We start from the raw sequence: 70,350 nt of genomic DNA, 5'->3' as shown, positions 1-70,350 counted from the left end.
GTCAAGAATATCCTGCAGCTTTAGACCTGTAGGTTTGTCCCCTTCACATACTCTAGAAGTTCATAGATGGTGTGGATGTTGGGGTGGGTGAACTCATAGTCCTGGCTCTGGGCCTGGGTGTTATCTGGGTTGGTTAGCCTGCCAGCTTTTCCTCATCTTTACCACTTGGGTGAGCTCTACAGCACTGTCCTGGCTAGCTCACCCAATGCAGAAGGCAGGAAGGAGCTGGGTCAGTTCTCCTGCCCTCATGCTCTTAGTTTGGGCTCACTTGCACCCACATCACCAGGGCCAGCTCTACTGTTTTGCCTAGGTGAAGTGCAGGGCCTGCTCTGCCGAATAGTCCTGCAGCTGCTGAGTGGGAGGGCCAGTTCTCTTTAGTGCTGCAGCCAGTGAGGGGTGGGACCAACTCTGTACAGTCCTATCCTCACTGCTTTTGGTGGTAACAGGAGCCATGGACATCAACACAGACAGCACTTTGGCAGGGCCACAGACCCAGACATGGCCTTTGACAGCATCCCAGGCCCATATGACACCATAGCCCTGTGTGGCAGCGCAGGCCACTCAGATCTGTGTGACCCTGGCAGTGGCACAGCTCTTGGACACTAACATGGCTCTAAGTGATAGACTAGACTCCTGATGTCAGTGTGGCCCTTGGTGGCAACATGAGCCACGGATATCAACACAAACCCTAGCTGCAGTTGGACCATGGACCAAGATATGGTCCTTGGCAGCAGCCTGGGTCTGGATATCAGCATGGCCCCGGTTAGCAGTGCAAATTTGTCTTATTCTTTATCGTAATGTTTATCAGCACCATCATCATAGCACTTAGCACATTTATTTTTTAGTTTTTGTTCTTGTTGTTGCCTTTCTCCATAAGACAAAAGCTTCATTAAAGCAGACAATTCAGGTCTATACTCCTATAACTTAGGACACAGAGACTAGCACTTGGTACATAATCACTGAACAATATATAAAAATATTTGGATGAATAGATATCAGTAATCCATTTAAAATCCTATTTTTGTGTCTATGCAGAAAAACTAGCAAATTAAATAAATACACCCCTCCCCCTGAAGTTTTAAAGCTTCTTTTGTTTGCAATATCTCTTTGGCTGTCCACTCACTAGTATAACTTAATAAAATGATGACTCTAACATCTACAGTTGATTGAACCTCTGAACATCTAATCTACAAACTGGAATAGGTTTGTGGTATGTGCTGATGCTATGAAAAGAGTTGGACCAACGAAATTTCCTTTGGAAACTTAAGATGCAAAATCTGAAGGATGTGCTAGTTGTAGCCAGAGCTAAAACTGGGAAAACGTTAAAGTGAAGGCAAGACTATAAAAATTGATATGAATTAGCCACCTTGAGGAATTATAAAAGGCCCTTGTTAGTAAACAGAAAAGCATACATGAATGAATGAATGGCCAATGAGACAGTTCAGCGGGCAAGGGAGCTTGCTGCCCTACTAGACAACCTGAGTTGAATCTCCAAGATCCACATTAGGGATGAGAAGAACAAACTCCCTCAAGCTGCCTTCTGGCCTCAACACATGCATTGTGACATAATTTTGCCCACACATGCACACAGATAAATAAATGTAATTTTAAGAAACAACAGGAACCATGATTATCTTGAAGTAAAGAGATAAACAAAATTAAAGCTAGAGGCAAAAAGAATCGGTCCAATCTTTTAGTAATAATGAGAGAATGAAACACATAAATAGCAAAAGTGCTGAAAACACACAAACAAGAGGGATTGATTGTTGCCCATGAAGGCTGACATAGATGTGTAGCCTCCAGATTGAATACAGTTTCTGATTAGTTCAAGACTCAAATTCTGCTTCTCCTAGATTCTCAATTCATTAAAAATGTAATAAAAGACAAGTATGTAAATGTCAATTTTCACATATCTTATGAAGTACCATAAAAAGTTTAACATCCTAAAGAAAACAACAACTAATAACTCATGCATCACTCTATAGAATTTTTTTTAAATTAGTCTAGCAAAGCTCCTTAAAACACCCTATGCTAGAATAAAGAGAAAAAAGAACAGTGTAGGGGGGGATCCTGCCAGGGTACTTTTCCACTATCAATTCATCTTTAGCATGAAGTCTTTTCTTCTCCTTTTGCTTCTATACCCTCTTCCCAATAAATCCTGAGGAAAATATTGGGTTTTTGTTATTGTTTAAGCATAATTCAAAAGGGAATTTAGGGGGAAAACTAAGTAAACTAAACTCGATTTCTTTGTATATCAGGTTTCAACAAAAATGGTCCCCATAGGCCCATAGGGAGTGGCACTATTAGGAGGTGTGGCCTCACTGGAGTGGGTGTGGCCTTCTTGGAGAAAATGTGTCTTGGGGACAGGCTTTGAAATTTTAGAAGCTCAAGGTAGGTCTAGCGGCTCACTGTCTTTTCCTTCTACTTGCAGATCCAGATGTAGACATCTTGGCTCCCTCTCCAGCATCATGTCTGCCTGTGGGCTGCCATGCTTCCTTCCCTGATGATAATGGACTAAACCTCTGAACTGTAAGCCGACCCCAATGAAATACTTTCCATTTTAAGAGTAGCCATGGCCATAGTGTCTCTTCACAGCAACATAATCCCTAAGAGGTTTTTTTGTGGGAATGCCTCTTCTGAGAATTATGCTGTAAGATTCAGAAATAGGTGGTCTTTTATTCAACAGATACTGCATGTGGAAGTGGACACCAGCAAAAAAGTCAGTGAAATTGAATCAAAATTTAGGATGCAGGAGCTGGAGAAGTGGCTCAGTGGTTAAGAGCACTGAATGCTCTTTCAGAGGACCCAGGTTTGAATTCTAGCATCCACATGATGGCTAAAGCTTTTTCTAACTCCAGTTTAGGGGAACCTGATGCCCTCTCAGGCATCTATGGATACTGCAGCCATGTGGTACACTTAAGCAAAGCACACATAAAATAAAAATAAATTATCTTTTAAAATTATTTTGATATAGACTACTGTGGAGACCTTCACAGGTTTCCTAGTGAGATCTGAGCTTGCTTTACCCAGCAGGGCTGCATAAGGGAATGATTGGGCCATGGGTATGGTTACCAGGTGTTTGGAAGGGTCTGTACTTGGCTGTGGGGTTTGCTTTGATCTAGCAAGGGGGAGGTTTTTTGCCTCACCCCTTGGCATTGTTATAAAAAACCCTTTTGAAGGGACAGAAGGGGCCAGTGGATTTTGATCCAGGTCCTCCCAAAGCTATCCTGTGTTTCTGTCTTTCTCCTCTCCACTATCTTTCTATCTAAAAGTCTCTTCTCCCTCTGTCCTCCTCATAGGAACCTTTTAAAAGGTGGGAGCTGGCCTCCCACAGACTACAGTCTCAAAGACTGTTCTAAAATGTGCTCATTTATGGATTTCATTAGCTATAGAATCTGATGTTCAAGTATAGTATTCCCTTAGTCTAATTATTAGGAAAAATAGATTTTCCTGAGACTCTTTAGAAAATGATAAATTGTTTCGAATCTTTAAAATGATTCTCTTCCATCTCAAAAATATAATTTTGTCTGATAAATTGTATAATTACTTGTTCATAGAAACGTCAAGCTAAAACTCTTTAGCATATATAAGATGGTGTTAGGAGGCTAGTGGGATGAGTCAGTGTATAAAGGTCTTTGCTGCCAAGCCTGAGAACCTATTGAAATTCCCAGAACCTACGTGGTGGAAGGAGAGAACTGATTCATGCCAATTGTTCTCTGACCTCTAGACATGTTCAGTGGCATGCATTCACACACACACACACACACACACACACACACACACACACACACACACACACACTTAATTAATTAAAAAAAATTATAGAATGACTTTGCCCAAGCAAAGTGACTGTGGACTTTGATTTCAAATCTACTGAGCCAAGACAAAAAAATGAAAAACATGCCAACTATTGAGAGACTGGACAAAAGTAGATGTGATAACTTGTGGTTTTTACTTTTGTGAGGTGGTAACATCTTGATTCCTGATGTTACTTTGTTTGTACCCACTCATCCTTCCCTGCTGATCACTGATCCTCAGTGGAGAGATACTGTATGTTCTTTTTCTTAAGCACATCTCCGCTTTGTATGTATGTGTAGTCATTTGGACGCGAGCATAGGCGTAGTTAAGGAGACCAGACAGATACATAAGAGAGGGGGAACAGGCTTTACGGAAGCAGGGGAGGGTAATGAAGCACATATTACATGAACTTGGAAAGGAAAATTGTGGAGGCAGAATCAGACAAGTGGGAAGGGGCAGTCAGAATTAACAAAACTAAGCCTTATGAGAATGCCGTGTGGAAACCTGGTGTTCTGTGCTGATTTTAACAAATTTACCTGGAAAATCTATGAGATCCCCTGGTAGGGAGCTATGGAAACTGGAAGGAAGATGAAACAGACTAATATATGAAAGCTAAAACCACTCACATATGGGGCTTTTTTTAAATAAAAAGTTCTCATATTCAAATATTAAACCTACAAATTAAGCAATTCATTTCTGAAAAAAAAAACTCTTTCCAATAAAAGTAGAAATTTTATGTTTTTCAACTGAAACTAGATATTCAAAATTAAATGTTGGCTTACATTTCTGAATAGAATAGTTAGAAGGAAAACCTACGGCATCTTATTAAAATGCTGTTTTAATAAGAACTACAAATTGGAGTCGATTGCTTGATAAATAACCGTGAAGAGTTCACCACCGAAAACTGCCTCCTTCGGGGTTTAATTAAAGGAAAACTCAACTTTACTGAGGCCAGTCTTAATTCATGGATTGGGGTATAGATTATGTTAACCAGTCTGAACCTTTGGTCTTGTGTATCTGCTCTGACCCCAAATGCCAACACTTCTTTCAGTCCTTAGTTCCCACAGGCTGATCCAGGCATGTAGAAATGAACTGGAGTAAACTCACTGATGTCAGAAGTGAGCCTGGCTGATATCACTGGGTGTAACGAAAGACTTCTCAATGTGTAAAGCTTTAAATGTCACTCTCTTATGAAAAATGTGTGGACACAAAAACATTTTCACGGTCCTGTTTTATATTCTAGGAGAAATGTTTGGAAAAAAGGTCAAAGATAATGCTAAGAGACTTTGGCAAAGTCAGAAGAGCCGAAGAAGGGAAATGATGGAGGTGAAGGCACTTTGTGTTCATTTGGTTTTCCCAGTGCCAGCACAACTCATCTGTAAAAGAAGGGTTTTAAGAAAAGTGATTATGCACCAGATGCCTGATAGATAAAGGGCTAGACATCAAAGGCATCTTGTGTGTGTGGTGTTATGGGAGACATAGCACCTTACTGACAATCATGAGACAGAGGGTCCATATAGGACTGTAGTTGCTCAGAGTGGTACCTCCAGTGAGTGAATGCTGTGGATATCACTATATGTAAATAAACCTGATTGGCTGATAGCCAGACAGGAAGTATAGGCAGGACTAACAGAGAGGAGAATTGAGGAAGGAAGGAAGGAGAGGAGAGACTGCCTGGAGCCGCCGCCAGGACAAGCAAGATGTAAGGTACCAGTAAGCCAGGAGCCACGTGGCAAAGTATAGATTAATAGAAATGGGCTGAATATAAGAGTGAGAGTTAGACAATGATAGGCCTGAGTTAATGGCCAAGCAGTTTAAATAATGTAAGAGTCCGTGTGTTTATTTTATAAGTGGGCTCTGGGACTGGCAGGACTTGGGAGCTGGAGAGAAATTCTACAGCTACAAGTGAATCTTAAAAACTGAGCTGTGAGAAAAATAGAGGGACTAGCATTTTCAAGCAACAACAATAAGAAATAAAAACTAGTTAAGAAAGTAGATAATCTAGACATGATTTAAAAAGCACAGGGAAGATATGGGAAGACACAGGAAGTCGGCAGTTACCAGTCCAAAGAACTTTTGGTTATTAAGGTAAGGAATTTCTATCTTATCTTGAAGTTGATGAGCTTTGCAATAACTATTTTTGAAGACTGAGGTCACACATAATATCTCTACTCAGAAAATAAATTTCAAATTCCTCTTTACAAATACTTTTATCCAAATTTTTAACAGGATGAGAAAAGTGCCTTCAATTGGACTTGGCTGTTTTATTTCTATATCTTATTTTATAAACAAAATCATATAATCGGGCTTATGGTTACAGAGGGTTAGAGTCCATGATGGCAGAGCAAAGGTATGGTGGCAGGAAGAGCTGAGAATTCACATCTACATCTGCAAGTAGGAGGTAGAGAGGACAATGGAAAGAGCACAAGACTTTTAAAACCTCAAAACTTTTTATTTTTTACTTTTTTCTTTTACTGAAATTAGATTCTTTTCTCGTGCAATTGTAGTTGGGATTTTCTTTGGGCTGCCAACCAGCTCCCAAATAAAGACATAGAGACTTATTATTAATTATGAAAGCTTGGGCTTAGCTTAGGCTTGTCTCACTAGCTCTTTTAACTTAATTTAACCTGTTTCTCTTCATCTACGTTTTGCCTTGGGGCTTTTTATCTTTCTTTTATTCTGTGTGTCCTACTTTTCTGCTTCCTCTGTGTCTGGCTCGCTGGCCCCTGGGGTCTCCCTGGTGTCTCTTTTTCTTTTTTTTCCTGAACCTAAATTCCTCCTCCTCCTTACTCTCTTTGCCTGGGAGAACTGCCTATACCTCCTCCATTGCTACTAGCCATTCAGTTTTTTTATTACACCAATCAGATGCCCTAGACAGGCAAGGTGAAACAGCAACACATCTTTACATAGTTATACCAATGCAACACATCTTTGCATAGTTAAAAAAATATTCTGCGACATACAATATATCCTGATTATAGTTTCCCCTCCCTCTGGTCCTCCCAGTTCCTCCCCACCTCCCTTCTCCTCTAGATCCACTCACTTTTTGTCTGTCATTAGGAAGGAACTTGTTTCTAAGAGACAACAACTAAACATAACAAAATAAAATATAATAAAATGAAGCAAAAACTATCATATTGAAGTTGAACACAGCAACCCAACAGGAGGAAAAGAGTCCCAAGGGCAGGCACAAGAGTCAGAGACCTACTTGTTTTTACAGTCAGGAGTTCCATACAAATATAAGCTAATAGCTATAAAATATACACAGAGGACCTAATGCAGACCTGTGCCCTATGCTTGTTGCTTCAGTCTCTATAAGCTCATATGTACCTTGCTTAGTTGATTCAGAAGGCCTTGTTCTCCTGATATCCTCCATCCACTCTGGCTCTTACAATCTTTCTGTCTCATCTTCTGTGGGATTTCCTGAGCTCTGGAGGTGGGGGTGGGGGTGGAGATTTGGTGGAGACCTTTTATTTAGACTCTCTCTCTACTTAATATCTGGCTATAGATCTCTATATCTGTTCTAATCTGTTGCCTGAGGAAGTTTCTTTGATGAGGACTGGATAAGGAACTAATCTATGAGTACAGCAGAATGTCATTAATAATAATTTTTACTGATTTTTTTTAAAAAAAAAAAAACTAGCAATGTTTGGTTTTACCCTAGGTGTCTGGGCTATCTAATGTCTGGTTCAAAGAGGCCCTGGATATTCCAACATAGCTGAAACACAAGAAAAAAGACCTTAAAACAGCCTTGAATTTGATAGAGATCCTTAAAGAGGAAAAGAATAAATAACTTAAAGAAATTCAGAAAAACACAAACAAACAGTCTAAGGAAATAAATAAAAAGTTCAAGACATGAAATTGGGAATAGAATCAATGAAGAAAATCAAAACTGAGGGAATTCTAGAAATGAAAAATTTAGGAATTCAAACAGGAATTACAGAGGCAAGCTTCACCAACAGAATCCAAAAGATGGAATAGAGAATCTCAGGTGTTGAAGATACAATAGAAGAAATGGATAGATTGGTCAAGAAAATGTTAAATCTAAAAAGCTCCTGACATGGAACATCCAGGCAGTCTGGGGCACTGTGAAATGACCAAACCTAACAATAATAAGAATAGAGGGAAAGAGAAGAAACACAGATCAAAAGCATAGAAAATATTTTCAACAAAGGAAGCTTCCCTAACCTAAAGAAGTATAAGTCTATCAAAGTACAAGAAGTACAGAGAACATCAAATAGAATGGATTAAAAAAGGAATTCCCCTCAGCACATTATAATCAAAATACTAAACATACAGAACAAAGGAAGCGTGTTAAAAGCTACAAGAGAAAAAGACCAAGGGACATACAAAAGCAGACCTATTAGAATTACACCTGACTTCTTAATGGAGATTCTAAAAGCCATAAGAGTCTGGTCAGATGTGCTGCAGACTCTGAGACCACAGATGCCTTCTCAGACTACTATACCCAGAAAAACTTTCAATTACTACAGATGGAGAAAATAAGACATTCCACAATAAACCCAAATTTAAATCGAGCCCTACAGAAGGTGCTAGAAGGAAAACTCTAACCTAAGGAGGTAAACTATGCACCTAAAAACACAGGAAATGAATAATCTCATATCAGCAAAAGCAAAAGAAGAGAAACACACACACACACACACCACTACCACCACTACCACCACCACCACCACCAACAACAACAACAAAATAACAAGAATTAGCAGTCATTGTTCATTGATATCTCTCAATATCAATGGATTCAATTCCCCAATTCAAAGAAACAGACTAACAGAATGGATGCTAAAACGGGATCCATTCTTCTGTTGCATACAAGAAACACACCTCAATATCAGAGATAGAATTTACCTCGAGTTAAAGGTTGGAAAAAGATTTTCCAAGAAAATGGACCTAAGAAACCAGCTGCTGTAGCCATTCTAGTATCTAACAAAATACACTTCAAACTAAAATTAATCAAAAGAGATGGGGGGCGGGGGGGGGGGGTGCCCGTCATACTTATCAAAGGAAAAATCCACCAAGATGATCTTTCAATTTTTTTTTCGAGACAGGGTTTCTCTGTGTAGTATTGGTGCCTGTCCTGGATCTTGCTCTGTAGATCAAGCTGGCCTCAAACTGACAGAGATCCACCTGTAACTGCCTTCCGAGTGCTGGGATTAAAGGTGTGTGCCACCGCCACCTGGCTGATCTTTCAATTCTTAACATCTGTGCCCCAAATACAAGGGCACCGATGTCTGTAAAAGAAACACTACTACAGCTTAAATCACATATTGGTCCTCACACACTGAAAATGGGAGATTTCAATACTTCATCCTCATTAGTGGACAGATCACCTAGATAAAAATTAAACAGAGAAATACTGGAGCTAACAGACATTATAAGCTAACTGGACCTAACAGATATCTATAGAACATTTCACTCAAACACAAAAGAATATACCTTCTTCTCTACACCTCATAGAACATTCTCCAAAATTTACTTCATACTTGGTGATAAAGCAAGTCTCAACAGATACAAGAAAAATGAAATAACTCCCTGCATCCTATCCATGGATTAAAGCTGGATATTAATAACGGAAACAAGAGAAAAACTACAAAGTCATGGAAAGTTATCAACTTTCTACTGAATGAAAAATGGATTGTGACAGAAATAAAAGAAATCAAAGACTTTCTAGAATTCAATGAAAATAAATACAGCATACCCAAACTTATGGGTCACAATGAAAGCAGTGCTAAGAGGAAAGTGGATAGCATTAAGAGCCTACATAAAGAAATGGGAGCGATATCATACTAACAACTTAACAGCACACCTGAAAACTCTAGAACAAAAAGAAGAGGAGTAGATGGCAAGAAATAATCAAAATCAGAGCTGAAATAAATGACACAGAAACAAAGAGAACAGTACAAAGAATCAATGAAACAAAAGGTTGGTTCTTTGAGAAAATTAACAAGATAGACAAACCGTCATCCAAATTAACTAAAAGGCAGAGAGAGAATATCCAAAATAAACCAAATCCGAAATGAAATGGGGACAAACAACAGATACCAAGGAAATCTAGAGAATTATAGGATACACTTTAAAAACTTGTATTCCACCAAATTGGAAAATCTAAAAGAATAGAAACCACCGACAAAAGTTAAATCAAGATCAGATGAACAATTTAAATATATTTATAACCCCTAGTGAAATAGAAGCAGACATTAAAGTCTCCTAACCAAGAACAAAAAGCCCAGGGTCAGATTGTTTTAGCTAAGAATCCTACCAGGCTTTCTAAGAAGAGTTAAAGCCAATACTCCTCAAATTATTCCACAAAATAGAAACAGAAGGAATATTGCCAAATTCATTCTACGAAGCCACGGTCACCCTGATGCCAAGTGCTTACAAAGATTCAGGAAAGAAAGAATTACAGACCAATTTCCCTTATGAACATAGATGCAAACATACTCAATAAAATACTCACAAATTTAATCCAAGAACACATCAAAAAGAACATGCACCATGATCAAGTAGGCTTCATCCTAGAGATGCATAGATGGTTCAACATACAAAAATCAGTCAATGTAATCCATCATATAAACAAATTGAAAGACAAAAACCACATGATCATCTCATTAGATGCTGGAAAAGCCTTTGACAAAATCCAACACCCCTTCTTGATGAAAGTCTTAGAGAGATTGGAAATATAAGGGTCATACCTAAACATAGTAAAGGCAATTTACAGAAAGCTGATAGCCAATATCAAATTAAATGGACAGAAACTCAAAGCAATTCTACCAAAATCAGGAACAAGACAAAGTTGTCCACTTTTTCCATATTTATTCAATATTGTACTTGAGGTTTTAACTATAGCAATAAGACAACAAAAGGAGATCAAGGGGATACAAATTGGAAAGGAAGAAGTCAAAGTACCATTATTTGCAGATAATATGATAGAGCATCCAAAAATTCTACCAGGGAACTCCTATAGCTAATAAACATCTTCAGTGATGTAGCTGGATATAAGATTAACTCAAAAAAATTAGTAGCTCTCCTATATACAAATGACAAATAAACTGAGAAATCAAGGAAACAACACCCTTCACAACAGTCACAAACAATATAAAATATCTTGGAGGTAACCCTAACCAAGCAAGTGAAAGACTTGTATGACAAAAACTTCAAGTTGAAAGAAATTGAAGATAGCAGAAGATGGAAATATCTCTCAAGCTCATGGATTGGTAGGATGAACATAGTAAAAATGGCCATCTTACCAAAAGCTGTCTACAGATTCAACACAATCTCCATCAAAATTCCAATAAAATTCTTTACAGAACTTGAAAGAGACATACTCAATTTCATATGGAAAAACAAAAGCACAGGACAGCTAAAATAAGCCTGTACAATAAAAGAACTTCTGGAGGTATCACCATCCTTGATTTCAAGCTGTATTATAGAGCTATAGTAATAAAAACCTCATAGTATTGGCATAAAAACAGACATGTTGATCAATGGAATTGAATCAAAGACCCAGACAAATCCACACACCTTATGGACACCTGATTTTTGATAAAGAACCAGAAATATACAATAGAAAAAAAAGACACATCTTCAACAAATGATGCTAGTCAAACTGGATATCTGTATGGAGAAGAATTCAAATAGGTGCATATTTATCACCCTGCACAAAACTCAAGTCCAAGTGGACCAAAGACCTCAACATTAAACCAGACACACTGAACTTGATAGAAGAGAAAGTAGGGAGTAGCCTTGAACTTGCTGGCACAGGAGACAACCCTCTGAACAGAACACTACCAGCATAGGCACTAAGATCAATAATCAATAAATGAAACCACATGAAACTGAAAAGCTTCTGTAAGGCAAAGGACACTGTTAATAGGACAAAAAGGCAGCCTAAAGAATTGGAAAAGATTTTCACCAATCCAACATCCCATAGAGGGCTAATATTTAAAATATATAAACTAGACATCAACAAACCAAACCATTCAATTGATAATGAGGTATAGATCTAAAAAGAGATTTTCCAATTGAGGAGTCTCAAATGGCTGAGAAACACTTACAGAATGTTCAATATCCTTAGCCACCAGGGAAATGAAAGCCAAAACAGCTTTTAAAGTTCATCTTACACCAATCAAAATTGCTAAGATCAAAAAACACAAGTGACAGCTCATGCTATCAAGGATGTGGAGCAAGGAGAACCCTCCTCCATTGCTGGTGGGAATGCAAACTTGTACAGCCACTGTGGAAATCAATATGTCTGTTTCTCAGAAAATTTGGAATCAACCTACCTCAAGACCCACTCTTGAGTATATACCCAAAAGATGCTCCATCCTACCACAAGGATACTTGTTTAGCTATGTTCATAGTGGCTTCATTCATAATAGCCAGAAATTGGAAACAACCTGGATATATATGTATGTATGTATTCTGCTATACTCATAGATTGGTGCCTACCCTCAGTAATTGTCAGCGAGGCTTCCTCTGGCAGCTGATGGGAGCAGATACAGAGACCCTCATCCAAACACTAGGCAGAGCTCAGAGAATCTCACAGAAGAGGGGGAGAGAGAATTGTAGGAGCCAGAGAAGTCAAAGGCTGGATCAGCAAGAGGGAAACTATAGCCGGCATTGGAAACCTAGCCAACTACTCAGGTCTTGTGAAGTCATGGATCTTGGAGGAGACCTACAACTGTCACTTTACACAACCAGCATAATCCCTGACTACATTCTAAACATTTGTCCTTATGCCCACAGATAAATGTAGCCCTCATCCCTCATCAAGGAAAATTCTCTTTGCAGCAAATAGATTTAGACCGTTGCAGAAGACCACTGTCAATCAAAATGCAGAGTTGTGGATCCCAGTTTCGATGGATACATCTACAGAATATCTCCTGCAGGCAAGGCTCAGGGAACATTGCAGAAGAGGAGGCAGAAAGATTGCATGGGTAAAAGGGTCAGGAAATTTGCTGTGAGATTGTGTCTCCTAGTAATGTCAGAAGCTGTATCTATAAAATCTCACCAATATGGTTTCCTAAACATAAGGTGAACAAGGAAAACAACAGATATGCCAAAGGGGCTGAGGGAAAGCCCATGAGGCCTCAACCCTACCCCCCCCCAAAAAAAACTATTAAAAAATGAGGAGCCGGGCGGTGGTGGCGCACGCCTTTAATCCCAGCACTCGAGAGGCAGAGCCAGGTGGATCTCTGTGAGTTCGAGGCCAGCCTGGACTACCAAGTGAGCTCCAGGAAAGGCGCAAAGCTACGCAGAGAAACCCTGTCTCGAAAAACCAAAAAAAAAAAAAAAAAAAAAAAATGAGGAAAGCTGGAAACAGGAGAAGTGACCTTCCCCAGGAAAAAGCGCACCACCAATTTGTTGTCCAGAGCCAAACTTTCAGTCCTGGAAGCATACATACAAGTAACATTATACAGACTGAGTAGGTTATATTTAGAACTATATACATAGGTACATACATATATACATACATACATACACACATACATATATGTACACATACATGTAAGCATATAACAACAGTCAATGAAAAAGGGGGTCATGAATTTGAAAGACAGTAATAGAGGTAAATGGGAAGGTTTGAAAGGAAGAAATGAGATAATTACAGTATAATTTGAAAAATAAAAGAAATCATTTAAAAGAGATCAATCAGAGCATGGTTTCCAGTTCCTGGTTTTGCCTATGCTGCCCATGACTGACAAGAAGGAACTGAGAAGTCTTGGCCGCCATAGCCACATCATGAAAAAGTGTTCAGACATACCATTCAGAGATTAGGCAGGGAGTGTTACGTGCCCAGGGAAACCTGGGTTTGTTCCCCAGGCACATACAGAACATTTCTTAAAGAAATTCTGGAAAACTTAGAGATCTCAAACACTTTATTTAATTACAGAGAGCAGTCAATAAAAGAAATGTGTATTTGTGACAAGGGGGAAAAAAGAACATCATGTCAAAGCATGTGTTTTCTTTTTATTCAGCCTAACAATATTCATGAAAACCGAAAGAAATCCTAGTCACATATTTCTTTCTATACCTATTTATTATTAGGATAGAGCATAACTCTTGAATGTAGTTCAGAAACTAGAAGCTTGCCTGAGGTTTTCTTTTGTACTCAGAATATACCACTTTGGTGATATTTTTTACTAGAACAGGTTATATTTATGTCTCTCTTCATAGTATTTACTTTTATAAAGAGCATTGTGTGAACACATCATATTGTGTACTATGAGATGATTTTCTCATATAATCCTATTCAAGCATGATGAGGTTTACTTTTTGGTTTTGCTTATTTTGAAGCAAAGTCTGTGTGCAGCTCAGGATGGCCCAACAAATTTCTGTAGTCTGCATAGCCTGTGAGCTCTTAATCTACGATTATGGTGCTAGGTTTATAGATGTAAACCACCAAGATGGGCTTCAAAATATCGTTTTAAATTATATAACCTCTTTTCTTAGTTTCAGAAAAATATAATGTATTATGTACATTTAATATCCTCTCTGACTTGCAGGACACTATATTCTTGTTCTGCTCCTTAGATTGTGTGTTCCTTACATATTAGAATTACGTATCCAAACTGCATAATAAAAATAATCATCAAGCCAAATATTGGTAGTTGTTCTGGCCCCAGTGTGCATATGATTAAGAAATATGCATGTCACCCCAGTACTTGGAATGAACTCTGCAGTTGTAGGAAAATTTGAATTCTTTCTCATTTAGGTGCATTATAGTCTAGCATTATATTATGTAGCCTTATTTTTAAATACTATGTATGTTACTATATGTGGATCTGGTTGATCCAGAAGAAGTCAGTGGTGTGTCCTAAAATGCATTCCTTTTTTTTTTCCATTTCAACTTCTTCTAGCAGCCCCCGACTGAATGAGTATGACCCATATTCCTTTCCCACTGTGATAATGTGTAGTCTCATTCTAACAATCACAAAGTAATCATCTGAAATTTGAAAATATGAGCCAAACATGGGGAAAGAGTCTGTTTTGGGTATTTCTTCTTGGAGGTTTGAGTTTTAGAATGCCATACTTTAGAACTGTTAGTTTGTTCTTTATATAATTAGAAGAGAACATGTTAAACAGGGGCAAACAGAAGTCAGTAAGGCTGAGAATCCCTTGAAGAAAGTCACTAACACCATGGTGCATCAGTGAGCAAGAGGACATGTTTATAACAAGGAATAGGGCAGCCATCGTCGCTTGGTGCAAACTCTCTTTGTATCCATGGGTCAGATTATTATGTTGACTCCTACCCCTTTCAGAGTAGAAAGCTTAAAATTAACTTTAGAATTTAAGAGACTTAAAAATTCACTGCTATTTATGTACCTGCAATGGAAATATAGGTAATTAAAGACTGTTTCATGAGTATATTTTCTTATTGATTTTTTTCCCTAGGTCTACTCAGTCACTGAATATTATAATGATCAGTTTTTGTAAAAACTTGCCTTCAGTGCACTACGTACTACAGCTCCTCAGAGGTTTACATCACATGTATCGTTGGCATTTCTCCAGATTGGAAATGTAAGATTCTAGTCTCTGCCATGTTCTTATATTCTGAAGTGCAATTACTATAATGGATGTCTTGATAAATCACATGAAAGTAACAGTGGCATAAAGTATGTCCTGTTCAACATTGCCCCTTTCCTGTTTCATGATTTTTTTCTGCATAAGTGAGGAAATGTACATAAACATCTACCTCATCTAAAAACTGTAAGCTATCCTTGGTTATTTTCCTACTGTGTTCCTGGAAAAGAGAAAGAAAGTAAGGCATTCTATATTTAAAAGATGTCCGGTAGTATAGATGGCAGATGTTTAGAAACAGGGATGGAGGCTATAGAGAAAGGGTTGTGGTTTTGAACACTGGGTTGAATAATTGGATGAACTGAAAATGTACTAACCATAATATTCAGTGAAGAATGAGAAAACATTTTGGAAACTACTTACTTCAGTCTGTGATGTACTGAGATTGTTATAGTTGAGAAGATCAGATGAATACCTCTAGAACAAAGCTATGCAGGAGATTCTTGGATAGCAAAATAAAAGCTGTGCAATAATAAGTGGCAGTTGATCAGCAGTATGTGTATCAAGAAGATAATGTGTGTGGTTGACACCATGAACAGTATCAAAGTGTCACTGAAAATATATTGTCAGCATAGGAAAAAAATAAAGAAACGTAATATTTGGAGAGTCATGAATGACAGAAACATCTACAACTGAAAATAAGTTGATATTAGATTCTGTATTAGAACTAGGAGTTTAAATGTGGAAAGTAATCTGTAAGATCCAAGACTTAAAACACTTTTAGTGTCTTTAATAAGATTACTACAATGATGGCGGAAGTTAAAGTGTGCTTTGAATGTTCCATCAACTAAATGTAATACATTTCTAACACATTCAGGAAGCATATCATCATTTATCTTTCTTATTTTTCCCTTTCTTTTCTGTGCCAGAGAACAAGAACACATAGAGATACGGACAGTGGCTTAGTGCAGTTTGCTTTATCCTTTTACTTGCTTTAAAAGTAACAGCACAAACTGGAATATAGCACCAGACTTCTATGTTCCCAGCCTTGAGCTAAGACCATAACTTTCATTTCTCTCTCCAAGGGGTCAATAAATCTCAAATGGACATGGAAGCGGAGCATAATGCACAGTTGTTTATTTCTAACCAAATAAGTTTGGTTTTCAGTCCATGGTTTCGTGCTTGAATAGTAGAGTTTAATTATGTTTTAACTATTAGAAATGGTTGTTGCTGTTATATTTTATGGTACTTAGAGTCTAAATAATTCCAAATGAATTACTGTAACAAATGGGCTATTTGACATTGTGACAACTTTGGATGACAGATTTTAAATAGAGTACTGTCCACCAAATAAAGTCAACATTAACTATATAAATAAGCAGAAATTGATGAGTGAAAAATGTTTATAAGAATTAAGAAAAATCCATGATCTAATTGTGAGAGCTTGGAAATAAAACATTTACTTTGTCTAGTATAAAATCTGTTATATTTTAAATAAAGACACATGATAGTTCAATTTTCTGATTACTGTAGGTCTTTTATTCCTCCTCTTTGGTTATCTGCAATAGGAGGAAACCCCACAAAACCTCAATCCAACACAAAGAACTGTAGGCAACTGAGGACAGCTGGAAGCGGGAGAGATGGCCCTCCCCAGAGAAGAGCACACCAATCAGTTGTCTAGTGTCAAGTAGTCAGCACTGAAAACATACATACAAGTAACAGTATACAAACTGAAAGGGTTATGTTTAGGAATATGTAACATATATTCATATACATACCTGCTTGTACAGAAAAGAGGCCATGGATTTGAAAGAGAGTAGAGAGAGATATATGAAGAGTGGTAGGGGAGGAGAGGAAAGGGGAAAAGGTTGTAATTAAATTATAATCTCAAAAATAACATTAAAATATTTTGAGAAATATTTTAATGGAATAGTGAGCATTATTTTTCCTCCCTGAAATTTGGTTTCATGACCCTTCATGTCAACTTTCATTACAAATGTAAAACCCATTCATCATATTCCTCAGAATTTAATTTATGAACCCCAGTGAACTTTAAAGCTTAGGTATCTGGGAAATTGTTCTGAATATTATTCAACAATCAAGTTCTAAGTGTATTAGTAAATTCTGGTGTAATTTCAATATGATTACTGAGAGATGGTATTCTATTTCCTAGTACAGTTTACATTTGAAAGTGAATAAGTGAAAAATACTAAACGTTGTGGATGCAAAGTAAAATGATGTTTATCATTGATCAGTAAAAATGCATTTCTTGGATCATAATGGATGCACATTATTTATTGAAACTCTGAAGCAAATTAAATAAATAAAGGTTAAAAAGATATATACCAGCAACATTTAAGATCAAAATACATTCTCAAGTATTTATAGTTTAAATTGAATTGTTTTATATTCTTGAAACATATTTGCCTTTTTTTTTAAGGATTTAAGTATTAGTCAGGTCAAATCCTGTTTAACATCACAGATGGACCATTCAATTCCTAATGCAATTCTTAATTCTTAACATAGCTAGTTTATTTGAAGGCATTAAAGATAGTAATGCATAGAAGAAAACTTGAACCTGAAATAAAACCAAAGTAATTACAAATGATTTTTCATTTCATTTTACCTGATTTTGTTTTACTCTCTCCTATACAAGGTGTGCTGGGCTTAAATACGTCTTGACACGGCAGCTGTATAGGTGTTAGTGTACAGGTGTTTCTGCTTGCTTGCTATGTGTGCGCAGAACAAGTACCAAGTGAACTAAAAACAAACAAACAAAAAAAAAACCATGGAAAATAGCCATGATCCAAAGAAACAAAAGAAATATCAAAATAAGGACATCTATCAGAGTCACGATATTTGTCGATATTTGCGAGTGTTACAGCTCTGAAGGGAAGGGTATCCAATCCTGATTTGTTGGGAAGTCAGGCTATATCTGGAGCTGCAATAGGGCAGCTCTCTGGAAGGAAAGGTATCCTGACTTGTTGGGAAGTCAGGCTATATCTGGAGCTGGAGTACAGTGAGGGATGGTCTCCCCACAGGATGGAGGAATCCTGCTCCTCTCCAAGAGAAAGCCGTTACAGCTGAACTTTTCTCCACAGCCCTCCTTAAGGGGGCTTCCCAGCAGAGCTCTGCTGCTGCTGCTTCTCTCTGGCCCAAGATGTTGGCTTCAGCTTCACTCTGCTAAAAGGGAAACCCCTGCAGAAATGTAGCCACCATCTCCCGCTCCGATGAAAAGTTGTTACTTTTTTCTGTTCAGCCCCCTAAGGGAATGTGTCAGCAAAGTTATTCTGTTCTGTGCCAGTGAAAGATCTTCACCCGAAACTCTAGAGAAAGAGATTTATTTGGGAAGGAGGAATCCAGAAGAGCGGCTGCCTTGCCAGGGTAGGAAAGACAGCCCCCAACTGAACAGGCAGAGGGGTTTATATGGGGCTTCTTAGGGACAGAGTTTCTCCAGGGAGAAGATTTTTGGCTCAGTGATTGGTTGGTTTTGTTGGTCAGGAGCAGATTTGGCTCTGATTTTAGGGCCAAACTGTGTTTCTTTCTCTGGTCCTTTTTAGGTTTTGGGCTCTAATTTTAGGGCCAGCGTGTATTTCTTTCACTGACTCTGGTTCTAGGGCCAAAGTGTGTTTCTTTGGTTCTGGGTTCGGGGCTAAAGTGTTTCTTTCACAGGCTTGGGTCTCAGGGATAGGGTGGGTTTCTTGGCCTGGCCCCTTTACTCTATAATATTATGTTCATATTAAAAGGTTCACTCTTCTTCTTACTAAGAAATTTACATTTCAAATGGACATATTTTAGATGTAAAATGGCAGAAAGTGAATCACAGGATGTCATGGATCTTAGCTTCTGATGGCATTGGTTGATATTTCAGTTTAAATGAGAGGTTTGGAAGATTTCTAGAAAAAAAACTCCTTGTGTGTCTATTTCAGCACTCATTTGAGAAGGATATTAGACGAGAAAGCACCTCCCCCAACTAAAGAGTCATCTGTATACAGGGAACAAAACCCACAATGAAATCGACTATTCTGTCAATGCTGTCTAATCAGCCTCTGTCCACCTACACTCAGAATTAGCAGCTTTCTCCTGCTGGAGGAGTTTAGACACAGATAATGTTGCCACAGGCCTGCTGCCTAATGAGAGAGCTAAAGGAAGAAAAAGCCAAGGAACTTTCAACAGTGCTTACGGTTGTAAGCACAATTTTAACTTCTAAAAATGTGCTCTTTACAATGATCTTGCTTATAGGCTCTTTTGTGGGAGGTTTGCTGTAATAATAGGAGCTCGAGATGTGCAGCAAATTCAGAGAAGGAAGGCTCAGGCTTCTTAGCTCCTGTTTATTGGCTTGTTTTTTCCCTATAAACCGTCCAAAGCACTCTCCCACCAGTAATAATGTTATTGTGTTTTACACATCATGGGCTTATTATGAAATGCCTAGTGCTGTCCTCAGTTTGTTCATAAACCACGACTGTTGCTCAGAGTCAAGAGATCAAATTGCATGTTCATTGAAATGAATAAAAAGGAACATTTTAAGTCCTTAGAAGGTGTGTTCTTAATGAGACTAGAGGAGAAATAGAGGCTATCTAAATTTGATTAGAAGCAACAGAAAATAATTAGGTTATCTATCTTACCCAAAGTCTAGATATCAACCTTAAACTGAAATAGAGTTATTAAAAGGATTGAGCTATTTCTCAGGATGCAAAGGAAACTTGAACTGATCCTTAGGAATAGCTGGAAACCATCACAGAAGAACGACCTTTAGAGCTAGGGAGGCCCACGGAGATCCACAAAGATACCCCTGCAAAAGACTGCTGGCAATGGTCGCGAGACGGCAGGAACTGACCTACTCTGGTGATGGGATGGCCAGGCATCCTGATAGTTGTGCCATAAACCCCATCTAAGGACTGAGGAATCTGAATACAGACATCCATGGCTGGGCCCCTGGTGGAGCACTGGGAGTCTAATTAGTGAGAAAGAAGAGGGTTTATATGAGCGAGAATTGTTGAAGCCAAGGTTGGATAAAGCACCGGGACAAATAACCAAATGAATGGAAGCACAGGATCTATGAACCAAAGGCTGAGGGGCCCCCAACTGGATCAGGCCCCCTGAATGCATGAGACAGTCATTTGGCTTGATCTGTTTGGGAGGCAGCTGTGCATTGGTGCCTGGTCCTGGGCTAGTTGCATGAGTTGGCTGTTTGAATCCTGGGACTTATGCAGGGACACTTGGCTCGGTCTGGGAGGGGGGGAATGGACCTGCCTGGACTGAGTCTACCAGGTCGACCCCGGTCCTCAGGGGAGACCTTGATCTGGAGGAGGTGGGAATGGGGGGTGGGCTGGGGGGATGGGGGGGGCGAGAGGGGGAGAACAGGGGAATCTGTGGCTATTATGTTGAACTGAATGGTGTTGTAAAATAATAAAAAAAAATGATTCTTAAAAAAAAAAGTTCTAGCATGATCTGGAGTATCTAATGGAAGGGGCTCGGGCATGATTCTGGAGATAACATGACAGCTCCCAATGCTTGTTAACACTTCTTGTTCAGCAGCTCTCTTCCTAGAATACCAGCAACCTTTCTCAAGACAAGGCTCCTTTCAGAGCCTCATCATAAAACTGACAAATTAAATTTGTTACTAAAATGTAAGGAATGTCAGAAAACAAAAGCAAAGAACAATCCCAGTGCTGACAGCAGACCGTCTAAACTACATGAGTAGCAGCTTCTTGTAGATGGGGTACATAGCCTCTCCAAGAGAGCCTAGGGATACGATCTGTTGAGCCTATTTAAGAGAGCATAACTGTTGTTTCCAAGGCTCCCAAAGAATCCTTGGAATTAACCAATTTTAATATGTGAGATGACATAGGATTTTAGTTTAGAAGAGCCAGTCTGTCTTAGAGATCAACTTAATAATTTTAAAACAACTTTATATTTGGGATGAGTGATAAATTCTCCACTGATTTTTCTTTTATCTTTTTATTTATTCTTCTCTCATACAATATATCTGACCACAGCCTTCACTCCCTCCTCTCCTTCCAATTCCACATTCAGCTTCCTCTCTCCCCCAGATCTACTGCTCCTCCATTTCCCTTCAGAAAAGATCAGGCCTCCCCGTTATCAGCTGAACACGACATAACAAGATACAGTAAGACTATGAACAAACCCTCTTATCAAGGCTGGATGAGGCAACCCAGTAGGAGGAAAAGGGTCCCAAGAGCAGTCAAAAGAGTCAAAGACACCCTTAGTCCCCCTGTTAGGAGTCCCACAAAAACCCCTAGCTAAACAGCCACAGCATGCGTGCAGAGGACTTAGTACAGAGCCATGCAGGCCCTGTGACTGCCATTTCAGTCTCTGAGCGCCTATGAGCTGTTGGTTACAACCAAGGTATGCATGCCACGACTAAACTCTTAGAGATATTGTGCCATGCTGGTCATTTTTGTGGTTTATAGACCTCATAGCTTATTGGGAGTGTCATTTGCTTCCTCCTTTTGAGATCTTGAATGGCACCACCTGGTCTTTAGGGCAAGAGACATTCAGGTCAGATCCAGTTGAGGGTCCTCTGGGGCCTGTGTCTGAAGTGCATGGTGTCTTCAACAATATGTACCTATTTTCCTCAACCAAGGGCATCACCAATAGTCTGTAATGTTTGGGGAGTCTCTTAGAGATAACTGACCAACAACTCAAAGAGAGCTTCTCATGGCATGTTGTTCTTTATGCAAACATTGTGATAGGGTCTGCATTTTAGTGTTGTCAGCTTTAACTGCCTGTGGGTTCTTTTGGGTACCTTCGATATTTACCATGTGGGGAAATTTTCCAGGTGAAAATTCCACTATACAATGGACAAAGAACAATTTCTAATCAGATAATAGAGATAACTTTGCACCTTTGCATTTTCCACGAACATTTCTTGACAGTCATTAAAAGTCACAGCTAAGAGATAGCAATAAGGGCAATGTAGTTCTTCAGAGAAAAGTAGGCATTGCTGACCACTGAGAAAGAAAGTGACTTTTCCATGAGAGTACAAAATGATTTATGTGGAGAGTTTAACAGTATTTCAAATGTCAAGGAGATACTATGCTTCAAAGAGACTTTCAAAAACAAGTAGGAATTTATTTTTGATTGATAGCTTGCTTATTTTTGAGACAGTGTCTTGACTATGCAGCCAAGGATAACCTCAAACTCACAATGTGAGTACTAGGATTATAGGCAAGCTCAAACAAATGAGAATTTAAGTCCTAAATAATGAGAATACTTAAGCCTAAGAACAGTATGTTTAAAACTAAGATTACCTGAAGAATTGGTTGTTCAGGGTTAGATTTAGTCAGACTTACTTTCTCTCGGGACATTCACAGAAAAAAAATACATAAAATAATGAGAGAATGCTTTGGTGAGGAGGAGGGTAGTTTGTGATGATCAGCTGGAAGTGGAAATAATTAGTTGTGAAGAACCAGTCAATTCAAAATTACTCTGTGCTTGACTTTTGGAGTGCATTGTCTCTGAGATTTAACCATGCCACCTCAGTGCCACAGCTATGCACTTACTGTCAAGATCTACATGCCCCAAACAACATTGTCTTGTCTTTAAGATCTGACGTTGGTCACTCTTATGTCCTATCTTAGTTGCAGTTTCTATTGTTATGATGAAACACCATGACCAAAGAAACTCAGGAAGGAAAGGGTTTTATTTCATTTTATAGACTCTAGTCTATCATCCAGGGAAGTGAGGGCAGGAACTCAGGTCTTGAACCTGGAGGCAGAAACTGAATCAGAAGCCATGGAGGAGTGGTGCTTACTGACTTGCTCTTCATGGCTTGCTTAGCCTACTTTCACATAGCACCCAGGACAATCAGCTCAGGAATGACACAACCCACAAAGAGCTGGGATTCCCCACCATGTGGTAATATTGTGTTCTCCAAAATATTGTGCACCCTAATAAACTTACCTGGGGTCAGAGAACAGAATAGCCACTAGATACAGAGGCCAAAAAACGGTGGCTTATACGACTTTAATCCTAACATTCCAGAGGCAGAAAACCATCTGGATCTATGTGAGTTCAAAGCCACACTGGAAACAACCAGGCATGCTGACTTACACCTAATCCCAGGGAGTGATGGTAGAAAGCAGAAAGGTATAAAAGGCATGAAAATCAAAACTAAAGCTGGTTAAGCTTTTAGGCTTTTGAACAACAGCTCAACTGAGATTCATACTAGATGAGGACTGAGAGGCTTCCATCTGAGGAACAGGATCAGCTGAGGAATTGGCAAGGTGAGGTAGCTAGGGCTGGTTCTATCTCTCTGATATTTCAGCAGTAACCCCACACCTAGCTCTAGGTTTGTTAGGGGTTGGGTGGGGGTGGTGATGGCAGTGGGGCAGAAATGTGGTGGTATCCTAGTATCAATTAAAGCTTGGTCCAGGATGAGTGGACACAGCCAGCCAGTATATTAAACGTAGGGGCCAGGTGGTATGGCACACGCCTTTCCTCGTAGCTCTGGAGAGAGGGTTCGAAGCCACCCTGGACCACATGGGATGGTCTCAGTGTAGGAGAGTAACAGCGCCCCAGGGTGGTGGCACACACTTAATCCTAGTCCTTGGGCGTCACGTGATCACCACGCCCAGCTCGAAGGAGGAAGTGACATGGCCCAGAAGGGTATAAAAGGCCGGAGGAGACAGAAACTGCAGGCCTTTTGGATTGAGAACTCCCAGGCTTCGAGTGAGGACTGGTGCAATAGGTGAGAAGTGGCTGGGGCTTGGTCCTCTGTCTCTCTGACCCTTGGGTGTTCACCCCAGATATCTGGCCCCGGGTTCTTATGAAGACCAGTTAGCATCGGACCGCCCTCTTTGATCAGAATTTTGGGGCACCAGTTCCCTAGAGAGCCACCAAAGCCGCTCGCCTGTGCCTGTGCTGCAGGAGGCCGGACTCTCCACCCACCCTCCTGGGACTTTGCTTTGGACAGCAGGGGGCGGCGGGGTTGGCGGTGCCAGCTTTGGTGGCACAGACAAAAGGCAGGAGAGGGCCAACCACTCTAGAGAGCCAAGCCACGATGAGAGAGCTTCGCCTCGTACCCACCGGGCAGCTAACCTCCCTGGATTCTCAGGATCTGAAGAGGCCCGCAGGGCCAGTGCGCAGAGTTGTGCTCAGAGGCACCACCAAGATGTCTCTCAATGAGCGTTTTGCTCTATTGCGGAAGAACAGACTGCCAGAGCCAATGGCGGGCAACGTCCGGGCCTCGAAGTGGCGGCAGCAGCAGCTGGGCAGTGCCAGAAAGAGAAGACTGGCCCTGCAGATGGAGAAGAGACCCTCTGTCCAGGCAGCGTTAAATCCTAGGCAGGGCTTCGAGGGGCGCCCGGGTGAGAGGAGCATCCAAGTCCGTTTAGGAGGTCCCATGGGTGCCGTGGCCAGGGGAGCGAAAGGAGGAAGAGGCGCAGCCATCGCCGAGACAGATGTGCCCCAAGGAGGAGGACTAGGTGGGGCACCTGCCGCCAGGGCCCCGCCCGGGGGCAGGATGCCACCCCCAGGTCGGGCCGTGTTTGGTCGTGGAAGAGGGGCTTTTGGAGGCCGAGGACGTGGCGGTGGGCGGGGACGCGGAAGGGGCCGACGGAGAGGTGCCCTCGCTCGCCCCGGACTGACCGAGGAGCAGCTGGACGCCGAACTGGATGCATACATGTCGCACACCAAGGCGGCCCTGGATGCTGAATTGGATGCCTACATGGCAGAGGCGGCTCCTGAGACCTGTGACTGACGCCCGCCTCTTGGACTCTTGTTCAAGTCACCACATCTCTGCCAAAATCACCAGGAGAAAACACGAGGAGAAACCCGAGGGCTGCTGGGAGGAACTGTCACCACAGGCGCGTTTCTTTGATGTAATGCTTGACGGTACATGTTGTATACGCTCACAATAAATGGTTTTTCTTGCATTTTGGTTGTGGACTACTTTTGTTACTCTCCTCCCCCTAAAAAAATAAACATATGTTGGTTGGGGTGTGGGTTCGGGGTTTTTGGGGTTGGGGTTGTGTGGGGCAGAAATGTGGTGATATACTGTGTATCAATAAAAGCTTGGCCGAGGATCAGAGGACACAGCCAGGCAGTGGATTAAACTTTTGTTAATCTCCTCCCAATAAATAAATAATTAAATAAATAAATAAATGTGTGTGTATGTGTGTGTGTGTGTGTGTGTGTGTGTGTGTGTTTGTGTGCGTGTGTGTTGGTTGGTGAGTGGGTTCGGGGTTGGGTGGAGAGGTGTTGGGGGTGGGGCAGGAATGTGGTGGTATCCTGTGTATCAATTAAAGCTTGGTCCCGGATGAGTGGACACAGCCAGCCAGTATATTAAACGTAGGGGCCAGGTGGTATGGCACACGCCTTTCCTCCTAGCTCCGGAGAGAGGGTTCGAAGCCACCCTGGACCACAGGGGATGGTCTCAGTGTAGGAGAGTAACAGCGCCCCAGGGTGGTGGCACACCCTTAATCCTAGTCCTTGGGCGTCACGTGATCACCACGCCCAGCTCGAAGGAGGAAGTGACGTGGCCCAGAAGGGTATAAAAGGCGGGAGGAGACAGGAACTCCAGGCCTTTTGGACTGAGCACTCCCAGGCGTCGAGTCGGAGGACTGGTGCACTGGTGAGAAGTGGCCGGGGCTTGGTCCTCTGTCTCTCTGACCCTTGGGTGTTCACCCCAGATATCTGGCCCCGGGTTCTTATTAAGACCAGTTAGGATCGGAGCGCCCTCTTTGATCGGACTTTTGGGGCACCGGTTCCCGAAAAGCCGCCAAAGCCGCTCACCTGTGCGGGTGCTGCAGGAGGCCGGACTCTCCACCCACCCTCCTGGGACTTTGCTTTGGACACCAGGCGGCGGCGGGGTTGGCGGTGCCAGCTTTGGTGGCACAGACGAAAGGCAGGAGAGGGCCGGCCGCTCTAGAGAGCCAAGCCACGATGAGAGAGCTTCGCCTCGTACCCGCCGGGCAGCTAACCTCCCTGGATTCTCAGGATCTGAAGAGGCCCGCAGGTCCAGTGCGCAGAGTTGTGCTCAGAGGCACCACCAAGATGTCTCTCAATGAGCGTTTTGCTCTATTGCGGAAGAACAGACTGCCAGAGCCAATGGCGGGCAACGTCCGGGCCTCGAAGAGGCGGCAACAGCTGCTGGGCAGTGCCAGAAACAGAAGACTGGCCCTGCAGATGGAGAAGAGACCCTCTGTCCAGGCAGCGTTAAATCCTAGGCAGGGCTTCGAGGGGCGCCCGGGTGAGAGGAGCATCCAAGTCCGTTTAGGAGGTCCCATGGGTGCCGTGGCCAGGGGAGCGAAAGGAGGAAGAGGCGCAGCCATCGCCGAGACAGATGTGCCCCAAGGAGGAGGACTAGGTGGGGCACCTGCCGCCAGGGCCCCGCCCGGGGGCAGGATGCCACCCCCAGGTCGGGCCGTGTTTGGTCGTGGAAGAGGGGCTTTTGGAGGCCGAGGACGTGGCGGTGGGCGGGGACGCGGAAGGGGCCGACGGAGAGGTGCCCTCGCTCGCCCCGGACTGACCGAGGAGCAGCTGGACGCCGAACTGGATGCATACATGTCGCACACCAAGGCGGCCCTGGATGCTGAATTGGATGCCTACATGGCAGAGGCGGCTCCTGAGACCTGTGACTGACGCCCGCCTCTTGGACTCTTGTTCAAGTCACCACATCTCTGCCAAAATCACCAGGAGAAAACACGAGGAGAAACCCGAGGGCTGCTGGGAGGAACTGTCACCACAGGCGCGTTTCTTTGATGTAATGCTTGACGGTACATGTTGTATACGCTCACAATAAATGGTTTTTCTTGCATTTTGGTTGTGGACTACTTTTGTTACTCTCCTCCCCCTAAAAAAATAAACATATGTTGGTTGGGGTGTGGGTTCGGGGTTTTTGGGGTTGAGGTTGTGTGGGGCAGAAATGTGGTGATATACTGTGTATCAATAAAAGCTTGGCCGAGGATCAGAGGACACAGCCAGGCAGTGGATTAAACTTTTGTTAATCTCCTCCCAATAAATAAATAAATAAATAAATAAATAAATAAATAAATAAATAAATGTGTGTGTGTGTGTGTGTGTGTGTGTGTGTGTGTTTGTGTGCGTGTGTGTTGGTTGGTGAGTGGGTTCGGGGTTGGGTGGAGAGGTGTTGGGGGTGGGGCAGGAATGTGGTGGTATCCTGTGTATCAATTAAAGCTTGGTCCCGGATGAGTGGACACAGCCAGCCAGTATATTAAACGTATGGGCCAGGTGGTATGGCACACGCCTTTCCTCCTAGCTCCGGAGAGAGGGTTCGAAGCCACCCTGGACCACAGGGGATGGTCTCAGTGTAGGAGAGTAACAGCGCCCCAGGGTGGTGGCACACCCTTAATCCTAGTCCTTGGGCGTCACGTGATCACCACGCCCAGCTCGAAGGAGGAAGTGACGTGGCCCAGAAGGGTATAAAAGGCGGGAGGAGACAGGAACTCCAGGCCTTTTGGACTGAGCACTCCCAGGCGTCGAGTCGGAGGACTGGTGCACTGGTGAGAAGTGGCCGGGGCTTGGTCCTCTGTCTCTCTGACCCTTGGGTGTTCACCCCAGATATCTGGCCCCGGGTTCTTATTAAGACCAGTTAGGATCGGAGCGCCCTCTTTGATCGGACTTTTGGGGCACCGGTTCCCGAAAAGCCGCCAAAGCCGCTCACCTGTGCGGGTGCTGCAGGAGGCCGGACTCTCCACCCACCCTCCTGGGACTTTGCTTTGGACACCAGGCGGCGGCGGGGTTGGCGGTGCCAGCTTTGGTGGCACAGACGAAAGGCAGGAGAGGGCCGGCCGCTCTAGAGAGCCAAGCCACGATGAGAGAGCTTCGCCTCGTACCCGCCGGGCAGCTAACCTCCCTGGATTCTCAGGATCTGAAGAGGCCCGCAGGTCCAGTGCGCAGAGTTGTGCTCAGAGGCACCACCAAGATGTCTCTCAATGAGCGTTTTGCTCTATTGCGGAAGAACAGACTGCCAGAGCCAATGGCGGGCAACGTCCGGGCCTCGAAGAGGCGGCAACAGCTGCTGGGCAGTGCCAGAAACAGAAGACTGGCCCTGCAGATGGAGAAGAGACCCTCTGTCCAGGCAGCGTTAAATCCTAGGCAGGGCTTCGAGGGGCGCCCGGGTGAGAGGAGCATCCAAGTCCGTTTAGGAGGTCCCATGGGTGCCGTGGCCAGGGGAGCGAAAGGAGGAAGAGGCGCAGCCATCGCCGAGACAGATGTGCCCCAAGGAGGAGGACTAGGTGGGGCACCTGCCGCCAGGGCCCCGCCCGGGGGCAGGATGCCACCCCCAGGTCGGGCCGTGTTTGGTCGTGGAAGAGGGGCTTTTGGAGGCCGAGGACGTGGCGGTGGGCGGGGACGCGGAAGGGGCCGACGGAGAGGTGCCCTCGCTCGCCCCGGACTGACCGAGGAGCAGCTGGACGCCGAACTGGATGCATACATGTCGCACACCAAGGCGGCCCTGGATGCTGAATTGGATGCCTACATGGCAGAGGCGGCTCCTGAGACCTGTGACTGACGCCCGCCTCTTGGACTCTTGTTCAAGTCACCACATCTCTGCCAAAATCACCAGGAGAAAACACGAGGAGAAACCCGAGGGCTGCTGGGAGGAACTGTCACCACAGGCGCGTTTCTTTGATGTAATGCTTGACGGTACATGTTGTATACGCTCACAATAAATGGTTTTTCTTGCATTTTGGTTGTGGACTACTTTTGTTACTCTCCTCCCCCTAAAAAAATAAACATATGTTGGTTGGGGTGTGGGTTCGGGGTTTTTGGGGTTGGGGTTGTGTGGGGCAGAAATGTGGTGATATACTGTGTATCAATAAAAGCTTGGCCGAGGATCAGAGGACACAGCCAGGCAGTGGATTAAACTTTTGTTAATCTCCTCCCAATAAATAAATAATTAAATAAATAAATAAATGTGTGTGTATGTGTGTGTGTGTGTGTGTGTGTGTGTGTGTGTTTGTGTGCGTGTGTGTTGGTTGGTGAGTGGGTTCGGGGTTGGGTGGAGAGGTGTTGGGGGTGGGGCAGGAATGTGGTGGTATCCTGTGTATCAATTAAAGCTTGGTCCCGGATGAGTGGACACAGCCAGCCAGTATATTAAACGTATGGGCCAGGTGGTATGGCACATGCCTTTCCTCCTAGCTCCGGAGAGAGGGTTCGAAGCCACCCTGGACCACAGGGGATGGTCTCAGTGTAGGAGAGTAACAGCGCCCCAGGGTGGTGGCACACCCTTAATCCTAGTCCTTGGGCGTCACGTGATCACCACGCCCAGCTCGAAGGAGGAAGTGACGTGGCCCAGAAGGGTATAAAAGGCGGGAGGAGACAGGAACTCCAGGCCTTTTGGACTGAGCACTCCCAGGCGTCGAGTCGGAGGACTGGTGCACTGGTGAGAAGTGGCCGGGGCTTGGTCCTCTGTCTCTCTGACCCTTGGGTGTTCACCCCAGATATCTGGCCCCGGGTTCTTATTAAGACCAGTTAGGATCGGAGCGCCCTCTTTGATCGGACTTTTGGGGCACCGGTTCCCGAAAAGCCGCCAAAGCCGCTCACCTGTGCGGGTGCTGCAGGAGGCCGGACTCTCCACCCACCCTCCTGGGACTTTGCTTTGGACACCAGGCGGCGGCGGGGTTGGCGGTGCCAGCTTTGGTGGCACAGACGAAAGGCAGGAGAGGGCCGGCCGCTCTAGAGAGCCAAGCCACGATGAGAGAGCTTCGCCTCGTACCCGCCGGGCAGCTAACCTCCCTGGATTCTCAGGATCTGAAGAGGCCCGCAGGTCCAGTGCGCAGAGTTGTGCTCAGAGGCACCACCAAGATGTCTCTCAATGAGCGTTTTGCTCTATTGCGGAAGAACAGACTGCCAGAGCCAATGGCGGGCAACGTCCGGGCCTCGAAGAGGCGGCAACAGCTGCTGGGCAGTGCCAGAAACAGAAGACTGGCCCTGCAGATGGAGAAGAGACCCTCTGTCCAGGCAGCGTTAAATCCTAGGCAGGGCTTCGAGGGGCGCCCGGGTGAGAGGAGCATCCAAGTCCGTTTAGGAGGTCCCATGGGTGCCGTGGCCAGGGGAGCGAAAGGAGGAAGAGGCGCAGCCATCGCCGAGACAGATGTGCCCCAAGGAGGAGGACTAGGTGGGGCACCTGCCGCCAGGGCCCCGCCCGGGGGCAGGATGCCACCCCCAGGTCGGGCCGTGTTTGGTCGTGGAAGAGGGGCTTTTGGAGGCCGAGGACGTGGCGGTGGGCGGGGACGCGGAAGGGGCCGACGGAGAGGTGCCCTCGCTCGCCCCGGACTGACCGAGGAGCAGCTGGACGCCGAACTGGATGCATACATGTCGCACACCAAGGCGGCCCTGGATGCTGAATTGGATGCCTACATGGCAGAGGCGGCTCCTGAGACCTGTGACTGACGCCCGCCTCTTGGACTCTTGTTCAAGTCACCACATCTCTGCCAAAATCACCAGGAGAAAACACGAGGAGAAACCCGAGGGCTGCTGGGAGGAACTGTCACCACAGGCGCGTTTCTTTGATGTAATGCTTGACGGTACATGTTGTATACGCTCACAATAAATGGTTTTTCTTGCATTTTGGTTGTGGACTACTTTTGTTACTCTCCTCCCCCTAAAAAAATAAACATATGTTGGTTGGGGTGTGGGTTCGGGGTTTTTGGGGTTGGGGTTGTGTGGGGCAGAAATGTGGTGATATACTGTGTATCAATAAAAGCTTGGCCGAGGATCAGAGGACACAGCCAGGCAGTGGATTAAACTTTTGTTAATCTCCTCCCAATAAATAAATAATTAAATAAATAAATAAATGTGTGTGTATGTGTGTGTGTGTGTGTGTGTGTGTGTGTGTGTTTGTGTGCGTGTGTGTTGGTTGGTGAGTGGGTTCGGGGTTGGGTGGAGAGGTGTTGGGGGTGGGGCAGGAATGTGGTGGTATCCTGTGTATCAATTAAAGCTTGGTCCCGGATGAGTGGACACAGCCAGCCAGTATATTAAACGTATGGGCCAGGTGGTATGGCACATGCCTTTCCTCCTAGCTCCGGAGAGAGGGTTCGAAGCCACCCTGGACCACAGGGGATGGTCTCAGTGTAGGAGAGTAACAGCGCCCCAGGGTGGTGGCACACCCTTAATCCTAGTCCTTGGGCGTCACGTGATCACCACGCCCAGCTCGAAGGAGGAAGTGACGTGGCCCAGAAGGGTATAAAAGGCGGGAGGAGACAGGAACTCCAGGCCTTTTGGACTGAGCACTCCCAGGCGTCGAGTCGGAGGACTGGTGCACTGGTGAGAAGTGGCCGGGGCTTGGTCCTCTGTCTCTCTGACCCTTGGGTGTTCACCCCAGATATCTGGCCCCGGGTTCTTATTAAGACCAGTTAGGATCGGAGCGCCCTCTTTGATCGGACTTTTGGGGCACCGGTTCCCGAAAAGCCGCCAAAGCCGCTCACCTGTGCGGGTGCTGCAGGAGGCCGGACTCTCCACCCACCCTCCTGGGACTTTGCTTTGGACACCAGGCGGCGGCGGGGTTGGCGGTGCCAGCTTTGGTGGCACAGACGAAAGGCAGGAGAGGGCCGGCCGCTCTAGAGAGCCAAGCCACGATGAGAGAGCTTCGCCTCGTACCCGCCGGGCAGCTAACCTCCCTGGATTCTCAGGATCTGAAGAGGCCCGCAGGTCCAGTGCGCAGAGTTGTGCTCAGAGGCACCACCAAGATGTCTCTCAATGAGCGTTTTGCTCTATTGCGGAAGAACAGACTGCCAGAGCCAATGGCGGGCAACGTCCGGGCCTCGAAGAGGCGGCAACAGCTGCTGGGCAGTGCCAGAAACAGAAGACTGGCCCTGCAGATGGAGAGGAGACCCTCTGTCCAGGCAGCGTTAAATCCTAGGCAGGGCTTCGAGGGGCGCCCGGGTGAGAGGAGCATCCAAGTCCGTTTAGGAGGTCCCATGGGTGCCGTGGCCAGGGGAGCGAAAGGAGGAAGAGGCGCAGCCATCGCCGAGACAGATGTGCCCCAAGGAGGAGGACTAGGTGGGGCACCTGCCGCCAGGGCCCCGCCCGGGGGCAGGATGCCACCCCCAGGTCGGGCCGTGTTTGGTCGTGGAAGAGGGGCTTTTGGAGGCCGAGGACGTGGCGGTGGGCGGGGACGCGGAAGGGGCCGACGGAGAGGTGCCCTCGCTCGCCCCGGACTGACCGAGGAGCAGCTGGACGCCGAACTGGATGCATACATGTCGCACACCAAGGCGGCCCTGGATGCTGAATTGGATGCCTACATGGCAGAGGCGGCTCCTGAGACCTGTGACTGACGCCCGCCTCTTGGACTCTTGTTCAAGTCACCACATCTCTGCCAAAATCACCAGGAGGAAACACGAGGAGAAACCCGAGGGCTGCTGGGAGGAACTGTCACCACAGGCGCGTTTCTTTGATGTAATGCTTGACGGTACATGTTGTATACGCTCACAATAAATGGTTTTTCTTGCATTTTGGTTGTGGACTACTTTTGTTACTCTCCTCCCCCTAAAAAAATAAACATATGTTGGTTGGGGTGTGGGTTCGGGGTTTTTGGGGTTGGGGTTGTGTGGGGCAGAAATGTGGTGATATACTGTGTATCAATAAAAGCTTGGCCGAGGATCAGAGGACACAGCCAGGCAGTGGATTAAACTTTTGTTAATCTCCTCCCAATAAATAAATAAATAAATAAATAAATAAATAAATAAATAAATAAATGTGTGTGTGTGTGTGTGTGTGTGTGTGTGTGTGTTTGTGTGCGTGTGTGTTGGTTGGTGAGTGGGTTCGGGGTTGGGTGGAGAGGTGTTGGGGGTGGGGCAGGAATGTGGTGGTATCCTGTGTATCAATTAAAGCTTGGTCCCGGATGAGTGGACACAGCCAGCCAGTATATTAAACGTATGGGCCAGGTGGTATGGCACACGCCTTTCCTCCTAGCTCCGGAGAGAGGGTTCGAAGCCACCCTGGACCACAGGGGATGGTCTCAGTGTAGGAGAGTAACAGCGCCCCAGGGTGGTGGCACACCCTTAATCCTAGTCCTTGGGCGTCACGTGATCACCACGCCCAGCTCGAAGGAGGAAGTGACGTGGCCCAGAAGGGTATAAAAGGCGGGAGGAGACAGGAACTCCAGGCCTTTTGGACTGAGCACTCCCAGGCGTCGAGTCGGAGGACTGGTGCACTGGTGAGAAGTGGCCGGGGCTTGGTCCTCTGTCTCTCTGACCCTTGGGTGTTCACCCCAGATATCTGGCCCCGGGTTCTTATTAAGACCAGTTAGGATCGGAGCGCCCTCTTTGATCGGACTTTTGGGGCACCGGTTCCCGAAAAGCCGCCAAAGCCGCTCACCTGTGCGGGTGCTGCAGGAGGCCGGACTCTCCACCCACCCTCCTGGGACTTTGCTTTGGACACCAGGCGGCGGCGGGGTTGGCGGTGCCAGCTTTGGTGGCACAGACGAAAGGCAGGAGAGGGCCGGCCGCTCTAGAGAGCCAAGCCACGATGAGAGAGCTTCGCCTCGTACCCGCCGGGCAGCTAACCTCCCTGGATTCTCAGGATCTGAAGAGGCCCGCAGGTCCAGTGCGCAGAGTTGTGCTCAGAGGCACCACCAAGATGTCTCTCAATGAGCGTTTTGCTCTATTGCGGAAGAACAGACTGCCAGAGCCAATGGCGGGCAACGTCCGGGCCTCGAAGAGGCGGCAACAGCTGCTGGGCAGTGCCAGAAACAGAAGACTGGCCCTGCAGATGGAGAAGAGACCCTCTGTCCAGGCAGCGTTAAATCCTAGGCAGGGCTTCGAGGGGCGCCCGGGTGAGAGGAGCATCCAAGTCCGTTTAGGAGGTCCCATGGGTGCCGTGGCCAGGGGAGCGAAAGGAGGAAGAGGCGCAGCCATCGCCGAGACAGATGTGCCCCAAGGAGGAGGACTAGGTGGGGCACCTGCCGCCAGGGCCCCGCCCGGGGGCAGGATGCCACCCCCAGGTCGGGCCGTGTTTGGTCGTGGAAGAGGGGCTTTTGGAGGCCGAGGACGTGGCGGTGGGCGGGGACGCGGAAGGGGCCGACGGAGAGGTGCCCTCGCTCGCCCCGGACTGACCGAGGAGCAGCTGGACGCCGAACTGGATGCATACATGTCGCACACCAAGGCGGCCCTGGATGCTGAATTGGATGCCTACATGGCAGAGGCGGCTCCTGAGACCTGTGACTGACGCCCGCCTCTTGGACTCTTGTTCAAGTCACCACATCTCTGCCAAAATCACCAGGAGAAAACACGAGGAGAAACCCGAGGGCTGCTGGGAGGAACTGTCACCACAGGCGCGTTTCTTTGATGTAATGCTTGACGGTACATGTTGTATACGCTCACAATAAATGGTTTTTCTTGCATTTTGGTTGTGGACTACTTTTGTTACTCTCCTCCCCCTAAAAAAATAAACATATGTTGGTTGGGGTGTGGGTTCGGGGTTTTTGGGGTTGAGGTTGTGTGGGGCAGAAATGTGGTGATATACTGTGTATCAATAAAAGCTTGGCCGAGGATCAGAGGACACAGCCAGGCAGTGGATTAAACTTTTGTTAATCTCCTCCCAATAAATAAATAAATAAATAAATAAATAAATAAATAAATAAATAAATGTGTGTGTGTGTGTGTGTGTGTGTGTGTGTGTGTTTGTGTGCGTGTGTGTTGGTTGGTGAGTGGGTTCGGGGTTGGGTGGAGAGGTGTTGGGGGTGGGGCAGGAATGTGGTGGTATCCTGTGTATCAATTAAAGCTTGGTCCCGGATGAGTGGACACAGCCAGCCAGTATATTAAACGTATGGGCCAGGTGGTATGGCACACGCCTTTCCTCCTAGCTCCGGAGAGAGGGTTCGAAGCCACCCTGGACCACAGGGGATGGTCTCAGTGTAGGAGAGTAACAGCGCCCCAGGGTGGTGGCACACCCTTAATCCTAGTCCTTGGGCGTCACGTGATCACCACGCCCAGCTCGAAGGAGGAAGTGACGTGGCCCAGAAGGGTATAAAAGGCGGGAGGAGACAGGAACTCCAGGCCTTTTGGACTGAGCACTCCCAGGCGTCGAGTCGGAGGACTGGTGCACTGGTGAGAAGTGGCCGGGGCTTGGTCCTCTGTCTCTCTGACCCTTGGGTGTTCACCCCAGATATCTGGCCCCGGGTTCTTATTAAGACCAGTTAGGATCGGAGCGCCCTCTTTGATCGGACTTTTGGGGCACCGGTTCCCGAAAAGCCGCCAAAGCCGCTCACCTGTGCGGGTGCTGCAGGAGGCCGGACTCTCCACCCACCCTCCTGGGACTTTGCTTTGGACACCAGGCGGCGGCGGGGTTGGCGGTGCCAGCTTTGGTGGCACAGACGAAAGGCAGGAGAGGGCCGGCCGCTCTAGAGAGCCAAGCCACGATGAGAGAGCTTCGCCTCGTACCCGCCGGGCAGCTAACCTCCCTGGATTCTCAGGATCTGAAGAGGCCCGCAGGTCCAGTGCGCAGAGTTGTGCTCAGAGGCACCACCAAGATGTCTCTCAATGAGCGTTTTGCTCTATTGCGGAAGAACAGACTGCCAGAGCCAATGGCGGGCAACGTCCGGGCCTCGAAGAGGCGGCAACAGCTGCTGGGCAGTGCCAGAAACAGAAGACTGGCCCTGCAGATGGAGAAGAGACCCTCTGTCCAGGCAGCGTTAAATCCTAGGCAGGGCTTCGAGGGGCGCCCGGGTGAGAGGAGCATCCAAGTCCGTTTAGGAGGTCCCATGGGTGCCGTGGCCAGGGGAGCGAAAGGAGGAAGAGGCGCAGCCATCGCCGAGACAGATGTGCCCCAAGGAGGAGGACTAGGTGGGGCACCTGCCGCCAGGGCCCCGCCCGGGGGCAGGATGCCACCCCCAGGTCGGGCCGTGTTTGGTCGTGGAAGAGGGGCTTTTGGAGGCCGAGGACGTGGCGGTGGGCGGGGACGCGGAAGGGGCCGACGGAGAGGTGCCCTCGCTCGCCCCGGACTGACCGAGGAGCAGCTGGACGCCGAACTGGATGCATACATGTCGCACACCAAGGCGGCCCTGGATGCTGAATTGGATGCCTACATGGCAGAGGCGGCTCCTGAGACCTGTGACTGACGCCCGCCTCTTGGACTCTTGTTCAAGTCACCACATCTCTGCCAAAATCACCAGGAGAAAACACGAGGAGAAACCCGAGGGCTGCTGGGAGGAACTGTCACCACAGGCGCGTTTCTTTGATGTAATGCTTGACGGTACATGTTGTATACGCTCACAATAAATGGTTTTTCTTGCATTTTGGTTGTGGACTACTTTTGTTACTCTCCTCCCCCTAAAAAAATAAACATATGTTGGTTGGGGTGTGGGTTCGGGGTTTTTGGGGTTGGGGTTGTGTGGGGCAGAAATGTGGTGATATACTGTGTATCAATAAAAGCTTGGCCGAGGATCAGAGGACACAGCCAGGCAGTGGATTAAACTTTTGTTAATCTCCTCCCAATAAATAAATAAATAAATAAATAAATAAATAAATAAATAAATGTGTGTGTGTGTGTGTGTGTGTGTGTGTGTGTGTTTGTGTGCGTGTGTGTTGGTTGGTGAGTGGGTTCGGGGTTGGGTGGAGAGGTGTTGGGGGTGGGGCAGGAATGTGGTGGTATCCTGTGTATCAATTAAAGCTTGGTCCCGGATGAGTGGACACAGCCAGCCAGTATATTAAACGTAGGGGCCAGGTGGTATGGCACACGCCTTTCCTCCTAGCTCCGGAGAGAGGGTTCGAAGCCACCCTGGACCACAGGGGATGGTCTCAGTGTAGGAGAGTAACAGCGCCCCAGGGTGGTGGCACACCCTTAATCCTAGTCCTTGGGCGTCACGTGATCACCACGCCCAGCTCGAAGGAGGAAGTGACGTGGCCCAGAAGGGTATAAAAGGCGGGAGGAGACAGGAACTCCAGGCCTTTTGGACTGAGCACTCCCAGGCGTCGAGTCGGAGGACTGGTGCACTGGTGAGAAGTGGCCGGGGCTTGGTCCTCTGTCTCTCTGACCCTTGGGTGTTCACCCCAGATATCTGGCCCCGGGTTCTTATTAAGACCAGTTAGGATCGGAGCGCCCTCTTTGATCGGACTTTTGGGGCACCGGTTCCCGAAAAGCCGCCAAAGCCGCTCACCTGTGCGGGTGCTGCAGGAGGCCGGACTCTCCACCCACCCTCCTGGGACTTTGCTTTGGACACCAGGCGGCGGCGGGGTTGGCGGTGCCAGCTTTGGTGGCACAGACGAAAGGCAGGAGAGGGCCGGCCGCTCTAGAGAGCCAAGCCACGATGAGAGAGCTTCGCCTCGTACCCGCCGGGCAGCTAACCTCCCTGGATTCTCAGGATCTGAAGAGGCCCGCAGGTCCAGTGCGCAGAGTTGTGCTCAGAGGCACCACCAAGATGTCTCTCAATGAGCGTTTTGCTCTATTGCGGAAGAACAGACTGCCAGAGCCAATGGCGGGCAACGTCCGGGCCTCGAAGAGGCGGCAACAGCTGCTGGGCAGTGCCAGAAACAGAAGACTGGCCCTGCAGATGGAGAGGAGACCCTCTGTCCAGGCAGCGTTAAATCCTAGGCAGGGCTTCGAGGGGCGCCCGGGTGAGAGGAGCATCCAAGTCCGTTTAGGAGGTCCCATGGGTGCCGTGGCCAGGGGAGCGAAAGGAGGAAGAGGCGCAGCCATCGCCGAGACAGATGTGCCCCAAGGAGGAGGACTAGGTGGGGCACCTGCCGCCAGGGCCCCGCCCGGGGGCAGGATGCCACCCCCAGGTCGGGCCGTGTTTGGTCGTGGAAGAGGGGCTTTTGGAGGCCGAGGACGTGGCGGTGGGCGGGGACGCGGAAGGGGCCGACGGAGAGGTGCCCTCGCTCGCCCCGGACTGACCGAGGAGCAGCTGGACGCCGAACTGGATGCATACATGTCGCACACCAAGGCGGCCCTGGATGCTGAATTGGATGCCTACATGGCAGAGGCGGCTCCTGAGACCTGTGACTGACGCCCGCCTCTTGGACTCTTGTTCAAGTCACCACATCTCTGCCAAAATCACCAGGAGAAAACACGAGGAGAAACCCGAGGGCTGCTGGGAGGAACTGTCACCACAGGCGCGTTTCTTTGATGTAATGCTTGACGGTACATGTTGTATACGCTCACAATAAATGGTTTTTCTTGCATTTTGGTTGTGGACTACTTTTGTTACTCTCCTCCCCCTAAAAAAATAAACATATGTTGGTTGGGGTGTGGGTTCGGGGTTTTTGGGGTTGGGGTTGTGTGGGGCAGAAATGTGGTGATATACTGTGTATCAATAAAAGCTTGGCCGAGGATCAGAGGACACAGCCAGGCAGTGGATTAAACTTTTGTTAATCTCCTCCCAATAAATAAATAAATAAATAAATAAATAAATAAATAAATAAATAAATGTGTGTGTGTGTGTGTGTGTGTGTGTGTGTTTGTGTGCGTGTGTGTTGGTTGGTGAGTGGGTTCGGGGTTGGGTGGAGAGGTGTTGGGGGTGGGGCAGGAATGTGGTGGTATCCTGTGTATCAATTAAAGCTTGGTCCCGGATGAGTGGACACAGCCAGCCAGTATATTAAACGTATGGGCCAGGTGGTATGGCACACGCCTTTCCTCCTAGCTCCGGAGAGAGGGTTCGAAGCCACCCTGGACCACAGGGGATGGTCTCAGTGTAGGAGAGTAACAGCGCCCCAGGGTGGTGGCACACCCTTAATCCTAGTCCTTGGGCGTCACGTGATCACCACGCCCAGCTCGAAGGAGGAAGTGACGTGGCCCAGAAGGGTATAAAAGGCGGGAGGAGACAGGAACTCCAGGCCTTTTGGACTGAGCACTCCCAGGCGTCGAGTCGGAGGACTGGTGCACTGGTGAGAAGTGGCCGGGGCTTGGTCCTCTGTCTCTCTGACCCTTGGGTGTTCACCCCAGATATCTGGCCCCGGGTTCTTATTAAGACCAGTTAGGATCGGAGCGCCCTCTTTGATCGGACTTTTGGGGCACCGGTTCCCGAAAAGCCGCCAAAGCCGCTCACCTGTGCGGGTGCTGCAGGAGGCCGGACTCTCCACCCACCCTCCTGGGACTTTGCTTTGGACACCAGGCGGCGGCGGGGTTGGCGGTGCCAGCTTTGGTGGCACAGACGAAAGGCAGGAGAGGGCCGGCCGCTCTAGAGAGCCAAGCCACGATGAGAGAGCTTCGCCTCGTACCCGCCGGGCAGCTAACCTCCCTGGATTCTCAGGATCTGAAGAGGCCCGCAGGTCCAGTGCGCAGAGTTGTGCTCAGAGGCACCACCAAGATGTCTCTCAATGAGCGTTTTGCTCTATTGCGGAAGAACAGACTGCCAGAGCCAATGGCGGGCAACGTCCGGGCCTCGAAGAGGCGGCAACAGCTGCTGGGCAGTGCCAGAAACAGAAGACTGGCCCTGCAGATGGAGAAGAGACCCTCTGTCCAGGCAGCGTTAAATCCTAGGCAGGGCTTCGAGGGGCGCCCGGGTGAGAGGAGCATCCAAGTCCGTTTAGGAGGTCCCATGGGTGCCGTGGCCAGGGGAGCGAAAGGAGGAAGAGGCGCAGCCATCGCCGAGACAGATGTGCCCCAAGGAGGAGGACTAGGTGGGGCACCTGCCGCCAGGGCCCCGCCCGGGGGCAGGATGCCACCCCCAGGTCGGGCCGTGTTTGGTCGTGGAAGAGGGGCTTTTGGAGGCCGAGGACGTGGCGGTGGGCGGGGACGCGGAAGGGGCCGACGGAGAGGTGCCCTCGCTCGCCCCGGACTGACCGAGGAGCAGCTGGACGCCGAACTGGATGCATACATGTCGCACACCAAGGCGGCCCTGGATGCTGAATTGGATGCCTACATGGCAGAGGCGGCTCCTGAGACCTGTGACTGACGCCCGCCTCTTGGACTCTTGTTCAAGTCACCACATCTCTGCCAAAATCACCAGGAGAAAACACGAGGAGAAACCCGAGGGCTGCTGGGAGGAACTGTCACCACAGGCGCGTTTCTTTGATGTAATGCTTGACGGTACATGTTGTATACGCTCACAATAAATGGTTTTTCTTGCATTTTGGTTGTGGACTACTTTTGTTACTCTCCTCCCCCTAAAAAAATAAACATATGTTGGTTGGGGTGTGGGTTCGGGGTTTTTGGGGTTGGGGTTGTGTGGGGCAGAAATGTGGTGATATACTGTGTATCAATAAAAGCTTGGCCGAGGATCAGAGGACACAGCCAGGCAGTGGATTAAACTTTTGTTAATCTCCTCCCAATAAATAAATAAATAAATAAATAAATAAATGTGTGTGTATGTGTGTGTGTGTGTGTGTGTGTGTTTGTGTGCGTGTGTGTTGGTTGGTGAGTGGGTTCGGGGTTGGGTGGAGAGGTGTTGGGGGTGGGGCAGGAATGTGGTGGTATCCTGTATATCAATTAAAGCTTGGTCCCGGATGAGTGGACACAGCCAGCCAGTATATTAAACGTATGGGCCAGGTGGTATGGCACACGCCTTTCCTCCTAGCTCCGGAGAGAGGGTTCGAAGCCACCCTGGACCACAGGGGATGGTCTCAGTGTAGGAGAGTAACAGCGCCCCAGGGTGGTGGCACACCCTTAATCCTAGTCCTTGGGCGTCACGTGATCACCACGCCCAGCTCGAAGGAGGAAGTGACGTGGCCCAGAAGGGTATAAAAGGCGGGAGGAGACAGGAACTCCAGGCCTTTTGGACTGAGCACTCCCAGGCGTCGAGTCGGAGGACTGGTGCACTGGTGAGAAGTGGCCGGGGCTTGGTCCTCTGTCTCTCTGACCCTTGGGTGTTCACCCCAGATATCTGGCCCCGGGTTCTTATTAAGACCAGTTAGGATCGGAGCGCCCTCTTTGATCGGACTTTTGGGGCACCGGTTCCCGAAAAGCCGCCAAAGCTGCTCACCTGTGCGGGTGCTGCAGGAGGCCGGACTCTCCACCCACCCTCCTGGGACTTTGCTTTGGACACCAGGCGGCGGCGGGGTTGGCGGTGCCAGCTTTGGTGGCACAGACGAAAGGCAGGAGAGGGCCGGCCGCTCTAGAGAGCCAAGCCACGATGAGAGAGCTTCGCCTCGTACCCGCCGGGCAGCTAACCTCCCTGGATTCTCAGGATCTGAAGAGGCCCGCAGGTCCAGTGCGCAGAGTTGTGCTCAGAGGCACCACCAAGATGTCTCTCAATGAGCGTTTTGCTCTATTGCGGAAGAACAGACTGCCAGAGCCAATGGCGGGCAACGTCCGGGCCTCGAAGAGGCGGCAACAGCTGCTGGGCAGTGCCAGAAACAGAAGACTGGCCCTGCAGATGGAGAAGAGACCCTCTGTCCAGGCAGCGTTAAATCCTAGGCAGGGCTTCGAGGGGCGCCCGGGTGAGAGGAGCATCCAAGTCCGTTTAGGAGGTCCCATGGGTGCCGTGGCCAGGGGAGCGAAAGGAGGAAGAGGCGCAGCCATCGCCGAGACAGATGTGCCCCAAGGAGGAGGACTAGGTGGGGCACCTGCCGCCAGGGCCCCGCCCGGGGGCAGGATGCCACCCCCAGGTCGGGCCGTGTTTGGTCGTGGAAGAGGGGCTTTTGGAGGCCGAGGACGTGGCGGTGGGCGGGGACGCGGAAGGGGCCGACGGAGAGGTGCCCTCGCTCGCCCCGGACTGACCGAGGAGCAGCTGGACGCCGAACTGGATGCATACATGTCGCACACCAAGGCGGCCCTGGATGCTGAATTGGATGCCTACATGGCAGAGGCGGCTCCTGAGACCTGTGACTGACGCCCGCCTCTTGGACTCTTGTTCAAGTCACCACATCTCTGCCAAAATCACCAGGAGGAAAAAGGAGGAGAAACCCGAGGGCTGCTGGGAGGAACTGTCACCACAGGCGCGTTTCTTTGATGTAATGCTTGACGGTACATGTTGTATACGCTCACAATAAATGGTTTTTCTTGCATTTTGGTTGTGGACTACTTTTGTTACTCTCCTCCCCCTAAAAAAATAAACATATGTTGGTTGGGGTGTGGGTTCGGGGTTTTTGGGGTTGGGGTTGTGTGGGGCAGAAATGTGGTGATATACTGTGTATCAATAAAAGCTTGGCCGAGGATCAGAGGACACAGCCAGGCAGTGGATTAAACTTTTGTTAATCTCCTCCCAATAAATAAATAAATAAATAAATAAATAAATAAATAAATGTGTGTGTGTGTGTGTGTGTGTGTGTGTGTGTTTGTGTGCGTGTGTGTTGGTTGGTGAGTGGGTTCGGGGTTGGGTGGAGAGGTGTTGGGGGTGGGGCAGGAATGTGGTGGTATCCTGTGTATCAATTAAAGCTTGGTCCCGGATGAGTGGACACAGCCAGCCAGTATATTAAACGTAGGGGCCAGGTGGTATGGCACACGCCTTTCCTCCTAGCTCCGGAGAGAGGGTTCGAAGCCACCCTGGACCACAGGGGATGGTCTCAGTGTAGGAGAGTAACAGCGCCCCAGGGTGGTGGCACACCCTTAATCCTAGTCCTTGGGCGTCACGTGATCACCACGCCCAGCTCGAAGGAGGAAGTGACGTGGCCCAGAAGGGTATAAAAGGCGGGAGGAGACAGGAACTCCAGGCCTTTTGGACTGAGCACTCCCAGGCGTCGAGTCGGAGGACTGGTGCACTGGTGAGAAGTGGCCGGGGCTTGGTCCTCTGTCTCTCTGACCCTTGGGTGTTCACCCCAGATATCTGGCCCCGGGTTCTTATTAAGACCAGTTAGGATCGGAGCGCCCTCTTTGATCGGACTTTTGGGGCACCGGTTCCCGAAAAGCCGCCAAAGCCGCTCACCTGTGCGGGTGCTGCAGGAGGCCGGACTCTCCACCCACCCTCCTGGGACTTTGCTTTGGACACCAGGCGGCGGCGGGGTTGGCGGTGCCAGCTTTGGTGGCACAGACGAAAGGCAGGAGAGGGCCGGCCGCTCTAGAGAGCCAAGCCACGATGAGAGAGCTTCGCCTCGTACCCGCCGGGCAGCTAACCTCCCTGGATTCTCAGGATCTGAAGAGGCCCGCAGGTCCAGTGCGCAGAGTTGTGCTCAGAGGCACCACCAAGATGTCTCTCAATGAGCGTTTTGCTCTATTGCGGAAGAACAGACTGCCAGAGCCAATGGCGGGCAACGTCCGGGCCTCGAAGAGGCGGCAACAGCTGCTGGGCAGTGCCAGAAACAGAAGACTGGCCCTGCAGATGGAGAAGAGACCCTCTGTCCAGGCAGCGTTAAATCCTAGGCAGGGCTTCGAGGGGCGCCCGGGTGAGAGGAGCATCCAAGTCCGTTTAGGAGGTCCCATGGGTGCCGTGGCCAGGGGAGCGAAAGGAGGAAGAGGCGCAGCCATCGCCGAGACAGATGTGCCCCAAGGAGGAGGACTAGGTGGGGCACCTGCCGCCAGGGCCCCGCCCGGGGGCAGGATGCCACCCCCAGGTCGGGCCGTGTTTGGTCGTGGAAGAGGGGCTTTTGGAGGCCGAGGACGTGGCGGTGGGCGGGGACGCGGAAGGGGCCGACGGAGAGGTGCCCTCGCTCGCCCCGGACTGACCGAGGAGCAGCTGGACGCCGAACTGGATGCATACATGTCGCAAACCAAGGCGGCCCTGGATGCTGAATTGGATGCCTACATGGCAGAGGCGGCTCCTGAGACCTGTGACTGACGCCCGCCTCTTGGACTCTTGTTCAAGTCACCACATCTCTGCCAAAATCACCAGGAGAAAACACGAGGAGAAACCCGAGGGCTGCTGGGAGGAACTGTCACCACAGGCGCGTTTCTTTGATGTAATGCTTGACGGTACATGTTGTATACGCTCACAATAAATGGTTTTTCTTGCATTTTGGTTGTGGACTACTTTTGTTACTCTCCTCCCCCTAAAAAAATAAACATATGTTGGTTGGGGTGTGGGTTCGGGGTTTTTGGGGTTGGGGTTGTGTGGGGCAGAAATGTGGTGATATACTGTGTATCAATAAAAGCTTGGCCGAGGATCAGAGGACACAGCCAGGCAGTGGATTAAACTTTTGTTAATCTCCTCCCAATAAATAAATAAATAAATAAATAAATAAATAAATAAATGTGTGTGTGTGTGTGTGTGTGTGTGTGTGTGTGTGTGTGTTTGTGTGCGTGTGTGTTGGTTGGTGAGTGGGTTCGGGGTTGGGTGGAGAGGTGTTGGGGGTGGGGCAGGAATGTGGTGGTATCCTGTGTATCAATTAAAGCTTGGTCCCGGATGAGTGGACACAGCCAGCCAGTATATTAAACGTAGGGGCCAGGTGGTATGGCACACGCCTTTCCTCCTAGCTCCGGAGAGAGGGTTCGAAGCCACCCTGGACCACAGGGGATGGTCTCAGTGTAGGAGAGTAACAGCGCCCCAGGGTGGTGGCACACCCTTAATCCTAGTCCTTGGGCGTCACGTGATCACCACGCCCAGCTCGAAGGAGGAAGTGACGTGGCCCAGAAGGGTATAAAAGGCGGGAGGAGACAGGAACTCCAGGCCTTTTGGACTGAGCACTCCCAGGCGTCGAGTCGGAGGACTGGTGCACTGGTGAGAAGTGGCCGGGGCTTGGTCCTCTGTCTCTCTGACCCTTGGGTGTTCACCCCAGATATCTGGCCCCGGGTTCTTATTAAGACCAGTTAGGATCGGAGCGCCCTCTTTGATCGGACTTTTGGGGCACCGGTTCCCGAAAAGCCGCCAAAGCCGCTCACCTGTGCGGGTGCTGCAGGAGGCCGGACTCTCCACCCACCCTCCTGGGACTTTGCTTTGGACACCAGGCGGCGGCGGGGTTGGCGGTGCCAGCTTTGGTGGCACAGACGAAAGGCAGGAGAGGGCCGGCCGCTCTAGAGAGCCAAGCCACGATGAGAGAGCTTCGCCTCGTACCCGCCGGGCAGCTAACCTCCCTGGATTCTCAGGATCTGAAGAGGCCCGCAGGTCCAGTGCGCAGAGTTGTGCTCAGAGGCACCACCAAGATGTCTCTCAATGAGCGTTTTGCTCTATTGCGGAAGAACAGACTGCCAGAGCCAATGGCGGGCAACGTCCGGGCCTCGAAGAGGCGGCAACAGCTGCTGGGCAGTGCCAGAAACAGAAGACTGGCCCTGCAGATGGAGAAGAGACCCTCTGTCCAGGCAGCGTTAAATCCTAGGCAGGGCTTCGAGGGGCGCCCGGGTGAGAGGAGCATCCAAGTCCGTTTAGGAGGTCCCATGGGTGCCGTGGCCAGGGGAGCGAAAGGAGGAAGAGGCGCAGCCATCGCCGAGACAGATGTGCCCCAAGGAGGAGGACTAGGTGGGGCACCTGCCGCCAGGGCCCCGCCCGGGGGCAGGATGCCACCCCCAGGTCGGGCCGTGTTTGGTCGTGGAAGAGGGGCTTTTGGAGGCCGAGGACGTGGCGGTGGGCGGGGACGCGGAAGGGGCCGACGGAGAGGTGCCCTCGCTCGCCCCGGACTGACCGAGGAGCAGCTGGACGCCGAACTGGATGCATACATGTCGCACACCAAGGCGGCCCTGGATGCTGAATTGGATGCCTACATGGCAGAGGCGGCTCCTGAGACCTGTGACTGACGCCCGCCTCTTGGACTCTTGTTCAAGTCACCACATCTCTGCCAAAATCACCAGGAGAAAACACGAGGAGAAACCCGAGGGCTGCTGGGAGGAACTGTCACCACAGGCGCGTTTCTTTGATGTAATGCTTGACGGTACATGTTGTATACGCTCACAATAAATGGTTTTTCTTGCATTTTGGTTGTGGACTACTTTTGTTACTCTCCTCCCCCTAAAAAAATAAACATATGTTGGTTGGGGTGTGGGTTCGGGGTTTTTGGGGTTGGGGTTGTGTGGGGCAGAAATGTGGTGATATACTGTGTATCAATAAAAGCTTGGCCGAGGATCAGAGGACACAGCCAGGCAGTGGATTAAACTTTTGTTAATCTCCTCCCAATAAATAAATAAATAAATAAATAAATAAATAAATAAATAAATAAATGTGTGTGTGTGTGTGTGTGTGTGTGTGTGTGTGTGTGTGTTTGTGTGCGTGTGTGTTGGTTGGTGAGTGGGTTCGGGGTTGGGTGGAGAGGTGTTGGGGGTGGGGCAGGAATGTGGTGGTATCCTGTGTATCAATTAAAGCTTGGTCCCGGATGAGTGGACACAGCCAGCCAGTATATTAAACGTATGGGCCAGGTGGTATGGCACACGCCTTTCCTCCTAGCTCCGGAGAGAGGGTTCGAAGCCACCCTGGACCACAGGGGATGGTCTCAGTGTAGGAGAGTAACAGCGCCCCAGGGTGGTGGCACACCCTTAATCCTAGTCCTTGGGCGTCACGTGATCACCACGCCCAGCTCGAAGGAGGAAGTGACGTGGCCCAGAAGGGTATAAAAGGCGGGAGGAGACAGGAACTCCAGGCCTTTTGGACTGAGCACTCCCAGGCGTCGAGTCGGAGGACTGGTGCACTGGTGAGAAGTGGCCGGGGCTTGGTCCTCTGTCTCTCTGACCCTTGGGTGTTCACCCCAGATATCTGGCCCCGGGTTCTTATTAAGACCAGTTAGGATCGGAGCGCCCTCTTTGATCGGACTTTTGGGGCACCGGTTCCCGAAAAGCCGCCAAAGCCGCTCACCTGTGCGGGTGCTGCAGGAGGCCGGACTCTCCACCCACCCTCCTGGGACTTTGCTTTGGACACCAGGCGGCGGCGGGGTTGGCGGTGCCAGCTTTGGTGGCACAGACGAAAGGCAGGAGAGGGCCGGCCGCTCTAGAGAGCCAAGCCACGATGAGAGAGCTTCGCCTCGTACCCGCCGGGCAGCTAACCTCCCTGGATTCTCAGGATCTGAAGAGGCCCGCAGGTCCAGTGCGCAGAGTTGTGCTCAGAGGCACCACCAAGATGTCTCTCAATGAGCGTTTTGCTCTATTGCGGAAGAACAGACTGCCAGAGCCAATGGCGGGCAACGTCCGGGCCTCGAAGAGGCGGCAACAGCTGCTGGGCAGTGCCAGAAACAGAAGACTGGCCCTGCAGATGGAGAAGAGACCCTCTGTCCAGGCAGCGTTAAATCCTAGGCAGGGCTTCGAGGGGCGCCCGGGTGAGAGGAGCATCCAAGTCCGTTTAGGAGGTCCCATGGGTGCCGTGGCCAGGGGAGCGAAAGGAGGAAGAGGCGCAGCCATCGCCGAGACAGATGTGCCCCAAGGAGGAGGACTAGGTGGGGCACCTGCCGCCAGGGCCCCGCCCGGGGGCAGGATGCCACCCCCAGGTCGGGCCGTGTTTGGTCGTGGAAGAGGGGCTTTTGGAGGCCGAGGACGTGGCGGTGGGCGGGGACGCGGAAGGGGCCGACGGAGAGGTGCCCTCGCTCGCCCCGGACTGACCGAGGAGCAGCTGGACGCCGAACTGGATGCATACATGTCGCACACCAAGGCGGCCCTGGATGCTGAATTGGATGCCTACATGGCAGAGGCGGCTCCTGAGACCTGTGACTGACGCCCGCCTCTTGGACTCTTGTTCAAGTCACCACATCTCTGCCAAAATCACCAGGAGGAAAAAGGAGGAGAAACCCGAGGGCTGCTGGGAGGAACTGTCACCACAGGCGCGTTTCTTTGATGTAATGCTTGACGGTACATGTTGTATACGCTCACAATAAATGGTTTTTCTTGCATTTTGGTTGTGGACTACTTTTGTTACTCTCCTCCCCCTAAAAAAATAAACATATGTTGGTTGGGGTGTGGGTTCGGGGTTTTTGGGGTTGGGGTTGTGTGGGGCAGAAATGTGGTGATATACTGTGTATCAATAAAAGCTTGGCCGAGGATCAGAGGACACAGCCAGGCAGTGGATTAAACTTTTGTTAATCTCCTCCCAATAAATAAATAAATAAATAAATAAATAAATGTGTGTGTATGTGTGTGTGTGTGTGTGTGTGTGTTTGTGTGCGTGTGTTGGTTGGTGAGTGGGTTCGGGGTTGGGTGGAGAGGTGTTGGGGGTGGGGCAGGAATGTGGTGGTATCCTGTATATCAATTAAAGCTTGGTCCCGGATGAGTGGACACAGCCAGCCAGTATATTAAACGTATGGGCCAGGTGGTATGGCACACGCCTTTCCTCCTAGCTCCGGAGAGAGGGTTCGAAGCCACCCTGGACCACAGGGGATGGTCTCAGTGTAGGAGAGTAACAGCGCCCCAGGGTGGTGGCACACCCTTAATCCTAGTCCTTGGGCGTCACGTGATCACCACGCCCAGCTCGAAGGAGGAAGTGACGTGGCCCAGAAGGGTATAAAAGGCGGGAGGAGACAGGAACTCCAGGCCTTTTGGACTGAGCACTCCCAGGCGTCGAGTCGGAGGACTGGTGCACTGGTGAGAAGTGGCCGGGGCTTGGTCCTCTGTCTCTCTGACCCTTGGGTGTTCACCCCAGATATCTGGCCCCGGGTTCTTATTAAGACCAGTTAGGATCGGAGCGCCCTCTTTGATCGGACTTTTGGGGCACCGGTTCCCGAAAAGCCGCCAAAGCTGCTCACCTGTGCGGGTGCTGCAGGAGGCCGGACTCTCCACCCACCCTCCTGGGACTTTGCTTTGGACACCAGGCGGCGGCGGGGTTGGCGGTGCCAGCTTTGGTGGCACAGACGAAAGGCAGGAGAGGGCCGGCCGCTCTAGAGAGCCAAGCCACGATGAGAGAGCTTCGCCTCGTACCCGCCGGGCAGCTAACCTCCCTGGATTCTCAGGATCTGAAGAGGCCCGCAGGGCCAGTGCGCAGAGTTGTGCTCAGAGGCACCACCAAGATGTCTCTCAATGAGCGTTTTGCTCTATTGCGGAAGAACAGACTGCCAGAGCCAATGGCGGGCAACGTCCGGGCCTCGAAGAGGCGGCAACAGCTGCTGGGCAGTGCCAGAAACAGAAGACTGGCCCTGCAGATGGAGAAGAGACCCTCTGTCCAGGCAGCGTTAAATCCTAGGCAGGGCTTCGAGGGGCGCCCGGGTGAGAGGAGCATCCAAGTCCGTTTAGGAGGTCCCATGGGTGCCGTGGCCAGGGGAGCGAAAGGAGGAAGAGGCGCAGCCATCGCCGAGACAGATGTGCCCCAAGGAGGAGGACTAGGTGGGGCACCTGCCGCCAGGGCCCCGCCCGGGGGCAGGATGCCACCCCCAGGTCGGGCCGTGTTTGGTCGTGGAAGAGGGGCTTTTGGAGGCCGAGGACGTGGCGGTGGGCGGGGACGCGGAAGGGGCCGACGGAGAGGTGCCCTCGCTCGCCCCGGACTGACCGAGGAGCAGCTGGACGCCGAACTGGATGCATACATGTCGCACACCAAGGCGGCCCTGGATGCTGAATTGGATGCCTACATGGCAGAGGCGGCTCCTGAGACCTGTGACTGACGCCCGCCTCTTGGACTCTTGTTCAAGTCACCACATCTCTGCCAAAATCACCAGGAGAAAACACGAGGAGAAACCCGAGGGCTGCTGGGAGGAACTGTCACCACAGGCGCGTTTCTTTGATGTAATGCTTGACGGTACATGTTGTATACGCTCACAATAAATGGTTTTTCTTGCATTTTGGTTGTGGACTACTTTTGTTACTCTCCTCCCCCTAAAAAAATAAACATATGTTGGTTGGGGTGTGGGTTCGGGGTTTTTGGGGTTGGGGTTGTGTGGGGCAGAAATGTGGTGATATACTGTGTATCAATAAAAGCTTGGCCGAGGATCAGAGGACACAGCCAGGCAGTGGATTAAACTTTTGTTAATCTCCTCCCAATAAATAAATAAATAAATAAATAAATGTGTGTGTATGTGTGTGTGTGTGTGTGTGTGTGTTTGTGTGCGTGTGTGTTGGTTGGTGAGTGGGTTCGGGGTTGGGTGGAGAGGTGTTGGGGGTGGGGCAGGAATGTGGTGGTATCCTGTGTATCAATTAAAGCTTGGTCCCGGATGAGTGGACACAGCCAGCCAGTATATTAAACGTATGGGCCAGGTGGTATGGCACACGCCTTTCCTCCTAGCTCCGGAGAGAGGGTTCGAAGCCACCCTGGACCACAGGGGATGGTCTCAGTGTAGGAGAGTAACAGCGCCCCAGGGTGGTGGCACACCCTTAATCCTAGTCCTTGGGCGTCACGTGATCACCACGCCCAGCTCGAAGGAGGAAGTGACGTGGCCCAGAAGGGTATAAAAGGCGGGAGGAGACAGGAACTCCAGGCCTTTTGGACTGAGCACTCCCAGGCGTCGAGTCGGAGGACTGGTGCACTGGTGAGAAGTGGCCGGGGCTTGGTCCTCTGTCTCTCTGACCCTTGGGTGTTCACCCCAGATATCTGGCCCCGGGTTCTTATTAAGACCAGTTAGGATCGGAGCGCCCTCTTTGATCGGACTTTTGGGGCACCGGTTCCCGAAAAGCCGCCAAAGCCGCTCACCTGTGCGGGTGCTGCAGGAGGCCGGACTCTCCACCCACCCTCCTGGGACTTTGCTTTGGACACCAGGCGGCGGCGGGGTTGGCGGTGCCAGCTTTGGTGGCACAGACGAAAGGCAGGAGAGGGCCGGCCGCTCTAGAGAGCCAAGCCACGATGAGAGAGCTTCGCCTCGTACCCGCCGGGCAGCTAACCTCCCTGGATTCTCAGGATCTGAAGAGGCCCGCAGGTCCAGTGCGCAGAGTTGTGCTCAGAGGCACCACCAAGATGTCTCTCAATGAGCGTTTTGCTCTATTGCGGAAGAACAGACTGCCAGAGCCAATGGCGGGCAACGTCCGGGCCTCGAAGAGGCGGCAACAGCTGCTGGGCAGTGCCAGAAACAGAAGACTGGCCCTGCAGATGGAGAAGAGACCCTCTGTCCAGGCAGCGTTAAATCCTAGGCAGGGCTTCGAGGGGCGCCCGGGTGAGAGGAGCATCCAAGTCCGTTTAGGAGGTCCCATGGGTGCCGTGGCCAGGGGAGCGAAAGGAGGAAGAGGCGCAGCCATCGCCGAGACAGATGTGCCCCAAGGAGGAGGACTAGGTGGGGCACCTGCCGCCAGGGCCCCGCCCGGGGGCAGGATGCCACCCCCAGGTCGGGCCGTGTTTGGTCGTGGAAGAGGGGCTTTTGGAGGCCGAGGACGTGGCGGTGGGCGGGGACGCGGAAGGGGCCGACGGAGAGGTGCCCTCGCTCGCCCCGGACTGACCGAGGAGCAGCTGGACGCCGAACTGGATGCATACATGTCGCACACCAAGGCGGCCCTGGATGCTGAATTGGATGCCTACATGGCAGAGGCGGCTCCTGAGACCTGTGACTGACGCCCGCCTCTTGGACTCTTGTTCAAGTCACCACATCTCTGCCAAAATCACCAGGAGAAAACACGAGGAGAAACCCGAGGGCTGCTGGGAGGAACTGTTACCACAGGCGCGTTTCTTTGATGTAATGCTTGACGGTACATGTTGTATACGCTCAAAATAAATGGTTTTTCTTGCATTTTGGTTGTGGACTACTTTTGTTACTCTCCTCCCCCTAAAAAAATAAACATATGTTGGTTGGGGTGTGGGTTCGGGGTTTTTGGGGTTGGGGTTGTGTGGGGCAGAAATGTGGTGATATACTGTGTATCAATAAAAGCTTGGCCGAGGATCAGAGGACACAGCCAGGCAGTGGATTAAACTTTTGTTAATCTCCTCCCAATATATAAATAAATAAATAAATAAATAAATAAATAAATAAATAAATAAATGTGTGTGTATGTGTGTGTGTGTGTGTGTGTTGTGTGCGTGTGTGTTGGTTGGTGAGTGGGTTCGGGGTTGGGTGGAGAGGTGTTGGGGGTGGGGCAGGAATGTGGTGGTATCCTGTGTATCAATTAAAGCTTGGTCCCGGATGAGTGGACACAGCCAGCCAGTATATTAAACGTATGGGCCAGGTGGTATGGCACACGCCTTTCCTCCTAGCTCCGGAGAGAGGGTTCGAAGCCACCCTGGACCACAGGGGATGGTCTCAGTGTAGGAGAGTAACAGCGCCCCAGGGTGGTGGCACACCCTTAATCCTAGTCCTTGGGCGTCACGTGATCACCACGCCCAGCTCGAAGGAGGAAGTGACGTGGCCCAGAAGGGTATAAAAGGCGGGAGGAGACAGGAACTCCAGGCCTTTTGGACTGAGCACTCCCAGGCGTCGAGTCGGAGGACTGGTGCACTGGTGAGAAGTGGCCGGGGCTTGGTCCTCTGTCTCTCTGACCCTTGGGTGTTCACCCCAGATATCTGGCCCCGGGTTCTTATTAAGACCAGTTAGGATCGGAGCGCCCTCTTTGATCGGACTTTTGGGGCACCGGTTCCCGAAAAGCCGCCAAAGCCGCTCACCTGTGCGGGTGCTGCAGGAGGCCGGACTCTCCACCCACCCTCCTGGGACTTTGCTTTGGACACCAGGCGGCGGCGGGGTTGGCGGTGCCAGCTTTGGTGGCACAGACGAAAGGCAGGAGAGGGCCGGCCGCTCTAGAGAGCCAAGCCACGATGAGAGAGCTTCGCCTCGTACCCGCCGGGCAGCTAACCTCCCTGGATTCTCAGGATCTGAAGAGGCCCGCAGGTCCAGTGCGCAGAGTTGTGCTCAGAGGCACCACCAAGATGTCTCTCAATGAGCGTTTTGCTCTATTGCGGAAGAACAGACTGCCAGAGCCAATGGCGGGCAACGTCCGGGCCTCGAAGAGGCGGCAACAGCTGCTGGGCAGTGCCAGAAACAGAAGACTGGCCCTGCAGATGGAGAAGAGACCCTCTGTCCAGGCAGCGTTAAATCCTAGGCAGGGCTTCGAGGGGCGCCCGGGTGAGAGGAGCATCCAAGTCCGTTTAGGAGGTCCCATGGGTGCCGTGGCCAGGGGAGCGAAAGGAGGAAGAGGCGCAGCCATCGCCGAGACAGATGTGCCCCAAGGAGGAGGACTAGGTGGGGCACCTGCCGCCAGGGCCCCGCCCGGGGGCAGGATGCCACCCCCAGGTCGGGCCGTGTTTGGTCGTGGAAGAGGGGCTTTTGGAGGCCGAGGACGTGGCGGTGGGCGGGGACGCGGAAGGGGCCGACGGAGAGGTGCCCTCGCTCGCCCCGGACTGACCGAGGAGCAGCTGGACGCCGAACTGGATGCATACATGTCGCACACCAAGGCGGCCCTGGATGCTGAATTGGATGCCTACATGGCAGAGGCGGCTCCTGAGACCTGTGACTGACGCCCGCCTCTTGGACTCTTGTTCAAGTCACCACATCTCTGCCAAAATCACCAGGAGGAAAAAGGAGGAGTAACCGGAAGGCTGCTGGGAGGAACTGTCACAACTGGCGCGTTTCTTTGATGTAATGCTTGACGGTACATGTTGTATACGCTCACAATAAATGGTTTTTCTTGCATTTTGGTTGTGGACTACTTTTGTTACTCTCCTCCCCCTAAAAAAATAAACATATGTTGGTTGGGGTGTGGGTTCGGGGTTTTTGGGGTTGGGGTTGTGTGGGGCAGAAATGTGGTGATATACTGTGTATCAATAAAAGCTTGGCCGAGGATCAGAGGACACAGCCAGGCAGTGGATTAAACTTTTGTTAATCTCCTCCCAATAAATAAATAATTAAATAAATAAATAAATGTGTGTGTATGTGTGTGTGTGTGTGTGTGTGTGTGTGTGTGTGTGTTGTGTGCGTGTGTGTTGGTTGGTGAGTGGGTTCGGGGTTGGGTGGAGAGGTGTTGGGGGTGGGGCAGGAATGTGGTGGTATCCTGTGTATCAATTAAAGCTTGGTCCCGGATGAGTGGACACAGCCAGCCAGTATATTAAACGTATGGGCCAGGTGGTATGGCACACGCCTTTCCTCCTAGCTCCGGAGAGAGGGTTCGAAGCCACCCTGGACCACAGGGGATGGTCTCAGTGTAGGAGAGTAACAGCGCCCCAGGGTGGTGGCACACCCTTAATCCTAGTCCTTGGGCGTCACGTGATCACCACGCCCAGCTCGAAGGAGGAAGTGACGTGGCCCAGAAGGGTATAAAAGGCGGGAGGAGACAGGAACTCCAGGCCTTTTGGACTGAGCACTCCCAGGCGTCGAGTCGGAGGACTGGTGCACTGGTGAGAAGTGGCCGGGGCTTGGTCCTCTGTCTCTCTGACCCTTGGGTGTTCACCCCAGATATCTGGCCCCGGGTTCTTATTAAGACCAGTTAGGATCGGAGCGCCCTCTTTGATCGGACTTTTGGGGCACCGGTTCCCGAAAAGCCGCCAAAGCCGCTCACCTGTGCGGGTGCTGCAGGAGGCCGGACTCTCCACCCACCCTCCTGGGACTTTGCTTTGGACACCAGGCGGCGGCGGGGTTGGCGGTGCCAGCTTTGGTGGCACAGACGAAAGGCAGGAGAGGGCCGGCCGCTCTAGAGAGCCAAGCCACGATGAGAGAGCTTCGCCTCGTACCCGCCGGGCAGCTAACCTCCCTGGATTCTCAGGATCTGAAGAGGCCCGCAGGTCCAGTGCGCAGAGTTGTGCTCAGAGGCACCACCAAGATGTCTCTCAATGAGCGTTTTGCTCTATTGCGGAAGAACAGACTGCCAGAGCCAATGGCGGGCAACGTCCGGGCCTCGAAGAGGCGGCAACAGCTGCTGGGCAGTGCCAGAAACAGAAGACTGGCCCTGCAGATGGAGAAGAGACCCTCTGTCCAGGCAGCGTTAAATCCTAGGCAGGGCTTCGAGGGGCGCCCGGGTGAGAGGAGCATCCAAGTCCGTTTAGGAGGTCCCATGGGTGCCGTGGCCAGGGGAGCGAAAGGAGGAAGAGGCGCAGCCATCGCCGAGACAGATGTGCCCCAAGGAGGAGGACTAGGTGGGGCACCTGCCGCCAGGGCCCCGCCCGGGGGCAGGATGCCACCCCCAGGTCGGGCCGTGTTTGGTCGTGGAAGAGGGGCTTTTGGAGGCCGAGGACGTGGCGGTGGGCGGGGACGCGGAAGGGGCCGACGGAGAGGTGCCCTCGCTCGCCCCGGACTGACCGAGGAGCAGCTGGACGCCGAACTGGATGCATACATGTCGCACACCAAGGCGGCCCTGGATGCTGAATTGGATGCCTACATGGCAGAGGCGGCTCCTGAGACCTGTGACTGACGCCCGCCTCTTGGACTCTTGTTCAAGTCACCACATCTCTGCCAAAATCACCAGGAGGAAAAAGGAGGAGTAACCGGAAGGCTGCTGGGAGGAACTGTCACAACTGGCGCGTTTCTTTGATGTAATGCTTGACGGTACATGTTGTATACGCTCACAATAAATGGTTTTTCTTGCATTTTGGTTGTGGACTACTTTTGTTACTCTCCTCCCCCTAAAAAAATAAACATATGTTGGTTGGGGTGTGGGTTCGGGGTTTTTGGGGTTGGGGTTGTGTGGGGCAGAAATGTGGTGATATACTGTGTATCAATAAAAGCTTGGCCGAGGATCAGAGGACACAGCCAGGCAGTGGATTAAACTTTTGTTAATCTCCTCCCAATAAATAAATAATTAAATAAATAAATAAATGTGTGTGTATGTGTGTGTGTGTGTGTGTGTGTGTGTGTGTGTGTGTGTGTTGTGTGCGTGTGTGTTGGTTGGTGAGTGGGTTCGGGGTTGGGTGGAGAGGTGTTGGGGGTGGGGCAGGAATGTGGTGGTATCCTGTGTATCAATTAAAGCTTGGTCCCGGATGAGTGGACACAGCCAGCCAGTATATTAAACGTATGGGCCAGGTGGTATGGCACACGCCTTTCCTCCTAGCTCCGGAGAGAGGGTTCGAAGCCACCCTGGACCACAGGGGATGGTCTCAGTGTAGGAGAGTAACAGCGCCCCAGGGTGGTGGCACACCCTTAATCCTAGTCCTTGGGCGTCACGTGATCACCACGCCCAGCTCGAAGGAGGAAGTGACGTGGCCCAGAAGGGTATAAAAGGCGGGAGGAGACAGGAACTCCAGGCCTTTTGGACTGAGCACTCCCAGGCGTCGAGTCGGAGGACTGGTGCACTGGTGAGAAGTGGCCGGGGCTTGGTCCTCTGTCTCTCTGACCCTTGGGTGTTCACCCCAGATATCTGGCCCCGGGTTCTTATTAAGACCAGTTAGGATCGGAGCGCCCTCTTTGATCGGACTTTTGGGGCACCGGTTCCCGAAAAGCCGCCAAAGCCGCTCACCTGTGCGGGTGCTGCAGGAGGCCGGACTCTCCACCCACCCTCCTGGGACTTTGCTTTGGACACCAGGCGGCGGCGGGGTTGGCGGTGCCAGCTTTGGTGGCACAGACGAAAGGCAGGAGAGGGCCGGCCGCTCTAGAGAGCCAAGCCACGATGAGAGAGCTTCGCCTCGTACCCGCCGGGCAGCTAACCTCCCTGGATTCTCAGGATCTGAAGAGGCCCGCAGGTCCAGTGCGCAGAGTTGTGCTCAGAGGCACCACCAAGATGTCTCTCAATGAGCGTTTTGCTCTATTGCGGAAGAACAGACTGCCAGAGCCAATGGCGGGCAACGTCCGGGCCTCGAAGAGGCGGCAACAGCTGCTGGGCAGTGCCAGAAACAGAAGACTGGCCCTGCAGATGGAGAAGAGACCCTCTGTCCAGGCAGCGTTAAATCCTAGGCAGGGCTTCGAGGGGCGCCCGGGTGAGAGGAGCATCCAAGTCCGTTTAGGAGGTCCCATGGGTGCCGTGGCCAGGGGAGCGAAAGGAGGAAGAGGCGCAGCCATCGCCGAGACAGATGTGCCCCAAGGAGGAGGACTAGGTGGGGCACCTGCCGCCAGGGCCCCGCCCGGGGGCAGGATGCCACCCCCAGGTCGGGCCGTGTTTGGTCGTGGAAGAGGGGCTTTTGGAGGCCGAGGACGTGGCGGTGGGCGGGGACGCGGAAGGGGCCGACGGAGAGGTGCCCTCGCTCGCCCCGGACTGACCGAGGAGCAGCTGGACGCCGAACTGGATGCATACATGTCGCACACCAAGGCGGCCCTGGATGCTGAATTGGATGCCTACATGGCAGAGGCGGCTCCTGAGACCTGTGACTGACGCCCGCCTCTTGGACTCTTGTTCAAGTCACCACATCTCTGCCAAAATCACCAGGAGAAAACACGAGGAGAAACCCGAGGGCTGCTGGGAGGAACTGTCACCACAGGCGCGTTTCTTTGATGTAATGCTTGACGGTACATGTTGTATACGCTCACAATAAATGGTTTTTCTTGCATTTTGGTTGTGGACTACTTTTGTTACTCTCCTCCCCCTAAAAAAATAAACATATGTTGGTTGGGGTGTGGGTTCGGGGTTTTTGGGGTTGGGGTTGTGTGGGGCAGAAATGTGGTGATATACTGTGTATCAATAAAAGCTTGGCCGAGGATCAGAGGACACAGCCAGGCAGTGGATTAAACTTTTGTTAATCTCCTCCCCATAAATAAATAAATAAATAAATAAATAAATAAATAAATAAATGTGTGTGTGTGTGTGTGTGTGTGTGTGTGTGTTTGTGTGTGTGTGTGTGTGTTGTGTGCGTGTGTGTTGGTTGGTGAGTGGGTTCGGGGTTGGGTGGAGAGGTGTTGGGGGTGGGGCAGGAATGTGGTGGTATCCTGTGTATCAATTAAAGCTTGGTCCCGGATGAGTGGACACAGCCAGCCAGTATATTAAACGTATGGGCCAGGTGGTATGGCACACGCCTTTCCTCCTAGCTCCGGAGAGAGGGTTCGAAGCCACCCTGGACCACAGGGGATGGTCTCAGTGTAGGAGAGTAACAGCGCCCCAGGGTGGTGGCACACCCTTAATCCTAGTCCTTGGGCGTCACGTGATCACCACGCCCAGCTCGAAGGAGGAAGTGACGTGGCCCAGAAGGGTATAAAAGGCGGGAGGAGACAGGAACTCCAGGCCTTTTGGACTGAGCACTCCCAGGCGTCGAGTCGGAGGACTGGTGCACTGGTGAGAAGTGGCCGGGGCTTGGTCCTCTGTCTCTCTGACCCTTGGGTGTTCACCCCAGATATCTGGCCCCGGGTTCTTATTAAGACCAGTTAGGATCGGAGCGCCCTCTTTGATCGGACTTTTGGGGCACCGGTTCCCGAAAAGCCGCCAAAGCCGCTCACCTGTGCGGGTGCTGCAGGAGGCCGGACTCTCCACCCACCCTCCTGGGACTTTGCTTTGGACACCAGGCGGCGGCGGGGTTGGCGGTGCCAGCTTTGGTGGCACAGACGAAAGGCAGGAGAGGGCCGGCCGCTCTAGAGAGCCAAGCCACGATGAGAGAGCTTCGCCTCGTACCCGCCGGGCAGCTAACCTCCCTGGATTCTCAGGATCTGAAGAGGCCCGCAGGTCCAGTGCGCAGAGTTGTGCTCAGAGGCACCACCAAGATGTCTCTCAATGAGCGTTTTGCTCTATTGCGGAAGAACAGACTGCCAGAGCCAATGGCGGGCAACGTCCGGGCCTCGAAGAGGCGGCAACAGCTGCTGGGCAGTGCCAGAAACAGAAGACTGGCCCTGCAGATGGAGAAGAGACCCTCTGTCCAGGCAGCGTTAAATCCTAGGCAGGGCTTCGAGGGGCGCCCGGGTGAGAGGAGCATCCAAGTCCGTTTAGGAGGTCCCATGGGTGCCGTGGCCAGGGGAGCGAAAGGAGGAAGAGGCGCAGCCATCGCCGAGACAGATGTGCCCCAAGGAGGAGGACTAGGTGGGGCACCTGCCGCCAGGGCCCCGCCCGGGGGCAGGATGCCACCCCCAGGTCGGGCCGTGTTTGGTCGTGGAAGAGGGGCTTTTGGAGGCCGAGGACGTGGCGGTGGGCGGGGACGCGGAAGGGGCCGACGGAGAGGTGCCCTCGCTCGCCCCGGACTGACCGAGGAGCAGCTGGACGCCGAACTGGATGCATACATGTCGCACACCAAGGCGGCCCTGGATGCTGAATTGGATGCCTACATGGCAGAGGCGGCTCCTGAGACCTGTGACTGACGCCCGCCTCTTGGACTCTTGTTCAAGTCACCACATCTCTGCCAAAATCACCAGGAGAAAACACGAGGAGAAACCCGAGGGCTGCTGGGAGGAACTGTCACCACAGGCGCGTTTCTTTGATGTAATGCTTGACGGTACATGTTGTATACGCTCACAATAAATGGTTTTTCTTGCATTTTGGTTGTGGACTACTTTTGTTACTCTCCTCCCCCTAAAAAAATAAACATATGTTGGTTGGGGTGTGGGTTCGGGGTTTTTGGGGTTGGGGTTGTGTGGGGCAGAAATGTGGTGATATACTGTGTATCAATAAAAGCTTGGCCGAGGATCAGAGGACACAGCCAGGCAGTGGATTAAACTTTTGTTAATCTCCTCCCCATAAATAAATAAATAAATAAATAAATAAATAAATAAATAAATAAATAAATGTGTGTGTGTGTGTGTGTGTGTGTGTGTGTTTGTGTGCGTGTGTGTTGGTTGGTGAGTGGGTTCGGGGTTGGGTGGAGAGGTGTTGGGGGTGGGGCAGGAATGTGGTGGTATCTTGTGTATCAATTAAAGCTTGGTGGAGCATCAGATGACACAGACAGGCAGTGGATTAAACTTCTGTTAATTCTCTCCTCCTAAATGTGTGTGTGTGTGTGTGTGTGTGTGTGTGTGTGTGTGTGTGTGTGTGTGTTGTTTGGGGAGTGGTTTCGTGGTTGGATGGGGTGGGGTTGGCGGTGGGGCAGAAATGTGGCGATATACTGTGTATCAATAAAAGCTTGGCCGAGGATCAGTGCACACAGCCAGGCAGTGGATTAAACTCTTGTTACTCTCCTCCTTATATACATGTGTGTGTGTGTGTGTGTGTGTGTGTGTGTGTGTGTGTGTGTGTGTGTGTGTTGGGTGTGTGTTTGGGGATGGGTGGGGTGGAGTTGGTGGTGGGGCAGAAATGTGGTGATAGCCTGAGTATCAATTAAAGTTTGGTCCAGGATCAGAGGACACATCCATCCAGTGGATTAAACCTAGGGGCCAGGCTGTATTGCATCTGCCTTTCCTCCTAGAGCTGGAGAGAGGGTTCGAAGCCACTCTGGCCACAGGGGATGGACTCAGTGTAAGAGAGAAACAGCGCCCCACGGTGGTTGCACACCCTTAATCCTAGTCCTGGGGAGTCACGGGATCACTATGCCCAGCACGAAGGAGGAAGTGATGTGGCCCAGAAGGGTATATATGGCGGGAAGAGACAGGAACTCGAGGCCTTTTGGTTTGAGGACTCCCAGGCGTCGAGTCGGAGGACTGGTGCATTGGTGAGAAGTGACCGGGGCTTGGTCCTCTGTCTCTCTGACCCTTCGGTGTTCACCCCAGATATCTGGCCCTGGGTTCTTATTAAGACCAGTTAGGATTCGAGCGCAGTCTTTGATTGGACTTTTTCACAGTTAGCCCCCAAATCTTACACAATTCTTGGCTTTCTATTCTTGCATCCATGCAAAACTTTGCCTCATTTGCATTCTTTCAAACAGAGCGGAGCATATTTCTTCTTCCTTCTCTTGGCTTTGGAAGAGTACATTCCAATAATACCTGGACTGATCAGATGCAAGGAGAATATATGCATATATATATATATATATATATACACACATATTTATATATATATATATATCTTTTTAGCTAAAATAACTTAATTGAAAGAAAATATTATGATACCAGAGAATGTCAAATCCAAAGACCAAGACAACAAACTAAAGAGCCAAGGAATAGTAGGTACTACAGTGACTATAAACCTAGGTACTGGAATTAAAAATAAAACTATCCAGATGATGCAAGTAGTATATCTGTTAATTACTTTATTTTACACATTCATACCAATTGCCTTCTCTATGCCATGTACTGATTTAGATGTTTTAAATAAGAAGCAGATGGCAATTAATATGGAGACTCATAACAACAGGCCAGTGTGTAAAGAAAAGAAGTTGAAATGTTCAGCTTAATTTGGGCATCTATATCATATCTCTTTCCCCCAAGGCTCAGAGATCATCATGTAAGAGCAAGGAAAAAGATGTCTATGAGCCAGAGGAACCTCAAAGATGGCATCTATTACCATTTGAGGCACCACACATCTCTGGAAATCGATGTCCCAAACATAGATTGGACATAATATACTAATTTACATTAACTGACCAAAATAAAATGAATATTATACACCTCAAACATTTCCCTTAAATTTTTAATGTGCATTATATGTTTCAATATATTTTTGTAAGCTGAATTAATCTTAAAATCTAGTTATATTGTAAGCAACTGAAAGAATCGGTAATCACAACAGTTCATATTCTGATTGTGTCTTGATTTTACTCTGGGATATTCAATTAGCTATACCAAACTGATATTTTGTAGAAATTATTTCAAACTCCTTTAACAACAGCCTAGGTGTTATATAGCTGTAAAATTTTTCTTAATGAGTAAAAAAATTACTCAAAACAAAGTATTTCAGCCATCTGGAGTTTTTCTACTCAGTCTCCAAATATGACACTTTGAAACGCAATGAAGGCATAACATCTGTCCATCACAGGACTGCCCAGTGGGTCTTTACTATTTCTTTGGCTTGTTGCCAGGTTATGGAAAAATCCTTTTTTAAACCTTTACTATTGACATGATGTTTTTTATGAAATTCTGAGGCCTCCAGCACATTTCCTATCAATAATTTATGAATCTCATCATTGCCTTATGCTAGAGGGCCTGGCAGACCAGTATGGGATCGAATGTGAGTTATATATAAAGGATGATTCCTTTTCCTGATTGTATCTTGTAATTGAATAAATAGTGAAGTTAATTCTGAAGCATCAGGGATAAATTCTGCAGTCTCAATATGTAACACCACTCTTTCAGCATACTGAGAGTCAGTTACTATGTTGAGAGGTTCTGAAAAATCCATTAATACCAACAGAATAGCATACAATTCTGATTTTTGAACTGAATTATACGGACTTTGAACCACTTTACTTAAATTTTCTGATTTGTAACCTGCCTTTCCTTCTTTGTTGGCATCTGTATAAAATGTACGAACTCCAGATATGGGTTTTTGCCGTACAATTCGAGGCAAGATCCAATCAGCTCTCTTTATAAGATCAATCCTATGGCTTTTGGGATATTTGCTGTTAATTTCTCCCAAAAAATTACTGCAAGCTCTTTGCCAAGGTTCACTTTCTGTCCATAATTTTTCAATGTCCTCCTTAGTTAATGGTACGACAATTTCTGCTGGGTCTATGCCTGCTAATTGACGAAGTCTCAATTTTCCTTTGTAAATCAAGTCAGAGATTTTTTTCCACATAAGTTTTTAATTTTTTATTTGGTTTATTTGGTAAAAATATCCATTCCAATATAATATCTTCCCTCTGCATTAATATTCCAGTAGGAGAACGCCTAGAAGGTAAAATAACCAAAATGCAATCCAGCTTTGGATCAATATGATCCACGTGTCCTTCATGCACTTTCTTTTCTACCAAGGCTAATTCTTTCTCAGCTTCAGGTGATAATTCTCTTGGACTATTTAAGTCCTTGTCACCTTCTAAGGTTTTGAACAAATTAGTCAGTTCATCATTTTTTACCCCAACAATAGTTCGTAGATGTGAAATATCTCCAAATAATCTTTGAAAGTCATTAAGAGTCTGTAGTCTATCTCTCCTAATTTGCACCTTTTGGGGTCTAACTTTTTGTAGCTCTATTTTGTATCCTAAATAATTAATAGAATCTCCTCTTTGTATTTTTTCAGGAGCAATTTATAATCCCCAGCAAGGCAAAATTTTCTTTATTTCTTCAAACATTCTTTCTAAAGTATCTGCATTTGAGTCAGCTAGTAAAATATCATCCATGTAATGATAAATTATAGATTTAGGAAATTTTTTATGTATCACTTCCAATGGCTGTTGTACATAGTATTGGCACAGAGTTGGGCTATTCAACATTCCTTGTGGGAGGACCCTCCATTGAAATCTTTTAACCGGTTGAGAATTATTATAAGTAGGCACTGTAAAAGCAAATCTTTCTCTGTCTTTTTCTTGTAAGGGTATTGAAAAGAAACAGTCTTTTAAATCAATAACTATGAGAGGCCATCCTTTTGGTAATAGAGTAGGCAAAGGCATCCCAGATTGTAGAGAGCCCATTGGCTGAATTACTTTGTTAATTGCTCTAAGGTCTGTTACCATTCTCCATTTACCAGATGATTCTTGCCAAAACAAGTGTGGTTATGGCTTTATCAAAAGGCATCTTCTGAGGCCAGGACAATATGGCGCCATCCCTGAAGTGGGCTTCGCATCCGGAAAAGGTACAGTGCCCTTTTCTTCGAAGGCAGCTTAACAGGCAGAGGGCCGATGAAATGGAACAGCAGCTGAAAGCTCACACCTCTCGATAGTAGACTGGCATTTAATAGAGGGATGTGAAGAAGAAGGGGATGTTGAGATGAAGCCATATATACACAGCCAAGAAGAATGGACAGCTGAATTCAAAAACTATCAACAATTTCCAGAATTTAAAATCCTGAATCATGACAGGACACTAGTGGAATTCAGGTGTTTCTGGTACGTGGACTGCTCTCACCCAATGTGAGGTTGAACTGTTGACCTGGTGTACATCCTACATCACAAATGAGTCTGTCAGATACACTAAGCCTATAGGCTGAAGATGATGCCCCAACACTGCGGAGAAACCTCAGGTGACTGCCCAGGCAGCTGGCTGTTTCTGTCAACTCACAAATTTTTTGGAAGTTGCTTGCATGGACTTCCTGTTTTTATTTTTGTTAGCTAATATTATTCCCTTCTTGGGTCTCTGAGGGAGTTGAAGATTAGTTAGTTATGGTTGAAAATTAATTAGGATAGAAAGTGCATTAGATACATCTTGGATTTACCAAAATAGGATAGATGATGGAATTATTTTCTCTGATTTGTCAAATACCTGTTTAGGTATTTATTACTTGTATATATTGTATATAGTTATTGTAATTTTGTATATAGTTTTTCTTTTATTAGTTATAACCTTTTGCTTTTTTTCTTTTTATTAAAATAGAAGAGGGGAAATGTGGTGGCAATCTAATTGTACTGAAATGTGATTTTGATTGTATGTTAATAAATAAAGTTGCCCGGGGGTCAGAGCTATTAGAGCCATAGCAAGAGTGTGGTGGTGGTGGTGGTGGTGGTGGTGGTGGCACACACCTTTCATCCCATAGATCTCTATGTGTTCAGGGATACAGCCAGCATTGGAGACATATGCCTTTAAGACCTAGGGGGCTGTACATTCAGACAGTGACGAGGCAGTCACGTGTTTGGGTTTACAACCAATGAGAAGGCAGAACAAAATACTATAAAGAGATGAACAGACAGGAAGTAGCTCTCTTTCGGGAAGCTGGGACACCACAGGAGGAAGGGTGAGATTTTAGCTCTGAGCTCTGACCTCTCGGCTTTCTCTTTTACATTGTTTCTGTGTTTCTTATTTAATAAGACCGTTAGATACATCAACAAGTGGGCATTCTCTAAATCACAACTTAGATATGATCACCTCCTGAGATACGTTAGGAATAAAAAGAAAAGCTTCTGCAACACAAAAATAAAGAGTTCTGGGTCGATGAACAGTATTTTCTCCTGGAAAAAAATCCATTATTCTCCTTGAAAATGGGTTAAGAGAGCTCCTTCAGTGCACAGTCAGCCCCCAAATCTTACACAATTCACAACTTTCTATTCTTGCATCCATGCAAAACTTCGCCACATTTGCATTCTTTCAAACAGAGAGGAGCATGTTTCTCCTTGCTTCTCTTGGCTAGCAAAGACTATATTCGAATAATACTGTGGACTGAACAGGTGCAGGGACATAGAGATTTGTAGAAGAGCTGAAGGTAGGACCTTGAATCACTTCAAATACATGGATAGGTACTGCCATTCACTACAGGAAACAACCTTATTGCAATGGATATGATAACTAAAGATGACTGCCTAGGCATAGTCTCAGCATTTTCAATTCTTAGCTAACCAATGGAGGACAGATTCCTTGATTTCTGGTCTTCAGGCTCTTTGTCTTTTTTTCTCCTCAGTTATATAAAGGTGAGATTGACAAATAATAAACACTGTGTATACTTAAGGAATACAAAGTGACACTTTTGCATATCAGTATCTCATGTGATACTTATCATAGCCAAACTAATAAAACATATTTCACTATATATAATTACTACTGTGTATGTGTAGGGAAGGGCAAAGACACTTATTTTCTGTCTTGGCATTATCCAAATAAGCATTAAAGAGTTTTAAACTACAGCTACCATTCAAAAAATATTAAAATATAATTATTTTTCTGTCATGGAAAAGTGAATACCAATGACCAACAGCAATAACAATCAACACACATGCCACCAATATACATTCAAATGATCATGGAAACACATACATGTGGCCCTCAGTCTTTTTGTTGTTGTTTACAAGTCTTTCCTATACTTCAAAGTTAAGACCCTAGAAAAGCAATATGTCTTTATTCATGATGATTTTATGTAGAATAACAAGTATATTTATAGAATAAAATATACATTCTATCTCAAGCCTACTAAATAAGAAATTAAAGAAGGAAACACAAGACCATATTTTAAAATCTGTAGGACTATTTTCTTAACTATTTCTAACTACTGTATTAGATTTTCTTCTTTCCTATGGCACAGGAGGACATCCACTTTAAGATCTCTACATTGTCATTTTCTCAGACAAAATAGCAAGAATTTTTTTCTCTGACAAGTCATGTCTGTGTCTCATAATAAAACATCTTAAAACTTTGTGTAAATATCACAGACTAAGAGCACATATCAAACCTCATGCCTGACCAAATCCAACTCATAGATGTCAAAATACATACTGTTGAAAGTCATAAATGTCCAAATTTGAAGAAAATAAGGGTTGAATTAATAATAAAATTCTGGTAGCTGAGAAGCAGGTCAAAAAGTGAATATTTTCCAACCCCTAATCAAGTGAGTCAGCAGAGCCAAATCATCTGTTTCCAACTTGGCAGCGGAGAGAATCAAGATTAGATCCACACACACTGAGGAGGCCCCAGTTCTAAACTAGTGGCAATCACTTCCTCTTGAAGTTGAAGGTAAAGAGTAGAGGGAATTATTAGGATTTTCAAGTCTATTTCAAAAGCAATAAAAATGTTCTTATATGTATGTCTATGTATGGCTCTTTTTGGTGTGCACCTGCAGAGGCCAAGGAGGGCATAAACTCCATGGGCCTGGACTTGAAGATAAGTGTGAGCCACTCCATATAGCTGCTAAACTCTCAACTCCGATGCTCAGAAAGAAGAAAATGACGTCAAGTACAGAGCCATCATCTCTCCATCCCCTAGAAATGTGTTTGTTCAACGTAAAACAACTATCAGCTGTGCATATATCACCACACAGCCTTCAAAAATGTAAAACAAAAAGAACATATGAAACTCCAGAAACCATCACATAATCAAATGGCCTAAATCAGCCAAGCTCTGCAGTGAATATAAAGAATTTAGGAAACATGCACCAAATTGTCTTGAGTGCTATCTCATGCTTCTATTACTGCTCTCTGTAAGGAGCAAGGTCATTTGTGAAAAGTTTTCAGGAGGATTGTAAAACTTGCAAATGGTCTCAGGTTGATCCCAATCTTGGCCAAAAGAACATCCATGCTAAGTGTGAAATATTGGAATGGTATTAAGAGATGTGCAAGCACTAATTAGCCAAGTGATATGGATATACATATGGTTTGAATTTGCAGTCTTGAAAGACACGGTTTCTAGAAAAGAAAACTACAAAAGGGGAAAGAGATAAGCATATTTGGCATAATAAGGGAGGGAACATTCACATAAAATTTAGGGATCTTCAGAATTAGGAAAAAATAAGGATGCACACAGAGCTAAAGGAAACAATATGTGTGCTCAGCATCAAACAAGACATAAGTCGAAGAAACTTGATTCTGCTCCCATGAGAGAAAAGGACATCCAATTCATAGGAATATTATGAAGCCAACTTGGTTACTAATAGAATCAGTCTTAAACGTCTGCTGATTAAAACCTCACCCCAGCCAACTTTGAAGTAGATGAAAACTTACAACAGCATTCAAAATGAGGGAAAAATAAAATAAAGCATGCCTTGAGTTAAAAAAAATTCAAACAAAAACTCAGTAATTGACACCAAAATGAATATTTTAGAGGAATGGGCAAAAAAGAATAGTGATGCAATTCAGAAAGAAACTATTTTTATTTTTTTCCTTTTATTTTATTTTATGATACCATTCAGTTCTACATATCAGCCACAGATTTCCTTGTTCTCCCCCCTCCCTGCCCCCCTCCCCTTCCCCCCAGCCCACCCCCCATTCCCACCTCCTCCAGGGCAAAGCCTGGTGAAAACCGATTTCAGAAACGCAGGCTAAATTACAATGTTCCCCTTGGGAAAGGAGGAAGTGTTTTCACACAGGTGGAAGGAAAGCCAGAACTCCAAAGTGGTGAAAGCAGAATCAGTAGTTCTCCCCAAACTGCTGGGAATAGAAGACACAAAGGAGTGAATCAGTATAATTGAAAATCCCGAAAGAAGAGACACTCAGTGTTTAAAACAGTACTGCTGGCAATGGTCGCGAGACGGCAGGAACTGACCTACTCTGGTGATGGGATGGCCAGACACCCAGATAGTGGTGCCATAAACCCCATCCAAGGACTGAGGAATCTGAAGGCAGACATCCACGTCTGGGCCCCTGGTGGAGCACTGGGAGTCTAATTAGTGAGAAAGAAGAGGGTTTATATGAGCGAGAATTGTTGAAGCCAAGGTTGGATAAAGCACAGGGACAAATAACCAAATGAATGGAAGCACAGGATCTATGAACCAAAGGCTGAGGGGCCCCCAACTGGATCAGGCCCCCTGAACGGGTGAGACAGTCATTTGGCTTGATCTGTTTCGGAGGCAGCTGTGCATTGGTGCCAGGTCCTGGGCTCGTTGCATGAGTTGGCTGTTTGAATCCTGGGACTTATGCAGGGACACTTGGCTCGGTCTGGGAGGGGGGAATGGACCTGCCTGGACTGAGTCTACCAGGTCAACCCCGGTCCTTGGGGGAGACCTTGATCTGGAGGAGGTGGGAATGGGGGGTGGGCTGGGGGGAGGGGTGGGCGAGAGGGGGAGAACAGGGGATTCTGTGGCTATTATGTTGAACTGAATGGTGTTGTAAAATAATAATAATAATAATAATAAAAAAATAAAAATAAAATGTCCAGAAACGAAGGGCAATTCTAACATAGCCTATAAAAACTACTTCACTTAAAGGTTACGAGCAAATTTCCCTTACATTCTCAGGACTAAAGAAGTTACAAATTTAAGATTAGTCATAATATAAAATAAATTTCAAAGGGGAAGAATAACTGGACCAAAGCAAACGTCAGCCTATATGTAAAAGTCATGTCCTTTTTCCTCCCACACTCCTGAATTTCCTAACACTAGGATAACCCTGGGTTTCTTGATGATACCCCCCATCCTGCAGTATTATTTTCTTAATGCTTGTTGAATTCTACTTGCTGATATTTATTTATTACTTTTGCAATGATCTTCTTTGGTGACATTTGTTTGTAATTCCTTTTTGCACTGTTTCTTGGATTTGTATAACAGTAAAATTAATACATTCTAAAAATAAAATATCAACACTGTAAAAGTAATTGGGGAGCTTTCCCTCATTTGTGGAGCAGTTGTCTAGCATTTTTGAGCTTGGTTTAATCCTCAACATAGGGAAAAAATAGTGGAAACTTGATCTGTTTGAAAGAAGTTAACATTTGAGTGTTTGGGTTAGTTGGACTGAAAGTTTAGAAAAATCCCCCAAGTATAGTTTCAAATCCCTTGGACGAAATTTCTTGCACTTCAATTGGATTGTGTGAATTTTCTAATTCTGATGATGTAGTCATTTCTGGTAGTCTGCATTTCCTTGAAAATTAGATATTTCATTCAGGTTTCCACATATGTTCACAGATCCCTGAAAACATGACTTATAATTAAAAATATTTCTCTTACAATGTTTGCTTTATTCTATAATTTTATATTTTACGTATTTGTGTCTTCTACTTTTTTTTTTTGAAGAAATTAGTGATTAGTTTTTTTTTTTCAAAACAGAGTTTGGGATAACTAGGTCTATTATTTTTCTATTCTTTGTCTTACTGACTTCTGTTTGTGATTTATTGCTTAGTTTCCTATAGAATTGGTTTGCAAGTGCCTCTCTTTATAGCCCAGGATAGCCTTGACCTCTCCTTCCTCTAGCTTCAGCCTCCATGTTGTAGGGGGTCAGAGGTGTGTGCCACTGTGCCTATGATTACCTTGGGTTTAATTTTTGTTTTACTTTAGTCTTTAACATGGAAACTTGATAACCTGTTTAAATTCATTTGCTTCGCTGAAACTATGTATTTAATACATATTTTGATTACTGTATAAATATTCCTTTGTGTAGGTAGTGTTTTATTTTTTAATTATTTTAGTTTGTATTTTCTTTTATGAGTTATTTAATAGAATTAAAAGTTCTTTAAATTGTGAAATACAGCAAAATAAGTTGTTTAGAGCTTCAATATCCTCACCAATGTTTGGGGGATTGTTTGTTGGTTTGTTTCTATGATAAATAAATGCAATTAATTTTTTTTGGTTTGGGGTTTGTTTTTGTTTTCTTAAATTTTAATAAAATATATTTTGATCATATTCCTGTCCTTCCCCAACTCCTCCCAGATCCTGCACTCCCTTCCAATCAGACTTCACATTCTTTTTCTCTTTAAGAAATCCAAACTAATAGTGTTGTTATGGGATGCCCAAGTGTGTGAATGAGAGGCTCTCTGTTTCTTGTGTCTTCTCTTGGGCTCTTTTCCTTCTATTTATTAGTTTTTGTCCAATTTTAATATGTTCATTTTATTTTATTTTTTATTATTTTATTTTGTTTTATTATTATCCCTTAGAAGCATGTTTGTTTTCTAATGAGGGACAGAAAGGGGGTAGATCTAGAGTAGAGGTTAAGGTGGGGAGGAACTGGGAAGAGTAAATGGAGGAGAAACTGTAATCAGGATATATTACATAAGAAAAAATATCTATTTTCAATAAAAAGGGGGGAAAGAATTTACTTTTGAATTACTCCTAAAAACAAAAACAAACAAACAAACAAAAAACATACTAAAAAGTGAGCACAAAAACAAATCACATGGAGTCCATTTTGTGTTGGTCAACAGTTCCTGAGCATGAGGCCTGCCCTGGAGAAGTGGATGATACACAGGTGTCATTCCATTGAAGAAAACTGATACTTTCCTCTCCCAGCAGCTATCAATTGCAGACAGATTCTTGGTTAAGGGTGAGACT

General features: G+C 48.1%; 19 pseudogenes; all 19 read left to right on the top strand.

The window, feature by feature from the left end:
• The first annotated feature begins 24,364 nt into the window (after nt 1–24,364).
• LOC143272619 (chromatin target of PRMT1 protein pseudogene) lies at nt 24,365–25,063 on the top strand (annotated as a pseudogene).
• Nucleotides 25,064–26,247: 1,184 nt separating this feature from the next.
• LOC143272617 (chromatin target of PRMT1 protein pseudogene) lies at nt 26,248–26,946 on the top strand (annotated as a pseudogene).
• Nucleotides 26,947–28,138: 1,192 nt separating this feature from the next.
• On the top strand, nt 28,139–28,837 carry LOC143272616 (chromatin target of PRMT1 protein pseudogene; annotated as a pseudogene).
• A 1,184-nt stretch (nt 28,838–30,021) lies between these two features.
• LOC143272615 (chromatin target of PRMT1 protein pseudogene) lies at nt 30,022–30,720 on the top strand (annotated as a pseudogene).
• Nucleotides 30,721–31,904: 1,184 nt separating this feature from the next.
• On the top strand, nt 31,905–32,603 carry LOC143272614 (chromatin target of PRMT1 protein pseudogene; annotated as a pseudogene).
• A 1,192-nt stretch (nt 32,604–33,795) lies between these two features.
• On the top strand, nt 33,796–34,494 carry LOC143272613 (chromatin target of PRMT1 protein pseudogene; annotated as a pseudogene).
• A 1,192-nt stretch (nt 34,495–35,686) lies between these two features.
• On the top strand, nt 35,687–36,385 carry LOC143272612 (chromatin target of PRMT1 protein pseudogene; annotated as a pseudogene).
• A 1,188-nt stretch (nt 36,386–37,573) lies between these two features.
• LOC143272611 (chromatin target of PRMT1 protein pseudogene) lies at nt 37,574–38,272 on the top strand (annotated as a pseudogene).
• A 1,188-nt stretch (nt 38,273–39,460) lies between these two features.
• On the top strand, nt 39,461–40,159 carry LOC143272610 (chromatin target of PRMT1 protein pseudogene; annotated as a pseudogene).
• Nucleotides 40,160–41,335: 1,176 nt separating this feature from the next.
• LOC143272609 (chromatin target of PRMT1 protein pseudogene) lies at nt 41,336–42,034 on the top strand (annotated as a pseudogene).
• Nucleotides 42,035–43,216: 1,182 nt separating this feature from the next.
• On the top strand, nt 43,217–43,915 carry LOC143272608 (chromatin target of PRMT1 protein pseudogene; annotated as a pseudogene).
• Nucleotides 43,916–45,105: 1,190 nt separating this feature from the next.
• On the top strand, nt 45,106–45,804 carry LOC143272607 (chromatin target of PRMT1 protein pseudogene; annotated as a pseudogene).
• Nucleotides 45,805–47,002: 1,198 nt separating this feature from the next.
• Nucleotides 47,003–47,701, top strand: LOC143272606 (chromatin target of PRMT1 protein pseudogene; annotated as a pseudogene).
• Nucleotides 47,702–48,875: 1,174 nt separating this feature from the next.
• Nucleotides 48,876–49,574, top strand: LOC143272605 (chromatin target of PRMT1 protein pseudogene; annotated as a pseudogene).
• A 1,172-nt stretch (nt 49,575–50,746) lies between these two features.
• On the top strand, nt 50,747–51,445 carry LOC143272604 (chromatin target of PRMT1 protein pseudogene; annotated as a pseudogene).
• A 1,191-nt stretch (nt 51,446–52,636) lies between these two features.
• LOC143272603 (chromatin target of PRMT1 protein pseudogene) lies at nt 52,637–53,335 on the top strand (annotated as a pseudogene).
• A 1,187-nt stretch (nt 53,336–54,522) lies between these two features.
• Nucleotides 54,523–55,221, top strand: LOC143272602 (chromatin target of PRMT1 protein pseudogene; annotated as a pseudogene).
• A 1,191-nt stretch (nt 55,222–56,412) lies between these two features.
• Nucleotides 56,413–57,111, top strand: LOC143272601 (chromatin target of PRMT1 protein pseudogene; annotated as a pseudogene).
• A 1,205-nt stretch (nt 57,112–58,316) lies between these two features.
• LOC143272600 (chromatin target of PRMT1 protein pseudogene) lies at nt 58,317–59,015 on the top strand (annotated as a pseudogene).
• The last annotated feature ends 11,335 nt before the right edge of the window (nt 59,016–70,350 follow it).

Source organism: Peromyscus maniculatus, chromosome 4 (genome assembly GCF_049852395.1).
Source record: "Peromyscus maniculatus bairdii isolate BWxNUB_F1_BW_parent chromosome 4, HU_Pman_BW_mat_3.1, whole genome shotgun sequence".
Lineage (NCBI taxonomy): Eukaryota > Metazoa > Chordata > Mammalia > Rodentia > Cricetidae > Peromyscus > Peromyscus maniculatus.
Note: the sequence above shows the minus strand (reverse complement) of the source record. Positions and strands in the feature narration are given on the sequence as shown.